This window comes from Erpetoichthys calabaricus, chromosome 13, assembly GCF_900747795.2.
Source record: "Erpetoichthys calabaricus chromosome 13, fErpCal1.3, whole genome shotgun sequence".
NCBI classification, from domain to species: domain Eukaryota; kingdom Metazoa; phylum Chordata; class Cladistia; order Polypteriformes; family Polypteridae; genus Erpetoichthys; species Erpetoichthys calabaricus.
This window is the reverse complement of record NC_041406.2, coordinates 94,245,844-94,317,932: the sequence shown is the minus strand read 5'-3', so window position 1 is coordinate 94,317,932 and position 72,089 is coordinate 94,245,844. Positions and strand designations below refer to the sequence as shown.

Genomic DNA, 72,089 nt, shown 5'->3' with positions numbered 1-72,089 from the left:
GGCCGAAATTATCGGCACCCCTTGAAAACGCACCATTTCTCCCAGAAAATTGTTGCAATTACAAATATTTTGGTATAAACATATTTATTTCCTTTATGTGTATTGGAACAACACAAAAAAACAGAAAAAAAGCCAAATCTGACATCATTTCACACAAAACTCAAAAACCGGGCTGGACAAAATTATTGGCACCCTCTACTTAATATTTGGTTGCACGCCCTTTGGAAAAAATAACTGAAATCAAGCGCTTCCTATAACCATCAACAAGCCTGTTAGACCTCTCAACTGGAATTTATGACCACTCTTCTTTTACAAACTGCTCAAGGTTTCTCAGATTTGAAGAGCGCCTTCTCCCAACAGCAATTTTGAGATCTCGCCATAAGTGTTCAGTTGGATTTAGATCTGGACTCATTGCTGGCCACTTCAGAACTCTCCAGCGCTTTGTCTTCAACCATTTCTGAGTGCCATTGTCCTGCTGGAACACCCATGACCTCTGACGCAGACCCAGCTTTCTGACACTGGACCCTACATTGCACCCCAATATCTTTTGGTAGTCTTCAGATTTCATGATGCCTTGCACACAGTCAAGGCATCCAGTGCCAGAGGCAGCAAAACATCCCCAAAACATCTTAGAACCTCCACCATGTTTGACTGTAGGTACTGTGTTCTTTTCTTCGTAGGCCTCATTCCGTTTTCTGTAAACAGTAGAATGATGAGCTTTACCAAAAAGCTCTACCTTGGTCTCATCTGTCCACAAGACATTCGCCCAGAAGGATTTTGGCTTCCTCAAGTACATTTTGGCAAACTCCAGTCTGGCTTTTTTATGTTTCTGTGTCAGCAGTGGAGTCCTCCTGGCTCTCCTGCCGTAGCGTTTCATTTCGTTCAGATGTCGACGGATAGTTCGAGCTGACACTGTTGCACCCTGAGTCTGCAGAACAGCTTGAATGTGTTTTGAAGTTGATTGGGGTGGTTTATCCACCATTCGAACTATCCTTCGTTGCAGTCTTTTATCAATGTTTCTCTTCTGTCCACATCCAGGGAGATTAGCTACAGTGCCATGTGTTGTGAACTTCTTGATTATGTTGCGCACAGTGGACAAAGGAACATGAAGATCTCTGGAGATGGACTAGTAGCCTTGAGATTGTTGATATTTTTCCACAATTTTTGTTCTCAAGTCCTCAGACAATTCTCTGCTCTTGTTTCTGTTCTCCATGCTTAGTGTGGCACACTCAGACACACATCAGAAAGGTTGAGTCAACTTTTCTCCATTTTAACTGGCTTCAGGTATGATTGCTGTATTGCCAGCACCTGTTTCTTGCCACAGGTGAGTTCAAACGAGCATCATATGCTTGAAATAAAACGATTTACCCACAATTTTGAAAGGGTGCCAATAATTTTGTCTGGCCCATTTTTGGAGTTCTGTGTGACATGATGTCAGATTTGGCTTTTTCTCTCTGTTTTTTTGTGTTGTTCCAATGCACATAAAGGAAATAAACATGTGTATACCAAAACATTTGTAACTGCAACAATTTTCTGGGAAAATACCAGGGGTGCTGATAATTTCGGCCATGACTGTATAAAGATTGGTTTAATTTCTTTTTGGTTTTCCGTTTGGAGCCCAGGCAGGTCAAGTGACTTCCTCACGGTGTCAGTAGTCAGATTTGAACCCACAACCTCAGGCTTTGAATTCCAAAGATTCTGATTCAGATTCTGAAGGTGCATGTGTGGTAGGGCTTCATTTCACATGATATGCTGTGTCCAGTCATCAACAATGTGCTATATTTAGTGTCCCTGACTAATAGAGATGGATGAAATCATCCTGAAGAGGCCGTCCACTCATTAAATGCAGAAATGGGTGTGCGATACCATAATAGCTGTTAATTATAAGCATGCCATGTCATGTGCATCTGTTGCTGTATTAGTGATGAATGCAACATTTGTTTTCGGTAATTCAGTTTCTTTCGATGTTGTCCACATGCATACATTTTTTGAAGTTAATGTCAGTACTTTCTGAATCACTCCTACATGTCCAATCATTCCTAACATGCTACAAGAGGCATAAAAGATGGAGGGCACAACACCATCATCTTATAAAACACACAATTAACTGCTTCAGAGTTGCTTGGGGGGAGTTAGCATTGTTGTGTCACAAGTCCAACATCATGGGCTTGAACTCCACAGCCACTTGTGATATGACAAAATGCAGATGTACTTTGCTCCGTCGCTTGATCCACCATGTCTGAGTAAATGAAATGAAGTATCAGCATTGTGGGGTTTCCTTGCACATCCCCACAATCACACATGTTAGCTTACTTGTCGCTTCCATACTGGCACTATGTGTGTTGCCCCTGAGGTGGGCAAGCTCCCTGTCCAGGACTGATGTTTACCTTGTGTCTGGTGTTGCCAAAATCAGCTCTGGTATCCTGTAACTCTGAATTGGGCTTATCAGGTATGAGATTGTTATTTCATTTTAGGAACTGCCTGGCAGACAACAGAAAGGTAAGACATTTTACAGACAATACATAGAGACGGCTGTTTCAGTTAATATTTAGAATTCAGTTTAGATAATCAGTTTATCTGTATCTGTATGTTGAATTATTTGGCTTCATATGATACTATTTACCCATTTTGCCCACATCGGACAATCATGAGTCACCAACAGCATGAACATGGCACCAGATTCTTTGGTGTGCACCTGGTAGCTGACCTTACTTGGCCAATTAACACCATCTCCATAGCCAAGAAGCTGCAGCAGCGTCTCCACTTCCTCCGGGGGGCTAAAGAAGCCAAGCCAACCTCCTTCCGTTCTCACTGCCTGCTGCAGGAACACCACTAAGAGTGTTCTGCTCAACTGCATCACTGTTTGCTCCATCTGTTGGAATGAAAAATACAATGCATGTTTCTCTGTTATGCTCCTTTTGGTATGGGATTCGTAGAAGCAGTGTTAGTACTTGTGATGCGCCGTTTGTTAGAATGACAGAGACATAGCAACCCGACAGACACACAGATACACAGACACTTAACGCATACTGCTTAGAATGCATGCTCATTTCAATAACGTGAATGTTCTTTTGGACTATGGGAGAATTAGAGTTTGGATGAGAAAATCTGAAATGAATCAGCCTGATGTTATTTTTCTATTCATTTGTCCAGTGTGTTACAGTACACTCATGGAGACATCCTCCTTATCTAATGTCACACATGTGCGCCTTGAAGACAGCTTAAAGGCTTACAGTGGTGGCAATTCCTCACCTGTCCACAGGGTGGCACTGTATTCTAACCACCTCCTCACTTCCTCCCTCTGTAGATCGGATGTACAGTATGACAACCTCACCACCTCTGACGTCACTTCTGGTGTCCCACCTCTTCCTGCCCGGCCTGCATTTAACCAGAAGTGATGGATAGTCTAATCTGAGATTCACATCCTTAGAGACATTCTTTTTGATGAATTTTTTTATTATTTTGTGCCTTTACAATAATTCGGGGTTGTGATGTCACTCAGGTCAGCATAGGTGCTCTCTCTCTCTCTCTCTCTCTCTCTCTCTCTCTTCCTCCTTTTTTCCTCCTCTTCTTTTAATCTCCTTTGTGTCTCTCCTCCCTTCTCTCTCACTAGCCAGTCCATTTTCTCCTTTTGTCCCCCTTTCCTCTCATGCCAGCTCTCACTTAATATGCCTCTGTGGGTGCAGCGCTGTCAATCACACACCACAGAAAGCCGATGGAGCAAATGAGACCAACCACACCCTTACGTGCAGATGCGTCTCATCCTAATTATCTCACCAACCTCCCGCAGATGCATGCAACACGCACACCCACAGAGATCTAGCCAGCCATTCAATTATTTATTTAAAGAATGGTCACATTTTTCTGAGCCACGTACCCGCTCTACCATACCCAAACCGAGAGAGGGCGCTGTTACTAACTGCCTGTTCCCTTTTACCTGCAATGCCAACACTCGTTCCAGCCGGTGACTCGGTTCCACTTCCTCCCAATAGCTCCTCACCTTCGGGCTTGAAGCCATTCTCTGTTCAGTTTGGAGTCAGCCCTGCACTCTTTAGTTGTAACGCTCTTTCTTCTTGAACCCTCTACAGTATATGCCAATAATGTGCATCTGAAAGGGAAGTACATTTTAAATTTGAGGGTATCTTAAATTTGAAGAATGCAATTTATATAATCAGTAGGGGTCACCACTCAACCCAAAATCAGTAATGGCCAAAACAGTCATGGATTCAAATAATGCAGCTTGTACAATAAAGTGCGGCCAATGACCATACAACATCAATGCAATTCTTTCTCCCTTTCTGCCTTTAGCTAAATGTTGCCTGCTACAACAACAACAACAACAACATTTATTTATATCGTACATTTTCATACAAAAAAGTAGCTCAAAGTGCTTTACATAATGAAGAAAAGAAAAATATAAGACAAAATAAGAAATTAAAATAAGACAACATTAGAAAAAGAGCAAGGTCCGATGGCCAGGGGGGACAGAAAAAACAAAAAAAAAAACTCCAGACGGCTGGAGAAAAAAATAAAATCTGCAGGGGTTCCAGGCCATGAGACCGCCCAATCCCCTCTGGGCATTCTACCTAACATAAATGAAATAGTCCTCTTTGTATTTAGGTGCTACCCTCCAGACTCTGATTCCTCAAGATAATTCAATGGGCTCCATTTATGATGGACCTGCAATGGCCTCTGATGATCTGGCATGACTTGAAGGGAGCACTTTCGGGTTGTTTGGGAAACAGAGCAGTCCTCCCCTGACAGCACCCCCTTACGGCACCCTGGGAGCCCAACAGGGTTGCACTTTCAAACTCCATTTCCCATGAACCCCTGTGGATGTCCACCAGTAGACCACTGCCACCTAAAATATGGGGAAAGGAATTGCCCCTGGCATGTGGCTTCTGCTCGCCCATCCTCTGACACCTTCCAGCTTGGCAAGAGGTCATGCCATCATCCAGGTGGGATGCCCATCTGTCCTCCATGGTACTCACAATATATATTTACAATATTTATATATACAGTGGATTCAGAAAGTATTTGGACCCCTTCAGTCTCAGAACATTTTATCGCATTGTAGATTTAATTTTAAGTGGATAATTTTGTCATTTTTTTACCCATCAATCCACACTCAGGAACTCATAAAGACAAATTGAAAATACATTACCAGAAAGGTTTACAAAGGTTTTATTAAAAAACAAAAACTGAAATCTCTTATTCAGTTGTTTACTGGCACCAGGAGTCTTCAGAGAGTTTCTACAGCATGAGAGATTGAGATACTTATCCAAAAACAACAACATTTATTTCTATAGAATGTTGTCATACAAATTATGTAGCTCAAAGTGTTTTACAAGATGAAGAAAGAAAAAAAGAATAAAATATAAAAATCTGGCAATACTAATTAACAAAGAATAAAGTAAGATCCGTTGGCCAGTGAGGACAGAAGAAACAAAAAAAAAAAACGTTACAAGGCTGGAGAAATAAAAACTAAATTTGCAGAAATCTAGGCATTCTACCTAACATCAATGATCTCAATCAGTCCTCATGGTTTTCATGGAAGAATTAGACGATGATGGTCAAGTGGGGGCGGCATGATGGCACAGTGGGTAGTGCTGCTGCCTGGCAGTTGGGAGACCTGGGGACCTGGGTTTGCTTCCTGGGTTCTCCCTTCGTGGAGTTTGCATGTTCTCCCCGTGTCTGCGTGGGTTTCCTCCCACAGTCCAAAGACATGCAGGTTAGGTGCATTGGCGATTCTAAATTGCCCCTAGTGCATGCTTAGTGTGTGGGTGTGTGTGCCCTGCAGTGGGCTGGCACCCTGCCCGGGGTTTGTTTCCTGCCTTGTGCCCTGTGTTGGCTGGGATTGGCTCCAGCAGAACCCCGTGACCCTGTAGTTAGGATATAGCGGGTTGGATAATGGATGGATGGTCACGTGGACTTCTGGCCTTCAATCCATCAATGTAGGGACATCACAGTGCTTTGATTGAGTGGTGGTGGCGCAGATTGCCACCACAGAAAACCAGAAAGAGAACAGCAGAGAAAGTAGGGGTCAGTACGGATTTGGAGCCATGATAAAAAAAAACGATAATTAAATCCATATACAGAATATCAGGGTTCCACTAAAATGAAGCTATGAGAAAGCCATGTTCAAATAACAGGTTTTTAGCATTTTTTTTAAAGTGCTCCACCATATCAGCCTGGCAAATTTCTATCAGTAAGCTATTCCAGATTTCAGGTGCATAACAGCAGAAGGCCGCCTCTCCACTTCTTGTAAGTTTAGCTCCTGGAATTCTAAGCAGACCCTCATTTGAAGATCTAAAGTTACAATTTGAAGTGTAAGGTGAAAGGCATTCCCAAATAAAGGATGGTGCGAGATTATTTAAGTCCTTGTAAACCATAAGCAGTGTTTTAAAGTCAATTCTAAATGGCACAGGTAACCAGTGTAGTGACGCTAAAACTGCTGTGACATACTCGGATTTTCTTTTCCTAGTTAAGATTCTGGCAGCTGCATTCTGCACTCGTTGTAACCGATTGATGTCATTTTTGGGTAGTCCTGAGAGGAGTGCGTTACAGTAATCTAGTTGACTAAAAAAAGAACTAATTATTCAGGATCTTGCAAAGTTATAAGGGGTCTAACTTTTGCTATATTTCTTAAGTAAAAAAATGCTGTCCTAGTAATCTCATTAATATCCATCCATCCATCCATCCATTTTCCAACCCGCTGAATCCAAACACAGGGTCACGGGGGTCTGATCTGATTAATATGTGATTTAAAATTCAGGTCAGAGTCAACAATTACCCCTAAATTCTTTACCCCTGTCTTTACTTTCAAGCCTAATGGATCAAGTTTATTTCTAATACCCTGATTATATCTACGAGGGGGGACCCAAAAATAACCGGAATTTTGTTGTTGTTAGGTTGGTACTTGTAGTACATGGTTGGGCCGCTAGGGCGATCTAGTTACACTCCTCACAAGTCAGTCTGCCAAGTGCCATCAGTCTGGAAGGTTGTGCTTGTGTTCAGTGAATTTTTTTGTAAAAGTAGTTTTGTGCAAGCGTCATTTTTTTACGATGGCCGATTATCGTGAGCAACATGCGGCAGTGAAATTTTGTTTTCTTCTTGAAAAAAGTGTTGCAGAAACTATTGTTAGAAACGGTATGACAACCCTGAACCACCCACCCTACTCACCGGATTTAGCTCCGTGTGATTTCTTTTTGTTCCCTCGGATGAAAAAAGACTTGAAAGGAAGGCGTTTTGCTGACGTCGAAGAGATAAAACAAGAAACGACCAGAGCATTAATGGGCATTACTTCAGACAAATTTAAAAAATGTTTCGAACAATGGAACAAATGGTTTGATAAGTGTATTTCTGCCAATGGAGAGTACTTTGAAGGAGACTAATTGTAGTTTGTACAGAAAATTAAATTAAACATGTTTTAAAAATATTTCCGGTTATTTTTGGGTCCCCCCTCGTATTTTTACTAATCACTAAGATTTCCGATTTCTCCTTATTTATTTTGAGAAAATTACTACTCATCCATTCAGAAACACAAGTAAGACATTGGGGGTCAGTGAGACAAGAGAGTCGGGGTCATCAGGCGCTATTGATAAATACAGTTGTGTGTCGTCAGCGTAGATTATGCCTTGAGATAATCTGACCTAACGGAAGCAAATCCAGATTTGGTAGAATCCCAACCAGGGCCAAAAGTGTTAAGAGGTTCAGTTATGTAATGAACTGTACTAATTCTAGTTAAATCCTTTCAGAGGTATCAAAGAGGGAGCAGGCTGAGTGGTCTGTGATCCCAACAGTAGAAGGCTCTTGGTCTTTGTTAAGGTATTTAGTGCAAGAATTTCAAAAGTGGCCAGTCTCTGTTTGGTGTATCTGTTCAAAATCCTCTCAAAGGTTGATGAAGAGGGAGCAGGCTGTGTTTTATGATCCCGGCTGGCCTTTGCTAGGGACTGTCTAAAGGTTTAGCCTTTGTAGTGGGGGAAACGGAGAGCAAGACTGGTCGCAGCCATTGTTAAGGTATTCAGAGGTTTAACATCAAATCCTTTACATGGGGTATCCTGCCCTTATTAAGGATCCCAGAGGTAGGTTTTTATTCATATACTTTTAATTCATAGCTGAGTACTGCGAATTTGAACATTCATTAAGATTCTCACATAGTTTATGCCTTACCCCCATCACCATTCAGGCAGAATTACTGAAAGCAGTAGATCTGACCGAACCCCTCCCCAGAAGAAAATTCATGTTACTTTATTTCCTGACAGTCTGCAGCAGAGTATATACAGGGTGGCGCAGGGAAACTGGAAATTTTGGAACTGGGTGTTAACAACCCTGCGGCATTGGCACTTGTTTGGTACCAATGTGACCTCATTTAGAACTCATTGCCATTAGTTATAATGGAGCAGGGGAGTGGTGTGCACCGAGCATTCCCTGTGAAAGCCTTTTATAAGAACGGTGATAGTGTGACTGCTGCACACAGGGAATTTTGCCATCATTTCCAGTTAGGATGTCACAATTGTGTCCCGTCCGCTCATGTGATTTCAACATAGGTGTGTAATTTCGAAGAAACGGGTTCAGCCTTAAAAAAGAAGTCCTCAGGTGGAGCCACTTCACATACTGCCCAACAATTTGATGGCAGCTATTTAACGATTGTTTGGAAGATGCATCATTTCACGCAACAGTGACAATCCATGGCCTCCGAGATTCACAGATCTCACTGTGATTTTTTTTATGTAGAGACATCTTAAAAGACAAGTGTACCACACATGTCCTGCAAACATTGCTGAACTAAAAAGAAGAACTGAAGAGGAAATCGCTAGCATTCCTCTTGACATGTTACGTCATGTATAGAGAAATGGGCAACACCTTCAAAACGTAAAATGAATATTGAATGAATATTGATTACCATCATTACTTGCATATCCTGTACAATACATTTCATCATTAAATGTATTTTGTAATGTGTTTATTCGTGCATTGAACATCAATTGAAAATTTGCCGTTTCCCTGCTCCACCCTGTCCATTTAAGTTACCAATAACTGAACAAATGCTCTTTAAGCTGTTAAGCAGCTTTATGAAATCTTTGACATGTTTATTGTAATAACAAAATAAGCAAATCTCAGTGCAGTACATAGGAAAGGCCACATTCTAGCACACCGGTAAATAGAAATCAGGACTCAACGCCAAGTCTTGTGCTACAAACACAATGTTTATTGAGTTCTTTGTAAAATTAGGTTAACTGCTCTCCTTCAGGGAGAGTTTGTCAAACAAGCATTCTGGCAACCCGCTACTGGTGGCTCCAATCTTGTTCAAGTTGGTGATGTAGTCATCCATCTTCTAGATGATTTCCACTTCTTCATTCAGACAGAAAGTGACTTCCTAGGAAGTCCCCACGGTCAGACGCCATTTTGTGAAGATCTAGTAAAGCCTGGTTGATAGTTCTCTCTGACTTTCAGAGCAGCCACAGCCCACTCATCCTTCTCTGGCTTCTTGATGTCCTGAAGGGAGACGTGTTGGCCCCTTTTTCTCTGATATTTCATCAGCTCCTGTGCATACTCATTCCCTTCATTACTTTGTTTTTTGAGGAATTTCTGCAAAGGCACATCATCACGTCTGAAGTAGTGAGCCATTGACAGGCAGGTGTAGGAGGCGGTCAACTCCATGTTAACCATGTGGTTGATGGTGGCTTAATGGATTTCGCTGTGGAAGTTCTGGTGAACCTGGGATGCCATTGTGAGAGCTGTTCTAATGACTGAAATGAACAGCGTCCAGCGAAGTCGGACAGCATGGACAGTGTAGGACAGGGGCTTCCATTCAATCTCTGCTGAAACAAGAACTAATCACATTCCTACTGAATATGGGATGCACATGTAAAACATGGATAATCATTTAAGCATTTCCAGGATTAACTTTTTCAAAAAATGAAAAAGAACTTTTGGGGGCTAAAGCACCTTTTGTGGACACTTTCTTAGGAAATCAGTGGGGAAAGGGAAAGGGTCTGGGGCAAAACCTCAAATCTATATATATTGTCACACACTCACAAGTGGGGGGGGCAGCCAAAGGGCCCAGTTGAGCGCGAAAGAATGAAAGATGGGGGATTGGAAGAGAGCATTAACACCTCAACAGTAAAACGGAAGATTAAAGAAAAGACCATACGTAATGCCCCCGTGGTAAAGTCAGTTCCAGCTCCCGCTAATGACTGCACATCCAAAGATGTAGATGTCACTTCCGGTTCTAGTTGATGACTTCACTTCCCGTCCCTTACCGATGACTTCATATCCGGCTCCAGATTATGACGTCATTTCCCTCTCACCATCAAGGTCACCTCCATCAAGATTCAATTCTGTCTCCTGTTTGCTAATCATTCCCTGTCATGTATACATAAAAGACCCACAAAGCATTGTTTTGATTGTCAAATGTCTGTATTACTCATCTTTGACCACATTATCAGTCTTTTACGACTCCTCAGATCCGCCAACATTATACGGGGAATTCCCTCAACGCTTGATCTATTTTGCTTGGGCTTTATTCCTTCACTTTCTTCTTATATAATACGCTTCCATGGCTGTCCGTTTGTCTGTCCAGGATTTTAAATCACCTGTGGCTTGCAAATTGTTTGAACTATTGACCTGAAATTTGGTACACATATACTACGTGACATCTACTATCCGCTTTCAGGGTGATGATTGACCTCCAAGGTTATTCCTCTTTATATTTTTATTTTATTTTATTGTAGAATCAACTCTTAACAGCAGCCATTCTCATCCCTACCACCTTCGTCATCACTTCCCCTACCCCTTCATATCTTAAATCATTCTTGAGGCAGATTGAAGACTTACAGTAAGTGCTAGCTTAAGTGAAAAATTAAGGAAAACGTACTAAGTAATTGCAACATAAGCAGTGACTTAATATGTTTAACGCGAAAAGATGCTAACGACAGAAGAGAAGAAGCGGGCCGCTAGTGAGGAGAAAAGGAGAGCTGCTCAGGAAACAGCAAGCGCATCAACCTCTGAGCAAATGAATGCTAAATGTACAGAGAAAGAGGATGAAAACTATGAACACTCAGGTCAAGTGTATTTACTGCACGTTATCGTGGAGTGCGCCGTTACTGGTATATATATATAAAATCCAATGTCTGTCTGTCTGTCTGTCTGTATGTTGTAATAAAGAGACAAAACACGCATAAAGGTTTGGGGTTGCAAAATAAGCGGTCAGATACTCTGACATGCGTCCAACAAAAGGCAATCATCCCTTCACAGAGGGGAACATAAATAAGGTGGGACCGGAAGCTGGTGACTGGAATGCTGGGAGGAACTGAGGTGTTTTATGGGTAGATGATGTCATCGGGGTGAGACCAGAGGAAGGGATGGAATGCGGAAGTGGCTACAGGTGGAGTAATGGCATCCTGAGAATGCTTAAGGCGGCGTTGCGTCTGGCTTTCTGCGGGAACAAGAGAAAGAAAAATTAGTGCCCCGTCTCCATCCCCTGACGCTACTCATCGGGTCTTTCCGCGGCCCCCTAACCGCGCAAGCGTGACAATGTCTATCTGCTTTTCACGAGAGAACTACTTAACAGATTTAGATCAGGTTTTTTTCTATAATTTGCTTGAACATTCCAGTTGATTTTGTGACTTCTCTCATCGCGCTAAGTTTCATAGTTTGCTTGCGGTAACAATGTATTTGCGCAAATCCTAGAGAGAGGCTGCGGGCTAAGGGGAGGGGGGAAGCGAGGCCTCAGGAGTAGGGAGCCAGGCGGGGCCCTCCTCACTCACGCGCCAGCCTCCATTCAACTCGGTCTACCTCTCTCCACATTTTGGGGCGTACCTTGCTTCCGCTTAGCTAGCGATACCTGTTTGTTCAACAGACTTTATCATCTACAGATTGTTAAGGAATAACGTTTGACGTTTTTGAGAGAGAGATCAGGGCTACGTGTGTTTTAGAGAGTAGCTGCTGATTGCCAGAGATATCACGGCCATGTGCTTTTCTCCCCACATGGGGGACGCTCTCCCGTTAGTTTGCAACATTTGACATTGGAGTGTACCTGCCTTCCGCTTGGCCAGAATTACGTTTTTTTAATTGATTTTTAAAGTTTGTCCTCTTTCACTACTACATGGGCGGACAGCTAGTATCAAATAAACAGAGGAGAAACCCGAGGGGTTGGGGTAAATTATGATGATGACAAAAAATAAAACATTAAAAACAAAAACACAAGCCTATCATGTTGCACTGTGCCAGAAGAATATAAATCTCTGACTTTCTCAGCCTGCAAAATTAAAATGATCAGCGGCTGAAAAGAGATTTGGGGCCAGGAAAGACGTCGACATGTAAGATTGCTGCACTTCAGGGCTAAAAATAAAGCAGACTTGAGTTTTCAAAAATTAATTTGCTAGTATGAAATTGAAAATATCTGAGCATAAGTGTACATACAGCAGCACTGTTGATTTTATTACGTGGCTCTGACTGAGAGTCCTAACACTATCAAACAGTCAAACATTAAATATACTGTACATCAAAGTACAAACAGGCAGCACAAGTATAGACGGTACAAGGACACGGCTTAGTGGCAAAAAAGGCGGGGGGGGGGGGCAAAAAGCAAAAGGAAAGGCAAACCCATTTTAGGCGTGGAGTCCTTTAGAATAAAAGGTGGTCCAGCAGATATGAGCCAGCTGGCTATATATCCTCCTCCTCCTCCTCCTCCTCAGACATGTTAACAATGAGCCACAAAAGGTCTGTCTGGGCAAGGGTCCAAAATTGAGAGGCTGAGGTGTCAAATGACTAAGCAGGTCCATCTCTGGGACCAGATTATAAAGAAGCTCCTTGTCCAATCTGCGTCTTAGCAATGAAAAATTCTTTCATTATCTTAAAAGCAAAGTAAATGGAACACCACTGAATATATTTACATTATTAAAAATGGCATCTGCATGAAATGTGCACACTTTCCGTATCTGGATACTCCACATTTTGTTCCATCTCCTAAACATGTGCAGACTAGTAGGAAAGCCAAGCGAGTGTGGGGGTCCGTGGGTGAGGGTATGTTATATGAATGTTGTTACAATATTGAGATTAATTGTCACTTTATCTGTTTAAACTGTATAAATTCAGTTCTTTTCTGTAAGCATGCAGAGCTGAGCCAGATTTAGCATAGAGTGTCTGTATTCAGAATTGCTGGGCCAAGCATTAGGATAAGACAAACAGGGACAGCTGGAGGACTGTCGTCAGCCTGAAGGAGAACTGTGTGTTATAAAAACTTACTGTCTGATGTCAGCTAAAAGTTTGTACCCTTGTTTGGAAATGGGCTCTGTGCCATCTGGAGGCTTGCACGTGGAGAAATGCTATAAAGCATCTTGGAGGATTGCCAGCTATTGGGAGACTTGACGCCCGGACTACAGGAGACTATGTCGACTTGGTCCGAGAAATCCTTCCAAACGCTGTGACGATGACTGCAAACTCCATACGCAAGGTCCCCACCCTTGGACTGAGTACTGCGGTGTGTCTTCCCCATTAATTATGCAGCGTAAACCGTTATTAAAGAGCTAGAATTATCCTAAACTTGTCGTGTAAGCTTGTAACCGCCATTGCATGCTGAGTGGGGTAATACCATTTTAATTTATAATAATTTATAATTCAGGTTAATTAAAACACCGCAATATAAAAGAACACATTTCCAGAGAGCTAATACCTCTCTTCAGGAAACAGGGTATCAGTAAATATCACCTCTCATGGACTTCAACAGGTCCAGAATTTGTTCCTGCTTGTATCCAGTGTCGCCAGGCTGCTGCCCCACATCCTCATTTATATCTACAGTAGCTTTTGTGAGTATGAAAGTCATGGTTGGACAAGCTAATGTTAGAAAATGGGATTTATCAGAAAAATTTAACAAACCTTAACAAAACTGATGCTGTCATTTCTCAGTGTAGCCTCACCATCCTCAATGCACTTGCGCCACCTGCCTGGAAGTGCCAGCATAATAAAAGGTTTTGTCTTGTCCTCGCCTCCACTCGTGCACCCATGTTATTGTCGAATACTGCAGGGGTACTGCAGTCACTAGTGCAAGTTACTGTGACTCGCTAGAGCCCAATGTGAAGCCTGTTGTTTGATCCAAGTGGTGGGGACTGCTGTCTCAAGGGGTCCTTTTGCTGCAAGACAATGACACACTGCTAAAAACACCAAGGATTGTATGGAGAAACTGAAGTTTGAGGTATTGCCACATCTTCCTTATTCAATTTCCACCTTTTTGGACCACTAAAAAAACATCTGGGTGGTTGTCGATTCAAGACAGATGATGATGTGAAGAAAGCGGTGCATGAGGGGTGGCAAGGAGGAGACAGAACCTTTTATTCTGTTGGAATCCAGGCAGGTGGCACAAGTGCATTGAGAAGGGTGGAGACTACACTGAGAAATGACCTGATCAGTTTTCTGATAAATCCCATTTCCTAACTTTAGCTTGACCCTCCCTGTAGTTTAAGTGGACCTCAATATGAAAGGGCCAACTTGTCAGTATGGTGGCCTAACCTACACAATGAAGACCAAAGAACACTCCATGAGAAAGTGATTGAAAAGCACAAGTCAGGGGATGGAGACGAGAAAATATCCAAGTCACTGCAAGTTACTGCAAATCAATCAGGAAGAAATGGGAAGGGTATGGCAGAGATGTAGATCTGTCTGGGGCAGAATGTCCACCCAAGCTGAGTGATCATGCAAGACGACAGCAAGTGAAGGAGGCCACTGAGAGACCCATAAGAAATCTGAAGAAGTTACAAGCTACAGTGGCTCATCTTGGAGAAATTGTGCAGACAACTGTTGTGTGGGGGCTTCGGCAGTTGCAGTTTTAATGGGAATGTGGCAAAGAGAAGCCATTGTTTAAAAAACATATACAGTACATGAACGTCTATTTTTCTTGGCCAGAAAATTAGAACAATGTGGATGACAGAAGGCCATTCAGCCCAACAAAACTCGCCAGTTGTATCCACATAATTCTTCCAAAATAACATCAAGTGTAGCTGTGAAGATCCCTAAAGTCCTACTGCCCACCACACTATGCTAGTCTCTATACTTCCCTGTGAGAAGAAAAGCTTCCTGTCTGTGTGAGATTTACCCTTAAGATGGGTGTCTCCTTGTTCTTGCTAAACTCATTTTAAATGAGGCGGCTTGTTTTGTGTCTCATTATTGTTTGGCTGCTCATTAAGGAAAAAGAAACAATTAAGGGGTCTGAGTCACGTCAATTAAAACTAAGACAAGTTAATCAAGAAGATGGTTAGAATGAAAACCTGCAGCCACTGTGGCCCACCAGGACTGGATTTGGACACCCCTGGTGTAAGCCAATCACAGCACGTCATCAATGACACACTGTGCCCACTGTGAAGGACAGTGCTGGCAGCATGATATTGAGAGGCCGCTTTGGTGCAGCAGGCCATGGAAGGCTTGTGAGGGGAAAAGGAACGTAGCAAAATATGGGAGGAAAACCTAATGCAGCCTGCAAGAAACTGCTGTGTTCTACCAAGACATCAACCCCGAGCAGAAGGCAAAACTACACAGCAGTGGCTTAAAAACAACAATGTTAATGTCCTGTAGTGGCCAAGTCAGAGTGCACATCTCAATCCAATGGAGACTTTGTGGCTGGATTTGACACAGGCTGTCCACTCACGATCACCATGACACCTGATAGACCTTGAGCAGTCTTACAAAGAAGAAGGGGGAACAGCAAAGTCCAGATATGCAAAAATGGTAGACAAAGAGAGAGACCTGAGCATGCAAACTTAAGTCTGTCATGGCCGGCAATGGTACATCTACTAAATACTGAGCTAGATTAGATTAGATTAGATTAGATTAGATTAGATTAGATTAGATTAGATTAGATTAGATTGGATTAGATACAATTAGATTAGATTAGATTAGATTAGATTAGATTAGATTAGATTAGATTAGATTAGATTAGATTAGATTAGATTAGATATATTTTAGTAATACCCAAGGGGAAATTCAAGTGCATGATGCAGCAAACACATTGAAAACAGATATCAACTCAAAGTATAATATAAAACAATAGAATAAAAACAGAATACAATATACAGTGCATCCGGAAAGTATTCACAGCACATCACTTTTTCCACATTTTGTTATGCTACAGCCTTATTCCAAAATGGATTAAATTCATTTTTTTCCTCAGAATTCTACACACAACACCCCATAATGACAACGTGAAAAAAGTTTACTTGAGATTTTTGCAAATTTATTAAAAATTAAAAAATTGAGAAAGCACATGTACATAAGTATTCACAGCCTTTGCCGTGAAGCTCAAAATTGAGCTCAGGTGCATCCTGTTTCCCCTGATCATCCTTGAGATGTTTCTGCAGCTTAATTGGAGTCCACCTGTGGTAAATTCAGTTGACTGGACCTGATTTGGAAAGGCACACACCTGTCTATATAAGGTCCCACAGTTGACAGTTCACGTCAGAGCACAAACCAAGCATGAAGTCAAAGGAATTGTTTGTAGACCTCCGAGACAGGATTGTCTCGAGGCACAAATCTGGGGAAGGTTACAGAAAAATTTCTGCTGCTTTGAAGGTCCCAATGAGCACAGTGGCCTCCATCATCCGTAAATGGAAGAAGTTCAAAACCACCAGGACTCTTCCTAGAGCTGGCCGGCCATCTAAACTGAGTGATCGGGGGAGAAGGACCTTAGTCAGAGAGGTGACCAAGAACTCGATGGTCACTCTGTCAGAGCTCCAGAGGTCCTCTGTGGAGAAAGGAGAACCTTCCAGAAGGACAACCATCTCTGCAGCAATCCACCAATCACACCTGTATGGTAGAGTGGCCAGACGGAAGCCACTCCTTAGTAAAAGGCACATGGCAGCCCGCCTGGAGTTTGCCAAAAGGTACCTGAAGGACTCTCAGACCATGAGAAAGAAAATTCTCTGGTCTGATGAGACAAAGATTGAACTCTTTGGTGTGAATGCCAGGTGTCACATTTGGGGAAAACCTGGCACCATCCCTACAGTGAAGCATGGTGGTGGCAGCATCATGCTGTGGGGATGTTTATCAGCGGCAGGAACTGGTCTAGTCAGGATAAAGGGAAAGATGACTGCAGCAATGTACAGAGACATCCTGGATGAAAACCTGCTCCAGAGTGCTCTTGATCTCAGACTGGGGCGACGGTTCATCTTTCAGCAGGACAATGACCCTAAGCACACAGTCAAGATGGTGCAGACCTATAAATACCTGGGAGTGCAGCTGGATGATAAATTAGACTGGACTGCCAATACTGATGCTCTGTGTAAGAAAGGACAGAGCCGGTTATACTTCCTTAGAAGGCTGGCATCCTTCAACATCTGCAATAAGATGCTGCAGATGTTCTATCAGACAGCTGTGGCGAGCGCCCTCTTCTGTGCGGTGGTGTGCTGGGGAGGCAGCATTAAGAAGAAAGATGCCTCACGCCTGGACAAACTGGTGAGGAAGGCAGGCTCTATTGTTGGCATGGAGCTGGACAGTTTAACATCTGTGGCAGAGTGACGGGTGCTCAGCAGGCTCCTATCAATTATGGAAAATCCTCTGCATCCACTAAACAGTGTCATCTCTAGACAGAAGAGCAGCTTCAGCGACAGACTGCTGTCACTGTCCTGCTCCACTGACAGACTGAGAAGATCGTTTCTCCCCCAAACTATGTGACTCTTCAATTCCACCCGGGGGGGTAAACGTTAACATTATATAAAGTTATTGTCTGTTTTTACCTGCATTATTTTCAATCTTTAATTTAATATTGTTTTTTGTATCAGTAAGGTATGCTGGAGTTTGTGAATTTCCCCTTGGGATTAATAAAGTATCTATCTATCTATCTATCTATCTATCTATCTATCTATCTATCTATCTATCTATCTATCTATCTATCTATCTATCTATCTATCTATCTATCTATCAAAGGAGTGGCTTCAGGACAACTCTGTGAATGTCCTTGAGTGGCCCAGCCAGAGCCCAGACTTGAATCTGATTGAACATCTCTGGAGAGATCTTAATTTGACTGTGCACCGACGCTTCCCATCCAACCTGATGGAGCTTGAGAGGTGCTGCAAAGAGGAATGGGCGAAACTGGCCAAGGATAGGTGTGCCAAGCTTGTGGCATCATATTCAACAAGACTTGAGGCTGGAATTGCTGCCAAAGGTCATCGACAAAGTACTGAGCAAAGGTTGTGAATACTTATGTACATGGGATTTCTCAGTTTTTTTTATTTTTAATAAATTTGCAAAAACCTCAAATAAACTTTTTTCACATAGTTATTATGGGATGTTGTGTGTAGAATTCTGAGGAAAAAAATGAATTTAATCCATTTTGGAATAAAGCTGTAACATAACAAAATGTGGAAAAAGTGATGTGCTGTGAATACTTTTCCGGATGCACTGTATGTTATGCTAAAATAACGGCAGTGAGTTGCAGTGGCACTAAATTCCTATCATTCCTAGTTAAAGAGAAACATGGGGCATTGCGAAGAAGCATTGAATTAATGGCAGCAGGTAGAAAAGAACATTGCACAATAGGAGAATGAGCCTGTGGCTAAAAGGTGGTGATAGGCAGAATTGTTCAACACATTTTGCCACAAATCCACTTTTCCACAGCAGCCTCCAGAGCATCCAGGGCCAGGGTTATGATGGATTTGGCTTTTCTGATAAGTTTCTTCAGCCATTGTGCATCACCTTAACTACTTGTCCAGGAGACCACAATGTAAAACAATGCACTAACAGACTGGCAAAATGTTTCCAGTAGCTTGCTGCACACATCAGAAGGACCCGAGTCTCCTCAGAATGTGCAGTCTGCTCTGCCCTTCTTGTACAGCAGCATTGTGTTGTCGGACCAGTCCAGTTTATTGTTCATAAGGACCCTCGGGTACTTATAACTCTTCACTATCTCTACTTCCTATCACTGGTCTCAGGGGCTCCTAGACATGCTGGACATCCATCACCATCTCTTTTGTCTTGCTAACGTTGAACTTCAGGTGGTTCTCCCTGCACTGCAAGATGGATGTTCTCCACAAGCCTCCTGCACTCCAACTTGTCTCCATTATTAATGCAGCTTATGATGAAGGAATCATCTGAGAACTTCTGTAGATAGCAAGAGCTGGTATTACACTAGAAGTCTGTAGAAGAAGTGAATATTTATGCAATCCAATATTTTGTGTTTTATCCTTGTAATTATTTTAGACCACTTTGCAGATATCTGTTTTCACTTTCACTTTTTCTCCTAAAAAAGTTCATAAAGTCCAGATAAATATGCTTCATTTCAATGTCGTGTAACAATAAAACTTTCAAGGTGAATACTTTTTTATAGGCACTGTATAACAGTATAGGCATAATCCAATCTTTGATGACCCCAAAACTCATTGAGGTTGCAACATGAGTCCGCAACTTACTGGACTCGTATCCTACTTACCACTGAAGTAGTGTGCTGTCAGTATAATGCTGAACAATCTAGTCATCTAGTGAGTTTGCATAATGTCAGCAGTACATAAAAAACAAGCCGGTATTTTAAGAATCCATGTCATCAGAAGATTAGCACTCCAGAAAATAAGTCTAAGATTTTGTGATCACCAATAAAAGATTGCAGCTGCATTGATCTGATCCCTCTCAATCCTTACTATGTTATGTAAAGGCATTACATTTAAGAAAAACCGCGTCTGTGAAGTAACCGAAAACCCTAATCTTTCCAGCACGGTCTCATCTTCTATAGCACGTACACCTGCTCTGTAAACGCTTGAAGGCACCGATTCCCCAAATCACTGCCACCTTTAAGAGTAGCCATAACATAAAGATCGAGGTGGAAGGTCATGCGTTTTGAAGTGTTTTTAATCCTCCGCGAGCGCTTATTGTATGTCGGTGTATTCATTAAAACGAATTCTAGACGCACCCACGCGGACTGTCATAAGTGAAAGAAACAGAAGCAGGCATCCGAAAGGAGAGTGAAATCAAAGGAGGCCGTTCCTTTTTGAAAGTCTCAAGGACGCACAATGTTTTGCAATACAGAAGTTGACGAAAGTCTGAAACTCCACAGAGGGCTGATTGTACTGCCACCCACGCCTCGCGTCCAGTGGACTCTGTGCGCCTGCGCACTCGGCGCTGTGAATCGGTGAATGTAATTCATCGAATGAGAGAGCGCGGCGCTCAGAGTGATGGGACCGGAGTGAGAGAGCTGCAGCAACGATCACTCTCCAGGCAACAGTCTGGTTATGACAGGTATATAGAAATATTTACATCTTCTTTCTTCACCCTTTCATATCAATCATTTTCCTACTGTAGCATGCAATTCACGCGGACGTGTGGTGCATCAACTAATGCTGAATTTGTTTTGGAAAGACGGCTGTTTGTTTAAGCTACGCAAGGACGATACGTCACGGGTAGCGGGCATGTAAAGAGAAGGTTACAGAGAGGATGCTCCCGACTTCGACACCGGCTTAAAAAAACAGGCATCGGATGCGTTGTAGACGTGGTGCTACAACCCATAATATGCCACAGAGTCGATGTTTTCACTGCTCAGGTATGTGGGGCTTTGCTGTGTGTATTCCTTTCTTCCTTTCTAACCTTTACGCGTACTTTCCGAAGCGAGTAATTCACTGTGATTTTATTTCAAACTTTGGTAATGTTATTGTAGAGCTCGTACTTTAGACTTCTTGATTGCATATGATATTGCATTGCGTTTTCCTTCCGACTAAATCTTTGTTACATTGTATTGTGATTGTTTATTATGATTGTGATTGTTATTTTGATCGCTCGCCTCTTTCTCTCTCTCTCTCTCTCTCTCTCTCTCTCTCTCTGATAGATAGATAGATAGATAGATAGATAGATAGATAGATAGATAGATAGATAGATAGATAGATAGATAGATAGATAGATAGATAGATAGATATTCGAATCCCCATCCTAACAAAACTAAGCACTGCTCGCGCTCGTGTCTTTCGTCACGGATTACGTGAGCAGGCGGTTAAGACATTTCAGTCCCCAGGAGAGCGCTGACCCAAGTCATCTTACAGTTCGGTCGGGTTTGGTTTTGTTGTCACACCCCAAGCTTTCGTTCCTTACGTCTCAGGTAACTGCGCTCCGTAATACACACAGTGACCTAAGATTTATAAATTTCCTTTCCTGTTGGACACAACAAACGTGTGGTTTCTTATTAAAAACAATAACCCAACAAACGCGTTACAATACAGTGTGGTTTCTTATTAAAAACAATAACCCGATTAAAAAGGGGCACGAAAGGTATTGGTGCATCTAGGAAATAACATACAACTTTATTAAATTATAACGTTTTCCACATGAGTGAAATGTAAATCGTGCTCGTTGTAATAGTAACGTTTTGTAGCTTTTCATCAAAGGTCACCTGCAGGGGAACATTACAAATCGGTATTTCACATTTATAAGACTGGGCATTGTTGATTACTAAGATTAACTAATCGTGTTTAAATTGTTCTTCAGAATACCAGAAATTAACAAACAAAGGATTAATTGTTGCAGACACTTGTAGCAAAAATCGCTTGTGTTAAATCAACATGCTTATATTCACTTCTCCGTTTATAGGGTCGAGTGGAGTCACAGCCCACCCTGCTGTCTCTGGGCGTGGAGCACGAGCAAACCCCGAACATGATGCCCGTATATTGCAAATCGAGCTCTTAGTTCATTCCGAGCTCACTGGTGTCCATCCATCCATCCATTTCATAAACTCGTCTAATCCCAAAATCGCGGGATGTCGGGTACACTCCACACAGACAAGGACCGGCGCCGGTACATCACTTGACAGGAAACGGATATTATAGAAACTCCACGTATACACAAGGGCACCGAGGGCATCCATTCCAGCACTGGGGATTGAGCCGCACTGTAAGGCGATAACTGTACTTCCCGCACCCACCCTTACTATTTCATATGTGGCGGTTTCGAGGTGCTGTCCAGGGTGATTTCGCAAAGAAATGTCCACAAGTGCCTTTTTAAATAAGAATCCAAGGCAATGCCCTTAATTTCATCTATTCGTTTCCTAGACCCAGTTTTTGTTTTTCCTTTACGGTGTCGCTTGGTTCTAGACAGTAAACTCGGTATTTATAAGGGCAGGAGGCAGCGCGGACGGACGGCGATCCATTTGAGCCCACACTCGTATCCTCCGACAATCAGGTGAATCGCGCGATTTGTGTTGTGTAGAAGAAGCACAGAATGTTCAGAGGATGCCTGCACGAGGAGAACGTGCAGACCCCTCAGAGACGCATTTACAGTACGTGCTATAGGTGATGTGCTACCATCGTTGTTTTTATATAGTTTTCTGTTTTTGCATTAAAATGTACATGGGGGTGCTGAACTGCTAATAAGAATGAGTGATATCGTTGCCATCCAGCCACCAATCCATAATCTGTCGAGTGGCATTTATCGGATTTAATAGCATCAGGGTATACCCCCACCACCCAAAAAAATGTATTCACCCATCTAACTATCCATCCATCCATCCATCCATCCATTTTCAAGCCTGCTTATCCTGAGCAAGGTCGCGGGGAAGCTGGAGCCTACCCTAGCAAGCACCAATTTAATTAGAATTCGGTACGAGCAGCTTTGCGCAGTTCTCGCAGGGAGAAATACGACATGAGACGTCATTCGCCTCGGGCTGCACATTCGTTGCTGTCTTTGCCTGAATCGGCTCGGATGACTCATCGGGTTATTATTTACGTAGCTGATCATATAAAACCTAATCTTTATAAGAAGAATGCACTGTTCTGAACTTTTTGTAAATTGTACAAGATTTCGATCTTCAGTGAGAAAAACAAGATGTCTGACTCTTTAAAGTTTTTTTTTTTTGCCGTTCTGAGTGTTGAAGTTTTTGTTATCTCATATGTTGTAGTTTTAAAGTATTAACATTTGTCTGTGATCTCTTCGTTCATTGCTGTAAGAAAGGCATTTGTCCAAATACTCCACGTTGATTGTTTGATTGGCATCCATTTATACATTTATTGATCCGATCTTTTTAGACACTGCACACTCCAGTGTAATTGCACACCTGGAGCACTAGGGGCGTAAACATTTACATTTGCATTTATTTACTTAGCAAACGCTTTTATCCAAAGGGACTTGCAAAAGTGGTCGAGTAAACATCAGTCTGGAGGACTGCTTGGGAACAAGTGGAACATTATAAGTTTATAAAACGGGTCATCACAAGTGAAACACTCAGAACAAAACACAAGCGAGTTACAATTTATATAACTGAATATCAGTTAGACAGAAATTCACCAAACACGAGTCTTCAAATGCTTCTTAAACTGATTGTGGGAGTCCGAATTTGAAATGGTGCTACATGAGCAGCTCATTCCACTAGCTTAGAGCTACACAAGAAAAGAGCCTGGTTTGAGATTTGATACCATCACCAGAGGTTGTTCATCAGGTGGGTGAGAGGAGCATAGGACCCCCATAGAGTATATATACAGTAGATGACCCATTGACTGCTCTGTAGGCAAGCACCAAGGATATGAACTAAACAGATGTACAGTATGTGCTGCTTCAGGGTGCCAGTGTAGCGACTTGAAAAGTGGAGTGTCATGTGCCCACCTCGGCTACTTAAGGTCTCTGCATGAGTCAACGGAGCGTTCTGAACCAGCATTATTGCACTGAGACCCCATTTGGCTACGCTGCCTGTACGAGAAGACCCAAACACCCCATTTGTGTGTTTTAAGTATTCAATCTACAGCACCCAATAAAGATCTGTGTTAAATTACACATTGTTAAGAGTAGTTAGGAGTCAACCGAGTCATTTGCATTCAGTCATTAGTTTTAATGAGAAGCTGGCCTTCTCTTTTTCAGAGCACTCGTTATCATCTAATTATGAGTTTAGGTCCACACATGTTTTGTCAGTCATATAGTCGCAACAGTTGGTTTTTGTTATATATCTATTTAAAAGTGTATGCTATAGAATAAGTACAATGTGATAAACCAAACATTCTGGCAATAGCTTTGAAGACCCCCAACTGCCTTAGCCTCCTGTTCACTCTTTTCAGATGTCTTCATTACTCCATTTCACAAATGGAATCAGAATAAATTACTCAGATGCTTAATAAAATACTGCAAATGTGAAGGGCATAATTCCTAAATTCCTAAACTCTCATAGATATTTGTAGAAATTTCTTGTTCTTAATTAGGTGCAGTTTACCTCATTGGAATAATAGAAAAGTCATAACGTACCTAAGCAGCATGAACATTAGCTCATTTGGTACCAGGCTTTGTTTTAAAATCCACCTTAATAAAAGGATAAGTGCCTATGTGTCTGTGTATTTGTGTGTTTGTCCAGTTGCTATGTCTCTGTCATTCCAACAAATGGCACATCCCAAACATTTGTGTTCATAAAATGCATTGCATTTGTCATTCTGACAGATGGCACATCACAAACATTTGTGCCAATAAAATGCATTGCACTTGTCATTCCAACAGATGGAGCATCACAAACATTTGTGCCAAAAATGCATTGCGTTTGTCATTCCAACAGATGGCACATCACAAACATTTGTGCCTAAAAGTGCGTTGCATTTGACATTCCAACAGATGGCAAATCACAAACATTAACACTGCTTTTATAACTCCCATACCGAATGGCATTTAACAGAGTCATATGCTTTGCATTTGTTATTCCATCAGATGGCACATTACAAAAACTTGTGCCAATGGAATGCATTGCATTTGTCATTCCAACAGGTGGTGCATCACAAACATTTGTGCCTATAAAATGCATTGTATTTGTCATTCCAACAGATGGCACATCACAAACATTTGTGCCAAAAATGCATTGCATTTGTCATTCCAACAGATGGCAAATCACAAACATTAACACTGCTTTTATAACTCCCATACTGAATTGCATTTAACAGAGCCATATGCTTTGCATTTGTCATTCCATCAGATGGCACATTACAAACATTTGTGCCAATGGAATGCATTGCATTTGTTATTCCAGCAGATGGCAGATTACAAACATTTGTGCCAATGGAATACATTGCATTGTCATTCCAACAGGTGGTGCATCACAAACATTCGTGCCTATAAAATGCATTGCATTTGTCATTCCAACAGTTGGCACATCACAAACATTAACACTTCTCTTATGAACCACATACCAAATGGCATATAACAAAGACATATGCAATGTATTTGTCATTCCAACAGAAGGCACATTACAAACATTTGTGCCAATAAAATGCATTGCATTTGTCATTCCAGCAGATGGCACATCACCAATATTTGTGCCTATAAAATGCATTTCAATTTGTCATGGCAACAAATGGCACATCACAAACATGAACACTTCTTTTATGAATCCCATACCAAATAGCATGTAAAAGAGACATATGCACTGCATTTGTCGAAGATCTGTCTGTACTACCATTATAATGCCACCTTTACATTTCAAGAGCCTTACAATGAGAGATTACAATGCAACAATACAAGGATGAGAGGAAGTTGTTATAAAAGAACAAAATCATTTTTTTTTTGGAAGAAATGGAATAAGAAACATCTCAAGATGATGATGAGTATGCTAATAATTTCAAGAATAGTTATGTGAGAATGTAGAATCCTTATCGTAGAGGTAGAGTTGATGGTGAATGGGACACTTGCATTTCAGCCTGCAAAGATGAAAGGGTCAACATTTGAAAAACGCACAAATGTTTGCTTTCTTACCTCAACCTATGTGATGGATGGCATGGATGGATTGGTGTCCCGGCTGGGATGGACCCTGCTACCTTGCCTGGCCAGGAAGCCAGCGTAATGGGTGGTCATAGGCAAGGCGTTCCCTGTCTCAGTCATGAGGTGGGCATGCCATGCCAATATGGATGGACTGGCACCCTGGTGAGGTTCGACAAAGGACTCTTGCCCATTCAGGCGGCCAAAGTGGTGAATGGACATGGGGACATAGCCTTCCAAAACTCTCTGCACCCCTGGTGCGTTGGGTGGCATATATCAATACATACACAGGGAATTCTGGGAATTGTAATTCCATGATGGCAGTCACGGTGGGATCCGTGTGTGCCACCAGGGGGTGCTGCAGGGAAGGCTTATGACTAACCCAGAAGTGCTTTCCCCTATGCAGAGTCCCGACATCCGAAACACTCCCAGGTCTTACATAAAAGGAGCCACCCGTACATTCATTTGAGGAGTTGGAAATGGGAGCAAAACATGCCTAGAGGAGAGTGGAGGAGGATAAAAAGACTTGGATTTGTATCTGTGGTTGTGCTGTTTAAAAGTAGAAACTTGTCCAAGGTGTTTTTGTTAACAAAAAGGTCAAGTTTTGAATCCAAGACTGTAGTTGGTAGAATTGTGTCTGAGGTTTGGGGAAGGGGGGGCCCCCTAGTGGCCACAACAATCATACATCAGATATTTTAGCATATACCTTAGATTTTGCTCAATTGCTTAAAATAAAATTCACATTTTGCTTAATTAGAAATTCTAAGTTGACACATTTTGCAGTAAAAGGTTACGTTGTCACTTACAAGTAATGCTGAACCTTGCCTTCATGCCTCCTTTGAATTCTGTCCTGTTTGGAGTTTGGATGTTCTTGGTCATGTTCAAAAGAGCTCTCCTCTGTCTCTGGGTCTGGTTTCTGATCCTTTGGTTCATTTCTGGTTCACTTGATGTTCTTCATATCTTCTTCCATGTGTTCTGGGAGTGTATTCAAGTTTTGACCGTTTGGTCTTCAGTCTGTCATTTGTTTTTCTGTTTACTAAACTGAGAAATCACCCTTCTCCCTTCCCTTTTCTCCATAATGACAATTCTATTCCTTTTAATTATCATCAAAAGAAAGCTTTCATGTTGAGCTTTGTAGTCTCCGAAGGTCTTGTTGGTTCAAGTTGGAGTTCCTTCTGGATTGATTACTGTCTAGCAGGGCTGCCCCTAACCAAACTTGGGGTCCTAAGGGGAGTCTTCTTCTAAAATTCATTTTGTCTTTCAAATGACAGTAAATAGCAATAAGACCTCAACTTCATCAGTAATGTCAGCGGCCAATAAAATTAACCAACATTTGAAGTTAATCTTGTAAATGCAGCCGAGTAAGCAGCTCAAAGTAGGCAGGGAAAAAGGGTTGGGGTGCCGACTGTGCCAACTAAAAAAAATTAGTCACTAGGGGCAAGCGAACAGTCAGGGCTTCGTAAAGAACTGGAATGAATTGGAGCTCTGACCTCCTCTTAAGGTAGGGCCCAAATGAGACTCCTCCTACTGGGGGTTGAGCCTCTTTTATATCATCTGGACCATACGGGGCGGGGCGGGGCTTCACTGGGGCGTTGTCCTGAGCTTCAGGAAAAGGAGAAGAGAATGTTTGTCATTAGCAGAACCACGAAGATGGTCCCCAGGTACACATGTGTGACAATCTGAGCTAACTGCTCTTTTTGGACGTCCTCTGTCCTCCTCTTAGGCTAAGGCCCAAATGAGACTCCTCCTTCTGAGGGGGGGGGGGCACCTTTAACATTGTCTGAACCATATGGGGAGGGGCTTCACTGGGGTGTTGTCCTGAGCTTCAGTGAAAGGAGAAGAGAATGTTTGTCATTAGCAGAACCACGAAGATGGTCCCCAGGTACACATGTGTGACAATCTGAGCTAACTGCTCTTGTTGGATGTCCTCTGTCCTCCTCTTAGGCTAAGGCCCAAATGAGACTCCTCCTACTGGGGGTTGAGCCTCTTTTATATTATCTGGACCATACGGGGCGGGGCGGGGCTTCACTGGAGCATTGTTCTGAGCTTCAGGAAAAGGAGAAGAGAATGTTTGTCATTAGCAGAACCACGAAGATGGTCCCCAGGTACACATGTGGAAATCTGAGCTAACTGCTCTTTTTGGATGTCCTTCTGAGGGTGGAGCACCTTTTACATCGTCTAGGCCATATGGGGCTAGGCTTCGCTGGGGCGTTGTCCTGTGCTAGGGGAAAAGGAACAGAGAATGTTACCATTAGTGCCCCCTTTCATCTTGGGGTGGAAGTGCTTACCTGTCCAGAGCCAGGAAGATGGTCTCTCGGTGCACATGTGTGACAATCTGAGCTAACTGCTCTTTTTGGATGTCCTCTGTCCTCCTCTGAGGCTAAGACCCAAATGAGACTCCTACTTCTGGTGGTGGAGCACCTTTTATATCGTCTGGACTGGAAGAGGTGGTGCTTTGCCGGGTTGTTGTTACCGTTAGTGCCCCCTCTCCCCCTGGGGTGGAAATGCTTATCTTTCTAGAGCCACGAAGATGGGTCTCCAGAGTCACAGATTGTTGCAATCTGAGCTAATTGCTCTTTTTGGATGTCCTTTGTCCTCGAGGGTCCAAACGAGACTCCTCCTTCTTGGGTCAGGCATCTTTTATATGGTCTGGACCATAAAGGACTCGGCTTCACCAGGGCGTCGTCCTATCCTACAAGAAACGGAAAAGAGATTGTTACCGTTAGTGCCCCCTCTCCCCCTGGGGTGGAAATGCTTATCTCTCCAGAGCCACGAAGATGGTCTCCAGACTCACAGATTGTGACAATCTGAGCTAATTGCTCTTTTTGGATGTCAAGGTTGCTTGGTGCAATTAACACAATTCAGCCAACCACTAACGAGCAAGCAAGAGAGCCCTGCATGTTGTTGAAATTTCCAAACGTGTCTTCAGTACAACAACATTGAGCACTTGATATGCCGACTAACGTTTAACAACATCTGTAGGTGCCGAAGTCTGCGTGGCGGTAATAAAGAATCCGCATCCATGTCTCAGCTGGGCACTGTAACATCAGATAATATCTGTTAAGCACTTGATATCAAAACTATTACACAGAATGCTGTGCTTGCTCCATTGTTGCTTTAGTGTAGAGGTGACTGATGTAACTTTAACTAGCTTACCTGGAAGTTGGGCAAATTTTGATTTCAAAACACACCTGCAAGTGCTTCTTCATGCTTTCATTTTTCTTTCTTTTCTGTGCTCTTGAGTGCTGTCTCTCTGCTCCCTGCTCATTAATGGAAGATGATCACAACAGGTGACTGTAGGTGGCATTAATTTAATGATTCCTGCAACAGCAATAACACCATTAGGCGGACCACCCCGCCAATTGGTCCTCCGCTCAGGGCGTGATATACATATAGGAAGGGACGTCACTGCTCTTCAGCATTGGGTTTTATTAATTTTTGCTTATTTCACTTGGAAATGCCCATTATAAGTTTTAATGATTTGTCACCTAAATCACAATGTCAAGAGGCAGGGCCTGTTAAAGCCCATTGCGGTACTTCCTGTGTGATTTTGGGCTATACAAAAATAAACTGTATTGTATTGTATTGTACTTGGTCTGTGGAGGACAGCAGCTGAAGTCCTAAAATTCAATATTTTATTTGTTCCTTTTCTTAGCACCTCCAATTTCCTTTCTTGTGTCCTCAGTTATGATTGGGGGGCTTGGCCTTTAACGGAGTGGTTTTGTTGTTGTTGTTTTGTGATATGGATGGGGGGTATCAGGGAGGTAGGAATTATATAGCGCCTTCAGAAGGTGTTTACATCCCTTCACTTTTTTTTACACATTTTGCTACGTTTCATGTCATTTTCTCCCTCGTCAAACAACATTCAATAACCCAGAATGAGAAAGCGAAAGCAGGATTTAAGGAATGTTTTGCAAATTCGTTAAAAATAAAAATCTGAAATATTTAATTGAGACGAGTATTCATGATCTTTATTCAATACCTTGTTGAAGCCCCTTTTGCAGTAATTACAGTACAATACAATACAATTTATTTTTGTGTAGCCCAAAATCACACAAGGAGGGCCGCAATGGGCTTTAACAGGCCCTGCCTCTTGACAGCCCCCCAGCCTTGACTCTCTAAGAAGACAAGAAGAATTCCCAAAAACACCTTGTAGGGAAAAATGGAAGAAACCTTGGGAAAGGCAGTTCAAAAAGAGACCCCTTTCCAGGTAGGATGGGTGTGCAGTGGGTGTCAAAAAAAGGGGGTCAATACAATACAATATACAGAACAAATCCTCAATACAGTATAAAAATAAAAATATCACAAGTACGGAGCAGAATTCAACAGTAGATGATATCACATATGATTTGGATTTGTTAAGAGTCCTGGAGACCTCAGCCATCAAGCTGCCTCCCCCTATTGGCCATTCCATAGATGAGTCAGCTCTGGGCCAGCCAATCCGATGACAGGACCCCTCCACTCGACAATTCCTGCGATCCTCCATCAGTGATGACTTTACTTTAGGCAGGCAAAACAACTTGGCAGGTGGGCCGTGGCACCAAGTGCCACATTTGAGTACCGAGAAGAGAAACAGAATAGGTGAGGGTTAGTAACAAATTAGAACTATCATGTTACTTATGTTTTAGTGCTAATGACTAACAACAGAGATGCAGTCTGTACAGTTCTAGCCTGGAGTCTTCTTGGATATGACTTGACCAACTTCACACATCTGGATTTGGTGGGCTTCTTCCATTCTCCTCTTCAGATCCTCTCAAGCTCTGTCAGGTTGGGTGGAGACCTTTGGTGGTCAGCTACTTTCAGTTCTCTCCAGGTTGAAGTCCAGGCTCTGGCTGGGCCCCTCAAGGACATTTTCTCGAATCCACTCCTGTGTTGTCTTTGCTTAGTGCTTAGGGTCATTGTCCTGTTGGAAGGTGAACCTTCGGCCCAGTCTGAGGTCCAGAGTGCTGTAGAGCAGGCTTTCATGAAGGATATCTCTGTACTTTGCTCCTTTCAACCTTCTCTGAACCCTGAATAGTTTCCTTGTCGTTGATGCTGCCACCACCATACTTCACTGTTGGAAAGGCATGTGATGAGAGATACTGTATCTGGTTTCCTCAAGACACAGCACTTGGAGTTCAGGCTCCATTCTTGGCTTCATCAGACTAAAGAATCTTGTTTCTCGTAATCTGAGTGTCCTCCATGTAGGGTTTCCTATGTTTTCTATTGAGGAGAGACTTGTTTCCAGTCGCTCAGTCATAAAGCCCAGATCAGTGGGGAGCTGCGATGAGGGTTGTCCTTCTGGAAGTTTCTCCCATCAGACAAGTTCTTGGTCAGCTCATTAATCAAAGCCCTTCCCTGCTGGCCTGGTGAACTCAATGGAGAGTCATGGTTGTTCCAAACATCTTCCATATAAGAATTATGAAGGTAACTGCACTCTTGAGAACATTCAGCAGAACCTTCACTCAACATAAGCCTGTCACTAAGCTCTGTAAGCAATTCCATCGGCCTCATGGCTTGGTTTTTGCTCAACAGTAGGACCCTCTATGTGGACAGGTGTGTGTCTCTAACCTAATCATGTGCAATCAATTGACTTGAGCACAGGTGGACTCCAAATATCTTAATGATGATCAATAAAATGGAAGGCACCTAAGCCAGATCACGTGTCATAGTAAAGTGTCTGAAGAGTGGTGTCGATGTATTATTTCAGTTTTTATTTGTAATAAATTTGCAAAAATTCCCACAATCCTGTTTTCATTTTGTCATTCTCGGGCATTGAGTGTTGTTGAAAGAGTGAAAAAATGAATTTATATGAACACAAGGCTGCAACACCAACTGAAGGGGTCTGAATTCTTTTTGAAGTCACTGGTCACAGTTATTGAAAGGCTGGGATTTCATTGTGGTTGTATTGCTTTTGCTGTTTGGAACTTTTTGAATGTTTTTTTTTATCTTTTTTTCTGGTCAACAGAATAAACATTGAATTAATAAATGAATATTTCCACTCTGACTCTCACCCTAAACATAGAGTCACTCACAGAGGTTGCTTGCTAGAGTGCCCACCAACATCTGATTCAGGCCCTGTGCCTGTAGTTTCACAAAATAAGACTATGGAGAGGATGATATTCACAGGTCTTGTACTTCCCAATCAGAAAAGTAACTCAGATAAATGGTGTTGTTCCTGCGGGGCCTAAAACTCCTCTCTACATCATCACTCTCAATCCCTGATGATGGATTGTGGAGGCGCCATGTGATATTTGTAAACGTGGCAGCACACTGTAATACAGAAACTTCACATTTCTCATTTATCATTTAAAGTCTTTGAAAATTGCAAGACAGGTAAGAAACATGTTATTCTTTGCTGAATTCATTAGCAAACTGCCATTTATATTTTATCAGACACGGAACTGAATTATTAACAAAATAAATTCTGTGCAGCAATAAATGTAGAATTGTAATGAAAATCTTGCTAGTATTTAAAAACACAGGTTACTATACAGCGGAGGAAATAAGTATGACATATCTCATTAAACAAATTTCCAATAAAGTAATGCGCATGAAATGTAGACCAGACATTGGTGTGCACCTTAATAAAAGGATAAGTGTCTGTGTGTCAATGCAGTTACTAAATCTCTGTCATTCCAACAGATGACGCATCATAAACCATTGCAGTAATAAATTGCATTGTGTTTGTCATTTCAATAGATGGCACATCACAAACATTAACACTGCTTTTATGAAAAACGCAGCAAATGGCATATGAGAGGCATGTGCATTGCATTTGTCATTCCAACAGATGGCACATCGCAAACATTAACACTTCTTTAATTAAAACATAGCAAATGGCATATAAAAGAGGCATGTGCATTGCATTTGTCATTCCAACAGATGGCACATCGAAAACATTAACATTGCTTTTATGAAAAACATAACAAATGGCACATAAGAAAGACATGTGCATTGTATTTGTCATTCCAACAGATGGCGGATCTCAAACATTAACACTGCTTTTATGAATCCCATACCAAATGGCATATAACATAGAAACATAAGAAATCTGATAAACAAGAGAAGACCAATCAATCCCTCTTGTTTAGCTAATAGCCAAACAATCCCAATAGAGATATATGCATTGCATTTGTCGTTCCAAAAGATGGCACATCACAAACATTAACACTTCTTTCATGAAAATGTAGCAAATGGCATATAAAAGAAGCATGTGCATTACATTTGTCATTCCAACAGGTGACTAATCAAAAAACATTAACATTGCTTTTATGAAAAACATAGCAAATGGCGTATACAAGAGGCATGTGCATTGCATTTGTCATTTCAACAGATGGCACATCACAAGCATTAACACTGCTTTTATGAAAAACATAGCAAATGGCACATAAGAAAGACATGTGCCTTGTATTTGTCATTCCAACAGATGGCACATCACAAACATTAACACTGCTTTTATGAATCCCATACCAAATGGCATATAACATTGAAACATAAGAAACATAAGAAATTTTATAAACAAGAGATTACCAATCAATCCCTCTTGTTTAGCTAATAGTCAAACAATCCCAATAGAGATATATGCATTGCATTTGTCATTCCAACAGATGGCGCATCACAAACATTAACACTGCTTTTATGAATCCCATACCAAATGGCATATAACAGAGACATATGCATTGAATTTGTCATTCCAGGAGATGGCACATTACAACATTAACACTGCTCTTCTACTGTATTTTCCATACTAAATGGCATATAACATATATGTTGCATTTGTCACATCACAAAAATGAACTCTGTGTCAGAGACATATGTATTGCATTTGTTTTTCTGAAAAATGGTGCATCTGTAATATTTGTAGTAATGCATTTTATTACTTGCAGATGTTTGTGATGTGCCATCTGTTGAAATGACAAATGCAGTGCATCTTATTACTTCATGCATTGCAAAACACCATCCAGTAGATGAAGCACTGGATATTAACACTAAGATATGTGTTGTTATTTAGATGTTAGATGGGTAGCACAGGTAGTTAACTCAATAAAAAAAAAAGGACACAGCCAAATTAACTGTAAAATTCCAATCCATGCAAATTTTATTTGCAATAAAGTGGAATGACATAGAAAAAAAACATTGAAAATGCTAACTGGAATTTAATACTTGGTGGAGAATCCTTTATGCAGTGACAACGTCGATACAATTCTTGTTTGATGAAGCAAGTCTCTCCCAGTGTTCAGGTGGGATTGTGACCCATTCTTCTACAAAGGGGTTTGGCTTTGGTGGACCGGGGGGATGAGACTGCTAGTGAATTTTGATCTTCTGTTCTTTCCACAAATGTTCTATTGGATGTAAGTCTGGTGATTGACTGGGCCATTCCAACACCTTTATTTTTTTCCTCTGGAACCACCAGAGAGTCTCCTTTGGAGTATGATTAGGACTGTTATTCTGGTAGAAGGTCCACTCGTGACTGCACACTGTCTATGGCATGTGAAAATGGGCGGCAACAATTGAAAGACCAGGGGTGTGGCCAACCTAAGAGAAGAGAAAGGGTGTGTTTAAAATTCAAAAGGGGTGTGTATGTTTAAAAAAAGTGGACGGAGCTTATTTAAGTTAGCATCATTGAGCAGTATTTAGAAGAGAGGTCACGCAGCATTTTTCTGAAAACATCTGCCAAAAATGACGTCATGCATACAATTCTAAACAGTGAACAGAGCCTTGGCGGGCTTATGAACAGCTTCTTGTGATATTAGTGTATGCTATTTAAAGCCTGTAATCAAATTTTTTTAAATTGCATTACATGGATCAAAATCTACACAGCACTTTGTCTGTTGAAATACCAAATGCATGACAAAAAGGTCAGGTCAAGCCAGGTTGGGAAGCATACACTTGTTCAGCATGTTGCTGTGCCTGCCACATGACGAAACCTCTCGGGATCCTGAATGGCAAACCCCCAGGCAGACACGTAGGTCCAGTCCCACTCTCCGGAAATGACCATCTATCTGCCACAGCCAGTTGTTATGTGGGGGTCCCCTTGGCCTGGTCCAGCCGCTGGGGTCCTCAAAAATGAGTAAACATAAAGACAAGTAACTTCATTTTTTTTTTAATTAAACAACGCAGCCTTTTTGCACTTCTTGGCCACCATTCTGAAACCCCAGCAGCAGTTTAAAATGCAAGGACTGGAGGAATTGGTTTCAGGTGTTTAAGGAAGAAGCCCTGTGGATGGAGCCTTTGCAGTGCAGGATTTTGTCACAAATCTGTCCCCAGATGTGTATTCTGGTTTGAGAATCCATCAGCACCCCCACATACTAGACACCACCCGTCATGAGATGTTATTTGTGTGACAACTAGGTAACAAATGATTTCTCTCACATTTAGAGCCATGTAATCCTTTCGAGACGTACTGACTGACCAACATATGCTAACCCAGCACAAGTAGGAGAGCTATGAAGTGGAAGGAGGTGCTTTAGTGCTTTTTCGTATTATGCTCAATACGTTTTTTTTTCCTGTGTCATTTCACTTTCTAATAGTTTGGAATCATATGACTTCTTTGAGTTAATTAATACCAGTGTCCAGTCTGAATTTCATGTGTATACACTACTGGTCAAAAGTTTTAGAACACCTCCATTTTGCCAGTTTTGCTTTAAAGTTCATCAGTTAAAATGCAATGAATGAACTGAAATTGTGTTAAGGTCAGCAGTCAGCTGCCAGAGGGTTTAAATTTAACGTTCAGGTTTGCAAAAACTGAAAAAGGGAAATATCAGAATGTTACAAATGGGCCTTCTTCAGGTAACAACTAATACGTTACACTCTGCAGATAGTAAAGTAAATGAAGCCTTACAAGTTGAAGCAAACAATTTGCACAGGTGTCCCAACTTCTGTCGATTACTTTAAAACCCCTCTGTGTGTCTTAAAGCAGAGTTGGAACAGACTGTGTTACTGCACCCTCTGAAGTACGACTTGGACAATATTATACTGATAATAGCAAGAACATGTCAATTAACAAATGACATGAGATGGAGCATTATTACTCTTAGAAGTGTAGGCCTTTCATTTAGAGAAATTGTGTCTGTGAGTCCAGTGGTGTCCTACACAATCCAAAGGCAATTGGCAACTGGAAGAGACTCTGATAGGATGAGATCTGGCAGAGCCAAAGTCACCAGCCAATCTGGAGACAAGTTTGTGACGGTCACCAGCTTGTGTGATCACAGGTGCCTCACAGCACAGCTTTAACAGTGCAGGTCGACAGAAGCAAATATCAGTTTGTACTGTGAAGAGGAGACTTTGTGCTGCAGGTTTGACAGGGCGAAGAAAGCCATTCCTTAAAGGACAAAACAGGGCCTTGAAATAACAACAACAACATTTATTTATATAGCACATTTTCATACAAATGATGTAGCTCAAAGTGCTTTACATGATGAAGAAAGAGAAAAAAAAGACAAAGTAAGAATTAAAATAATAAGAGAACACTAATTAACATAGAATAAAAGTAAGGTCCGATGGCCAGGGAGGACAGAAAAAACAAAAACAAACTCCAGACGGCGGGAGAAAAAATAAAATCTGCAGGGGTTCCAGGCCACGAGACTGACCAGTCCCCTCTGGGCATTCTACCGAACATAAATGATCAGTCCTCATTGTATTCAGGGTTTTCATGGAAGGACTTGATGATGACGGTCACATGGACTTCTGGCCTTTAATCCATCAATGTGGGGACATCACTGTGCTTTGATTAGGTGGTGGTGGTGCAGGTCGCCACCACAGAAAACTGGAAAAAGAACAGAAGAGAGAGTTGGGGTTAGTACGGATTTTAGAGCCACCATGAATAGTAACGATAATTAATTAATTATGCAGAGCATCAGGATTAAATTTAAATGAAGTTATGAGAAGGCCATGTTAAAGTAATGTGTTTTCAGTAGTTTTTTAAAGTGCTCCACTGTATTAGCCTGGCGAATTCCTACTGGCAGGCGATTCCAGATTTTAGGTGCATAACAGCAGAAGGCCGCCTAACCACTTCTTTTAAGTTTTGCTCTTGGAAATTTGAGCAGACACTCATTTTGAGGATCTGAGGTTATGATTTGGAGTGTAAGGTGTCAGACATTCTTAAATATAGGATGGAGCAGATTATTTAAGGCTTTGTAAACCATAAGCAGGATTTTAAAGTCAATTCTGAATGATACAGGTGACCAGTGTAGTGACATCAAAACTGGAGAAATGTGTTTGGATTTTCTTTTCCTGGTTAGGATTCTAGCAGCTGCATTCTGCACTCGTTGTAGTCGATTTGTGTCTTTTTTGGGTAGTCCTGAGAGGATTGCGTTACAGTAATCTAGCCGACTGAAAACAAACGCGTGAACTAATTTCTCAGCATCTTTCAATGATATAAGAGGTCTAACTTTTGCTATGTTTCTTAAGTGAAAAAATGCTGTCCTAGTGATCTGATTAATATGCGATTTAAAATTCAGGTCACAGTCAACAGTTACCCCTAAATTCTTTACCTCCGTCTTGACTTTTAATCCTAATGCATCAAGTTTATTTCTAATAACCTCATTATATCCATTATAGCCAATCACTAAAATTTCAGGTTTCTCTTTATTTAGCTTGAGAAAATTACTACTCATCCACTCAGAAACACAAGTAAGACATTGTGTTAGTGAATCAACAGAGTCGGGGTCATCAGGTGCTATTGATAAATACAGCTGTGTGTCATCAGCATAGCTGTGGAAGCTCACGTTGTGCCCCGAGATAATCTGACCTAATGGAAGCATGTAGATTGAGAAGAGCAGCGGACCCAGGATATAGCCTTGTGGAACACCATATAGAATATCATGTGTCTTTGAAGTATAATTACCACAACTAACAAAGAATTTTCTACCTGTCAGGTAGAATTCAAACCAATTTAAGACACTGCCAGAGAGGCCCACCCACTGACTATTTCTAAGAATATTGTGATCAATGGTATCAAATGCAGCACTCAAATCTAAGAGGATGAGAACAGATAAATGGCCTCTGTCTGCATTTACCCACAAGTCATTTACTACTTTAGCGAATGCAGTTTCTGTACTGTGATTTGTTCTGAAACCCGACTGAAACTTATCACGAATACTAGCTGTGGACTACAGCAGACTGGAAGAAAGTCTTATGGACCAAGGAATCCAAATTAGAAATCTTGGGTTCATCACGCAGGGTGTCGGTCCTCCGTCGAGTTGGTGACAGGATGGTCCCTCAGTGTGTGACACCAACTGTCAAACATGGAGAGGAAGTGTGATGGTCTGGGGGCAGAGGTGGTGACTGGCATTCTGAATCACAAGGGTTACCACAGTTTGGCTGTTATATCAGTAAAAGGTGCAGGCTACTTTGATGAATCAAAAATCTTGTACAATTAAAGATTGTTCTATGTCTTTATTTCATAAAACATTACGACATTATACTGCATGCGTTTCCTAAAAAACTGAAAAAACGGAGGTGTTCTAGAGCAGTTGCTTTGAAATATATTTGATGAGAAAAATGTTGACGTGTTCATTGCAATCTTATTTCCATCGCTGTATATCTGCAATAATTTTCCTACTGTATTCATATTTGGCAGGTTATTACTTTTGGCACTTTATTCAAACAATTACTTCTAGCCAAAAAGCAAGCATATTGTTGTAAATAACAAACGGTCTAAACAAATCATAAAAGTTTAATGTGATGTTGTATAGTTGAGTACACAGATTGTAACAGCACAAGAGAACACCGTGCCCACCGTATAAATTCGTCTAAAGCAGTAAGTTGTCGCGTTGACTCAAATGACTTTGTAAAGCAAGTGTTTTGATCAATGCCTAATAATATGCCAAGTCTTAATATTTCCGTGCAGGTCCCCATTTTGTGTTGCCACCCAATTTATCAACAAATCAACATGAAAGTGCTCTGACAGGAGCATATGGCAGCCAGGAGAGCTTGTCATTTATCACCATGTGTCGCCTCAGGCTTCGATTTGATATTAAATAAAGAATCCTAATAAATGGGTTACTTTCCGAGTACAGGACTGTGGATTTAGAAGAGTCTGTTCTCTATAAACGTTTAACATTAAGGAGCACGTCAAGGTTGCTGCCACAAATGACTGCTTGTGCCAGGTCAAGTGGAGGAGTAGTTGTATGCTGCCAATCTCTGTTGCCTTCCTAGCTGCACTCTGTTTGCCTTTTAAACAGTAACTGGCACCCTGACATTTAGGAATGTCATTCACATGCAGATGAGGGCTGACTCACAGCTCAGGCCCCCCCATACATTGTGCAAACGTTCATCCCAATGAAATGTTTTGTAACTTGAAAAATGAAGATGGTTATATAACAACAGGAGGCTCATAAACTAACTGTGGCCGCGTGCCAAAGAGCAGACTCGTGGTTTATGTTAAATGGGAACAAGACAGTCTGTGCGTCGTCTTGCATTAGAACGAAGGAGGCTTTTGACCTGAATTGTGGGTCAATGTCACATTTTAAATATCTTGCAATTAGGATTTGTACAGAGTGTATTTCTAATGTGGAAAGCATTAATGTGTTTAATGCATGTGGCTTTAATTATGATGATAAATCTTAAGTTGCCCATTCCATCCATCCGTCCTTTTTCTGCCACTTATTTGGGCACAGTAGTCTGAGCAAAGGGTCTTTGATGTCGCTTTTCCCCGCCACCTGCTACAACACCTCCAGGGATACTGAAGCACAACCAGGCCAGACATATACTGTACCTTCACCGGCCATTTTATTAGGTACAAATGCTTGTTAGTGCTGTCGCAAGAGGCTGGGGGCCAGAACCTGGAAGGACTGGAAGGTGGTCTATACGATGATGAGGGGACCATGGGGACGGAGCAAGGAGTCTCAAACCCACCACCAAGGGGCATCCCCGAGCATCGTGGAGCCTGGGAGATCGACACTTCCGTCACACCTGGGAAGGTGGAGGAAGGACTTTTCAGGGACGCCTGGAGTGCTTCCGGGTGCTAGTGTGGCACTTCCGCCACACCAGAAAGTGGCGCTGGAAGAACGTCAGTGAGCACCTGGAGCACGTCTGGGTAACTATAAAGGAGGCCGCCTTCCTACAGTCAGGAGCTGGAGCAGGACATTGAGAGAAAGGCCCGTGTTGATGGTGATTGGTGCTGGGAGCATTGTATTGTGTGGGACTTTCTTTAGTGTAATAAACATGTGTTTTATAAAGTGCTGGTGTTTCTCTGATGGTGTTCGGACCCGTGCTCACAGCGCAAATATCTAATCGGCCCATCACATGGCAGCAATTCAATGCATTTAGGAATGTAGACATTGTCAAGACGACCTGCTGAAGTTCAAACCGAGCATCAGAATAAGGAAGAAAGTTCAGCTCATCACATGGCAGCAGTTCAATGCATTTAGACCTGTAGACATTGTCAAGACGACCTGCTGAAGTTCAAACCGAGCATCAGAATGAGGAAGAAAGTTGATTGAAGTGACTCTGAACAACCAGACGGGCTGGTCTGAGTATTTCAGAAACTGCTGATATACTGGGATTTTCACACACAAACATCTCTAGGGTTTATAGAGAGTGGTCTGAAAAAGGGAAAATATCCAGTGAGTGGCAGTTCTCTGGGCGACAATGCCTTGTTGATGCCAGAGGTCAGAGGAGAATGGCCAGACTGGTTAATGAGCTGATAGAAAGGTGACAGTAATTCAAATAAGCACTCGTTATAACCGACGTATGCAAAATACACAACGCAGGTGGGCCACAGCAGCAGGAGACCACAGTGGGTGCCACTCCTGTCAGCTAAGAACAGGCAACTGAGGCTACAATTCACCAAAATTGGACAACAGAACATTGGAAAAACGTTGCCTGGTCTGATGAGTCTCGATTTCTGCTGTGACATTCGGAGGGTAAGGTTAGAATTTGGCATCAACAACATGAAACCCTGGATCCATCCTGCCTTGTATTGACAGTTGAGGCTGGTGGTGGTGGTGTAATGGTGTGTAGGATATTTTCTTGGCACACTGTGGGCCCCTTAGTAACAACTGAGCATCGTTTAAATGCCACAGCCTACCTGAGTGTTGTTGCTGACCAAGTCCATCCATTTATGACCGCAGTGTTCCCATCTTCTGATGGCCTCTTCCAGCAGGATAACGTGCCATATCACAAAGCTCAGATCATCTCAAACTGTTTTTTTTTGAACATGACAATGAGCTCACTGGACTCAAATGGCCTCCACAGAATGCAGTACCGTTATGGATATACAGCAATCCAACAATTATTTATAAAATAGTCCTGCGCATTGAAACAATGAATTGATATTGACAGGTAAAACACTGCTTAAAAGTAAATTTGCGAGTGAGTACCTATTTAATATCAGTATTTTATCCATTTATTGTATTATATTTTTTTTTTACTGAGAGAATATGCAGTTAATGTATCTTGTGACCTGTAGGGGGTGCATACGCACCACACACACCCAGACACAACCAGATCACACAGTCACGGGTTCAAGGAAAGAAGTTTTTATCCAAATAAAACACCTGTTTTTTAATGACCTGATAAGTAAATCAGTCACATTTCTGTTTTATTTCGTTTCCTTTCCTTTTCCAACTCCACTCTCCTCCCGACACCGACTGCGGGATGAGGCACAGTGGCTGTTTTTTAACACAAACCCTGGAGTACTTCCAGTGAAACAGGATTGCCATCTAGAAGCACTTCCGGGTCTGCTGGAGCCTCTCCATAACAGCAGAGCCCACTCTCAGCAGCTCCCACCAAGTGGCACCTAAGAACCCTAACATGGCTACCCAGGAGAACTTCAATTCCCATTTAGCCCTGCCGGTGTCCAGACTGGAGTCATACCAGAGGAAGACTGCAAACCGGTGTGCTGGGGGAGCACAAAGCCTCAGGAGGCAGTCACCTTATGTCCTTCACTCATAATGGCCTCCCGACTGTGAAAGGTGCCGCAAACCAACGATGTCCATCCGTGTCCCTCCTTTATCATGACTTCCTGGCTAGGTGAGGTACCATCCACTGCCAGTCTTCTCGTGTCTTCTATGACAACCTTTACTGTTTTTTTTTACACTGCAGCTTAGTGTAATGTTTACTGATTAGCAGTCTTTTCAAGGAGAACAAACTCTTTCTTAACAAGTCCGCTAATGTCAAAAAATGTAATCATTGTATTGATGTTCAGTGTGACCTGCTGTGATTTTTTTCAGCTTGAAGAAAAATAATTCAAACATGAGCGCCTGCAGGCTTTGCACCTTAGGAACCAAGCTACCCGAACTACTCTCTAACATTTCAGTAATTATTTACTGGTCTGATGATGATCTTTCTGATCATAAAATACAGTAGGTCATTACGATAGCAACTGACAAGAAGAATTCATAATTAATTGCAGAAGGACGGTATTTGAGGGATCCGCTAGATTGCCTCATTCTCTTTCACGATTTGGCTCAAAAAGACTGATCAGCACATCGCCATCTCATAACAGGCTTAAGCTTCAGGTTTGGTGTTTTTAAGGTCAGTCGTTTTAGCTCGACACCATCCTCAAGAAACTGAGACACACAGACACAGATACAGAGACAGACACACACACACACACACACCCATCGAGAGATACCAATGTTTTCAGTATCGGGGGTCGAAAACCAACTAAACATTCTCTGCTCTGCCATCTCAATGACATTTTGACACCAGGATCTCCTTCACTCCTAACACTCAGCTTCGTCTCTGCCTCACTGTGACTGTGGCAGCCAGTCAGAACTTTTCTTTCTTTTGAATTTTCTTGCTTTACATTCATTCTGATGAGTGTGTATATTTATATATTTACTTACCGTATATACTCGAATATAACCCAAAATGTGCTGAAAAACGTCACCCTCAGTTTATATTTCGAGTCAGGTCCCGCTGCCCCCGCCAACCCGCACATGTTCAGTCTCACCCTGTGCATTCCCTGTGCAGCGAGTGAGAGAGAGAGAGTGCACGAGAGAGACACAAACACACACGTGCGAGAGAGAGAGAGACATATGCGCGAGAGACACACACACACACACACACACACACGAGAGAGAGCGAGAGAGAGAGAGAGACACACGAGAGAGCGAGCGAGAGAGATACCATATTGTTTTGGTTGACTCTCTTCTCCACTTACAGAGTTAGTTTACTGTTTTTCTTTGAAATAAATACTCAAAAACATTTAACTTACTGATGCCTCAATTAATGTACGGTAATTTTATTGGTATTTATTTTGATTATTGAAATTTACCAGTAGCTGCTGAATTTCCCACCCTAGGCTTATACTCGAGTCAATAAATTTTTACAGTTTTTGTAAGTAAAATTTGGTACCTCGGCTTATATTCGGGTCGGCTTATAGACGAGTATATATGGTACTTATATTCCTATTTGTTATTTATTTATTTAAAGAGCTTTTGTAAAAAAACAAATTTCTATCTATCTATCTATCTATCTATCTATCTATCTATCTATCTATCTATCTATCTATCTATCTATCTTTCTGTCTGTCTGTCTGTCTGTCTGTCTGTCTGTCTGTCACTTATATTCGGGTCGGCTTATACATGAGTATATACGGTACTTATATTCCTATTTGTTATTTATTTATTTAACTCTTTTAGGGCTGATTTTTTTTTTTTGTTTCTTTTCTCCCAGGGCTGAATATTTTTCCAAAAACTAACATTTTTAAAAAAAGAACACAAAGCAATTGTTTAACACATCAAATCAACAAAAAAATTTACTTTTGACAAATGTTACTGTCTTGCATGTTGTATGAGCCTGCATACTCTATGATTTCACATACATATCACATACATTTTACACAGCAAAGTCTGATCTCGCTCAAAGCAGCCAATTTCAGTCATTGCCACATTGCACTCCTTACAATATGTGTTGTTTTGATGCCTATTTTTCAATTGTCTGTTGCTGCACTTTCTCACATATATTGTTAGTGTGTACTGTAGAGAGACAAGTCACCCATTTGCCATCGTGCCATGCCACTGCCACCAAGTTTTCTGCCTGCATGAAAACCGTATTGTCACCTCTTTTCATCTTCTGAAACTTTATGAACTTTATGTATGGCATTATAGCCTGGCTCACCCCATGGGATTTGCTTCTGTTTATTACAGAAGTGAATAAAACTTTGCAGCAGCACGTACATAAGCCACCAGGGGACAAAACACGTTTGGACCAGTGCTCCCTGAAGTTATATCACCAGTTCTGTCCCATCTCTATTTGTAATGCCACAGCGTGCTTCATCTCGTCTTTCGTTGTGGGTTTCCACTTTGAAAAACGAGAATGCGATGCAAACGCAGCCCACGATTCAAAAAAAATCTCTGCCTACCTGTTTGTCTCGTCTGACAGTAGCTGAAAAGCAGCATCAGGAGAGAGCAGCCTGAAGTACAGCAGCTGGTGATCTGTCGTGTCCAACAGCAAGCCATGCCGTCTTGTAAACTCCGGTAGCCAGATCGGCTCTCAACGGATCAATGTCTGTGTATTTATCCCATGCGAACTTTGCCGTAGATGCATCGGCTGCGCGAAGGCACTCAACTGGCAGCAGATCCGCTGGCGCGGCATCGGCTGGTGTCTGATCAGCTGATGCCTGCTTCTAACTCTCTTGCTCGATCTCCTGATCACTGCCAATAAAGTCCGATTCTGAAAAATCAAGAGTCCGACTCTGCGATAATGCGCAAAACATCGCCTGCCGAGTGTTTTCTTTTCTGCACTTGCTTCGCTGCCTCTTCACATGTCGGTGCCATCTTGCCTTTGTTTACATTTCGCAACTCACGCACACGCAATGTTTATTTGCCGAGTCAACGAGTCTAGCATTCCTCCAAGCACAGAGGGAATGCCTGTGATGTGACAGTGAGATTTGTCGCCATTAACAGCTGATTGTCGCCCTCTATCCCTGGATGTCGACTTTTGTCGACATTCGCCTTCAACCCCTCCTGTCGACAAAAGTCGACATCCGCCCTAAAAGAGTTAAAGAGCTTTTGTAAAAAAGCATTTCTATCTATCTATCTATCTATCTATCTATCTATCTATCTATCTATCTATCTATCTATCTATCTATCTATCTATCTATCTATCTGTCTGTCTGTCTGTCTGTCTGTCTGTCTGTCTGTCTGTCTGTCTGTCACTTATATTCGGGTCGGCTTATACATGAGTATATACGGTACTTATATTCCTATTTGTTATTTATTTATTTAAAGAGCTTTTGTAAAAAAACAAATATCTGTCTGTCCGTCCGTCCGTCCGTCCGTCCGTCCGTCCGTCCGTCCTGACAACTGCACTAAATGTTTAGTTGCAACCAGTTTTTTATGGTTTGTCTGCCATCTCTAAGCCTAAATGTCAAACTCTACCCATAGTCATTTTATGTTATCTTATGTTATAGGTGGCCAGGTTATTTTTTGTTGTAGTTAAAGGTTTTGAGAATGAGAAATAGAAATCAACACACTGTGAAAAAAAGAAGGTTTAAAGTTTCAAAGACAGCACAGTGTTTGAACTAGCCTATTCAAAACATGTTAATGTGGATGACTCAGTTGCAGAAAATGATAAGTCCAATTCTAAAAAATTAGAAAGTGTAATGTTATTTTTGACACTTCTTTTGTCTGGCAAATTGCAGAAATATGGGCTACATATCTCAGGTCTGCCTCAGAATTAACACCAACAGTTTGAGATCTGTTTGAACCTGATAAATCCCTTCATAGAGAATGAATGTCGGTTTATGCACCTACTGTACATTGATCCAATTATAGATACTAATTTCAAAATGCCTGAATTCAAAAATAATCCACTTATCCCTCCATAGAAAAGAAAATGAAAAAAATTAACAATTGATAACAGTTAATGTGAGAGACATAAGAAGGGAAAAATGGGAGAATCACACACTTGAAACAGATGTGATAGATAGATAGATAGATAGATAGATAGATAGATAGATAGATAGATAGATAGATAGATAGATAGATAGATAGATAGATAGATAGATAGATAGATAGATAGATAGACTGTGTAACAAAAGGCGCTATATAGGCACCTGACCCGACATAGATGGACACGGAGGCACGTATTAAATAAAAAGACATTTATTTTTCTTCAGATATAGGGTACATCTTCCCCATGTCCCCCAGCTGTAACACAGTCCCACAACACCAACATACCACACACTTTCTACTCCTGCACCACCACTCCTCCCAGGCAACCTCGTCCTCCTCCACCCGACTCTGGCTGATGAGTGGTGGCTGCTGGCCCCTTTTATTGGGCACCCGGAAGTGCTCCAGGTGTTTGATTGCCGACTGCACTTCCGGGTGTGGTGAAACTAGTGCCCAGAAGGGTCCAGCAGCTCCTGCTGCAGCACCCCCTGGCGGCGCCTGCGGAAACCCAACAGGGCTGCACAAAACTCCAACCCCCATGAAGCCCTGGGGGAGCCCAAAGCACTGCTACCACCCAGGGAGGGTGCCATCTAGCATCTAGGGGAAGATGTGTTTCCCATGCTTACTCCCCTGGAACATACAGTATGCTGCAGGGGCGTCCCAGCCGGGCATGGGCCCCAACCATCTGTCACAATAGATGGATATTAATTTTAGTGTAGTTGGCAGGATGGATGGATGGATGGATAGCAGGAGAGAGAGAGTGAGTGAGTGAGTGAGTGAGTGAGTGAGTGAGTGAGTGAGTGAGTGAGTGAGTGAGTGAGTGAGTGAGTGAGTGAGTGAGTGAGTGAGTGAGTGAGTGAGTGACACGCTGTCACAGATGTACTGCATTCTGAGAGGCCTGTCATTTTGGCGTATGGTGATTCTGAGAGGCCTGTCATTTCGGCGTATGGTGATTCTGAGAGGCCTGTCATTTCGGCGTGTGTTGGGTGCGGATGTCAGCGCATGTTCCCAACGGCTTCATTTCTTTGTATTTATTTCAGATGTGAAGGATGCGTTCCTGCTCAGAGATCTGTGCGTCAGAGAAGGTTGAGCACGCGCAGAGTGCTGCTGAGGGTAACTATCGGCGCTATGGAGTTCGATCATACTTACACCAGTTTTATGAAGACTGCACTGCCTCAATCTGGGAACATGATGAAGATTTTCAGATTCAGAGATCACCAAGCAGGTGGAGCTCTGTTCTCTGGAAGGTGGGAGATTTTTCTATTAAGAAAAAATAAGAAATTTAGTAGGGGGGGCATACTCTATTGATTTCTAAATTTAGGGAAGCGATAGAAAGAAATGACTTTCCTAGGATTTTTTTTATTTAAAGAAGCTAAGGCACAATTATGTCCAAGTTCAATGCATTTGGGGTCCTCACTGGTCTTTGTGGACTTCATGTTCTTATGGGTTTCTCCCACCTATTCCAGATTCTTGCCACATACCAAAGCCCTCAGAGATAGATTGTGGTGGTAGTCTCCTATTTTAGCACCTGTCCAGGTAGTCTCCTACTTTAGCACCTGTCCAGGGTTGCTACTTGTTTTGAGCCCACAGATGCTTATGTTGGCTGCAGATTCTGGCAACTCCCTAATGGAAAACGCAGATTCAGAATAAAGCTGGATGGACTGGTCAACCAAAATTAGAGTCTTGGGTGCTTCTCTTAACCATTATGAAATAATGTACAGTTCTGTCTGTTCTATTCTGTTGCCCAAATTAACTAAGCCATTTTTTTTCAACCAGCTGTTCATCTTGAAAAGGTCGATAATGCAGCCATATAATTTAACTTTATATTATGGACTAAATAAACTATTCATAAAATATCATTTTTATAGCCACTTTCAGGATTGGTGGCCCGGTGGCACAGTGGTAGCACTGCTGCCTCACACTAAGGAGACCACAGTTTGCATCCTGGGTCCTCCTTGCATGGAGTTTGCATGTTCTCCACATGTCTGAGTGGGTTTCCACTGGGTGGTCCATTTTCCACCCACTATCCAAAAACTTGCAGGTTAGGTGAACAGGCAGTGCTGGCCCTGGTGTGTGTGTGTGTGTGTGTGTGTGTGTGTGTGTGTGTGTGTGTGTGTGTGTCCGCTCTGTCATGGACTGGCACCCTGTCCAGGGTTTGTTCCTGCCTTGCGGCCCCCCATGACCCCAATCAGGATTAGTGGGTTAGAAAATGACATGATACTTTCAGGATATGCACTGCAGTGGATTCAGAAAGTATTCAGACCCCTTCACTTTTTAAACGTTTTGTTATGTTGCAGCCTTATGCTAAAATCATTTAAATTCATCTTCTCTCCACATAATGCAACACTCAATAGTCCAGAATAACTAAGCGAAACAGGATTTAAGACATTTTTTTGCAAATGTATTTTAATTTTCAACATGAAACATCACTTTATCACAAGTATTTAGATGTTTTCCTCTGTAATTCATTGAAGCCCCTTTGCTTGCGATTGCAGCCTGGAATCTTTTTAAGTTCTTGATGTGACAAGCTTCACATACCTGAATTTGTGGATTTTCTGCCATTCTCCTCTGCAGGTCCTTTTAAGTTCTGTCAGGTTAGATGGGGACCATCGATGAACAGCTACTTTCAGGGGTATCCATGGAGGGTCAGTTGGGTTCTCGTCCAGGCAGTAGTTTGCAACTCAAAGAAACTCACCGAGTTGTCCCTAAGCCACTACTGTGTTATCTTTGTTTTGTGTGTATGTCATTGTCCTGTTGGAAGGTGATGCTATTGGAGTTCTTAAATCCAATAATCCATCTATCCATCCATTTTCCAACCCACTGAATCCGAACACAGGGACACGGGGGTCTGCTGGAGCCAATCCCAGCCAACACAGGGCACAAGGCAGGAACCAATCCCGGGCGGGGTGCCAACCCAACGCAGGACACACACAAACACACCCACACACCAAGCACACACTAGGGCCAATTTAGAATCGCCAATCCACCTAACCTGCATGTCAATATGTTGGATAATAATATCAAATGCATAGGAAAGCAATGGCCAAACAATGGCAAAGGTTAAGTAACCAACTGGTAGGTCTTCACAGAAAAGCTGATGCCACTGGGTGTTGATGCACCTGAATGTCCAGAAATACAGCATGAGCAGTCAGAGGACTCAGCACGGCTATCAACTAAGCCAAAGAATCCACAAGTGAAGACAGGCATTGGTGTAGCACCACTCATTTACATTTACATTTATTTGTTTAGCAGATGATTTTATCCAAAGCGACTTGCAAAAGAGGTAAACAATTGAGTATCATTAGGTTTGTTCAGCAAGTGTAATAGGATGGGTAACAAAAGTTGATTGTTACAAGTGAAAAGATGTAATAACTCACACATTACAATCAAATAAAGCAATTAAAATTAAATTAACCAAGAATATAAAGTACCACAGAGTAAAGTTCTTTTTCCTTCTTCACCAATTTGACAGATATTCACAGAATAGATGGGTCTTCAATCGCTTCTTAAATACATTGAGGGAGTCAGCAGTATGGATGGAAGTGGGCAGCCCGTTCCAAGAACTTGGAACTACACAAGAGTCTGAATTGAGACTTACAACTGAATACTTATAATTGAGACTTATAACTGAATTGAAACTTATAACTGAATACTTATAAACTTATAATTGAGACTTATAACTGAATTGAGACTTATAACTGAATACTTATAAACTTATAATTGAGACTTATAACTGAATTGAGACTTATAACTGAATACTTATAAACTTATAATTGAGACTTATAACTACACAAGAGTCTGAATTGAGACTTACAACTGAATACTTGAGACTTATAACTGAATATTTATAACTTATAATTGAGACTTTTAACTGAATTGAGACTTAAAACTGAATACTTATAAACTTATAATTGAGACTTATATAAATACACAAGAGTCTGAATTGAGACATAACTGAATTGAGACTTTTAACTAAATATTTATAACTTACAATTGAGACTTATAACTGAATATTTGTAACTTATAATTGAGACTTATAACTGAATATTTATAACTTATAATTGAGACATACTGTATAACTGAATATTTATAACTTATAATTGAGACTTATAACTGAATATTTATAAACTTATAATTAATAAGACTTTTAATTACACAAGAGTCCGAATTGAGACATAACTGAATTGAGACTTTTAACTAAATATTTATAACTTACAATTGAGACTTATATCTGAATATTTGTAACTTATAATTGAGACTTATAACTGAATATTTATAACTTATAATTGAGACATACTGTATAACTGAATATTTATAACTTATAATTGAGACTTATAACTGAATATTTATAAACTTATAATTAATAAGACTTTTAATTACACAAGAGTCCGAATTGAGACATAACTGAATTGAGACTTTTAACTAAATATTTATAACTTACAATTGAGACTTATATCTGAATATTTGTAACTTACAATTGAGACTTATATCTGAATATTTGTAACTTATAATTGAGACTTATAACTGAATATTTATAACTTATAATTTGGACATATAACTGAATATTTATAACTTATAATTGAGACTTATAACTGAATATTTATAACTTATAATTTGGACATATAACTGAATATTTATAACTTATAATTGAGACTTATAACTGAATATTTATAAACTTAAGACTTTTAATTACACAAGAGTCTGAATTAAGCCTTATAACTGAATTGAGACTTCTCTATATATATATATAAAATCCAACATCTGTCTGTCCGCTTTTCACAAGAGAACTACTTAACGGATTTAGATCGTTTTTTTTCTATAATTTGCTTGAACATTCCGGTTGATTTTGCAACTTCTCTCATCACGCTAAGCATCATAGTTTGCTTGCAGTACCGATTTATTTGCGCGAATCCGAAAGCAAGGCTGCAGGTCAAGGGGAGAGGGAGGCAGGACCTCAGGAGTAGGGAGCCAGGCGGCACCCTCCTCACTTACGCGCCAGCCTCCATTTGAGTCACTTTGTCTCTTGTCACGTATTGGAGCGTACCTTGCCTCTGCTTAGCTAGCGATACCTGTCTGTTCTGCAGACATTATCATCTACAGATTGTTAAAGAGTAAAGAGTAATGTCTGGCGTTTTTGAGAGAGAGATATCAGAGCTATGTGTGTTTCAGAGGGTACCTGCTCATTGGCATAGATATCATGGCCATGTGCTCTTCTCCCCATGCAGGGGACACTCTCCCATCAGAGCTGAACATGATCAGATACAGTGCCGATGTTTGACATTGTACATTTGTACCTACCTTCCACTTGGCTAGAAATACCTTACCAACTTTTTACATTTTTGGCAAAGAAATCACAGATACATTCTCGCCACTGATATCAAAACCAAAAATATTGTATGTCAAGAGGCACTTCGGATACAAAAGCTATCAATATAAATTCTTCTCAATACAAATTATTACATTTTTTTTTTTTTACATTTTTTTATTGATTTTTAGAGTTTGTCCTGTTTTACTACTAAGTGGGTGGAGTCGCGGGGGGCAGTTAGTAACTTATAATGAAACTTATAACTGAATTGAGACTTATAACTACACAAGAGTCTGAATTGAGACATGATGCCACATAGAGGTGGCATCACCAGATGCTGTTCCCTGGCAGACCTGAGTGGGCGTGAAGGCCACTCCATAGAAAATTCAAGCAGACAGTGCTGGTAGAGATCCAGCAACAAACAATGAATTTTCATAGACTTACACTGTAAAAATAGTCAAACTGTTCCTAAATAAGGCATCAAGCAGCAGCAATCAGTTGAAAGAGCTTCATTCAGTAAACGACAAGTCTGTTTGAACCAAAATCTGCAACTGCTTACAATTTGAGTTCATTCAATAATAAACAAGTTAAAAAATGTGTTCTTGCCGTAACATTCAGGTGGGTTCGAGGGCAGTGCAGACACTGTAGCCTTCCATCGAGTGAGTTCAGTAGGTGGGTTATGTAACCTTCTTAGTCTTTTTTAGGATTGCAGAGGCCAAAGGTTATGTTAGGTTAGGTTATCATCCACATCCTTATGTCAAGGTGTGCCATCTGTGTGTGGGATCTGAACTGACTGATACTCAAAGTGCATCTGAATTTGATCCAACTGTGTCATAAATCCAAAAGGGAAGGCACAAATCAACAAAAATCCTTATTTATGTATTTATTTATGTAAAAAAATCAGTAAACAATTTAAAATTAAAAGTCAAAATAAAAAATTGAAACATACGTATGGGTGTCTCTGGGTCTTGTTCACTAGTGACGGGAAAAAGGGAGTGGGAGGTTGACAAGCAGAACTGAGTATCTTCCGAAGTCATGTGGACATTGAACCGGTCAGACTTGGTGAAGAGTCCCTCGATTTACTGATTGATCTACATTTCTGACCTCACCTATGCTCATGAGCTTTGGTTAGTGACCAAAAGAACTTGATCACGGATGCAAGTGTCAGAAATGAGAGACACCCTTAGAGACAGAGTGAGAAGCAGACGTTTGAGAGGAACTCAAGGTACAGCCGCTGGTCCTCTGCATGGAAAGGAGCCTGTTGAGGTGGGGTGACCTGATAAGGATGCCTCCTGGGGAGGAGACCTCAAGGAAGACCCAGGACACTCTGGAGAGATTATATCTCTTGGCTGGCCTGGAAACGCCTAAGTATCCCCCCAGAGAAGTTGAACAAAATGTCAGGAAAAAAGATGTCAAGGTATATTTCCTTAGACTGCTATCCTTGTGACCTGGACCCAGATAAGCCACAAAAATTCGGACGTGAGCGCCAGTAGGCTTTGTGCCCTAGTAACCAAGTTTCCCAAACTGTTCTTTAACATTTCAGTAATTGTTTACCACTCTTATGATGACCTTTCTGATCATAAAATAGGTCATTACGATAACAATTAACGAGAAGAATTCATAATTAATTGCAGAATTGCGGTATTTGACAGTTCCTCTTGAGTGCCTTCTTCTTTTGCACAATTTGGCTCAAAAACTAATCAGCACATCGTCATCTCATAACAGGCTTAAGTTTCGAGTTTGGTATTTTTCTGTCCAGCCATTTTAGCTCTCATCAAGAAACTGAGAAACACAGACAGACACTCATCCATCATCGAGATATCGATGTTTTCGGTATCAGGGGACTCTCAAACATTGAGATCTGCTGAAAAACAGAGAATTTTTGACAAATCTAAAGCTTTTTCTCCTTCCTCATAGATGACAGGTTATGGTGGGGGAAGGCGCAAAGCAAACAATGGATGGATGGATGGATGGATGGATGGATGGATGGATGGATGGATGGATGGATGGATGGATGGATGTTAAAATACCTGAAGAGCCTGATTGTGGAGTCATTATTAAAAAGACCCAACACTTCATGTTCTCTTTATCACCCAATCCATTTTTTTCTTTTCCCTTAGGTTGGACTCATGTCAGGAACCATCATTCTCTTAACGGGCCTGATAGTCATCACAGTTGGCTATGTCGTACCACCAAAGATTGAAGCCTTTGGGGAAGATGAATTACTTTTCGTCGACAGTCATGCAATCCAGTTTAACAAAGCTCTAGACATCTGCAAGCTTGCCGGGGCCATTCTGTTCTGCGTTGGAGGAACCCTGATGGCAGTCTGCCTTCTGATGTCTGCCTTTGCTAAAAGTTACTCTAAAGAGGAGACTTATCTGCAGCAAAAGTTTAAGGAGAGAATAGCGGAACTACAAGCATCGGCGCACCCAATTACCAAGGCCCCCACACCCGGAGAGAGCCGAATCCCCGTCACCCTCTCCAAGGTGCAAAATGTCCAACCTCCTCCTGAGACCTGATGTTAAATGTTGATGTCAGTGGCAAATTGTTTTTCCAAAGGTCAGCCCCTATGATTGGGTAGAAAGGAAAGTGGCAGAAGGAAAATTAATAAATGATAATTTATTCATGTGCACTTAACTTTTCATCGCACTCTAATTTATCACAATATCACTGGTCAAATGCTAGTCTTCTGTTGGTCATTTTTAAAAGAATTTCAGCAATGCGCATTTGATGTGATTTCACAGAAGTGACAAGTTCCTTACTTAAGAAGATGGCTCTTACATATTATATTATGTGTTTCATGTCTTCATATAGGAAATATGGTTGTGAAATGGTGTGGCCTCATAGCCCAAAAGCCCAAAAAGCTGTGAATAGGCTTTGACCCTCATGAGTTTGAGCTGCATTAAACAGAAATGGATGGATGGATGGATAGTCATCTCTTCTGGTTTGACATCAGTGATAGTCAATTATTTCTATAGTCAATTATTTCATTCTTATCTAGACAGTTAACACATACAGTTATTGCAGAACATGCCACGTTCAAAGTGATTTAATCCAATTTAGGGGTGCAGGGAGTGAACATATCCTGGCAGAACTGGGCAGCACTTGGCACAAAGAAATTCATAAAAGAATACCAGTCTATAGCAGGAAACACTAATACCCACACCCAAAATGAAACCAAGTTGTAGGTGCCAATTCTTTTAGCAGAGATATTTTTGGGATGTGGGATAAAACTAGGAGTACTAGTGAAACGTTCATGAAGACATAGGGACCAGACTTGTGCTGTGAATGCAAGATGCTGAATATATGAGGCAGCAGCCCCAACCACTATGATATCCATATTAAAATTAATATGGATATAATGATATAATTACCACACATAACATAATTTATTTACAATTCAGCGCAAAAATCACCAAGACAAAAGGCTCACCAAACCCAACCCACTCCCTTCTCTGCTGCCAGTCCATCCGCCTCCAATCCTCCTCCTCCTCCTGACTCCAGCCCTTGAGTGGTGGTGAATGGCTCCTTTTATAGGGCACCCGGAAGGACTCCAGGTGCCCAACGAGCTTCTTCTGGCAGCACTTCCGGGTGTGGCAGAAGTGCTCTCAAATAGGGCCCTGTAAATGTCCAGGTGCCCCTGGTGTTAGCCACGGACACCAGCAGGGTTGAGCTTCCATGCTCATAACCTGTGGCCCTGCTGGGAGCCAAGGGGACCTCCCTCTGTCAGTCCAGGGGAGAAATGGTCTCGGTTGGGGCAGGGTAAGGGCGCTGTCAGTCCGCCACTATATATATAGTGCCACTATATATATATATATATATATTATATATATATATATATATATATATATATATATATATATATATATATATATATATATATATATATATATAGGCGGCACGATGGCGCAGTGGGTAGCACTGCTGCCTCGCAGTTGGGACACCTGGGGACCTGGGTTCGATTCCCGGGTCCTCCCTGCGTGGAGTTTGCATGTTCTCCCCGTGTCTGCGTGGGTTTCCTCCGGGCACTCCGGTTTCCTCCCACATTCCAAAGACATGCAGGTTAGGTGGATTGGCGATTCTAAATTGTCCCTAGTGTGTGCTTGGTGTGTGGGTGTGTTTGTGTGTGTGTCCTGCAGTGGGTTGGCACCCTGCCCAGGATTGGTTCCTGCCTTGTGCCCTGTGTTGGCTGGGATTGGCTCCAGCAGACCCCCGTGACCCTGTGTTCGGATTCAGCGGGTTGGAAAATGGATGGATATATATATATATATATATATATATATATATATATATATAAAACTTGATACAGACCAGCTAGGTAGCTAGAGCTTATCCCAGCTAATATAGGGCACAAGGCAGAAACAAATCCTGCATAGGGCGCCAGTTCATCGCATCGCAAGACAAACACATACGTTTCATCAATTCACCTAACCTGCATATCTTTGGACAGTGGGAGAACTCTGGAGCACCTGCAAGAAACCCACACAGACACAGAGAGATCATGCAAATGCCATGCAGGGAGGACCTAAGATGCAAAGCCAGGTCTCTTTACTGCAAGAAAGTAGTAGTACCACTGCGCCACCATGCCACCCTATACACATATATATCCACTGTTATTTTAACGTTGAACTAGTTGGTCGTAGTGAAGAGGCTTTCGATTTATCGATCGTTTTACATTCGTTACCTCACCAATAGTCATGAGATTTGGGTAGTGACCGAAAGGACTCGATCGTGGATACGAGGTGATATACACAAAGTACATATACTGCACAATGGTTGCCACAGTTGATCCAATTAATTTTCATTTCATTACTTTAGTAACAGATAACAAAGAAATTGAGTGTCGCTAATTGAGTTGAATTTGTGAGTGGGGTTTCCCTTAGGGTGTGCCTATTTCACCTTTGCAATGTCTTTGACTGCTAACTTAAGTCTACACCTTCAGGGTCTTTTTTTTGTCCCGATTCGACACCCCTTTTTAGGTGCCTTGGATGGGAGAGTTTTTACCCCAAACCTCTTTTATATTGATTGAACATCTTAACCTGTAGTAGTGATGATCCTAAGTTTTATAACATGTGGCATTAGGGTGTTTGAATGGGATGTGAACCAACAGTCCCCTAAATGGAGAGTAAAATCCACTAAAGCAGATAGCGATATCGATAGATAGATAGTACTTTATTTGTACCAAAGGGAAATTTAGCTTAGCTAGAAATATGGTGGGTCAGATTTACCCAAATATATAATTTATTATAATAATAAAATTCCAGAAATCTTAAAATACATTTTGAAATATTTCTAACCCTAACCCTAACCCTAAGTACCAATTAAAAATAAATATGTTTAATTGTATTCCTGTGAGTGGTTGTGTTGGTAGGTCCGCAATGCACTGCTTTGCCCGGGGGGCGCCTATAATGCTGTTAAGACAGCCCTGTCAGCTGCTACACATTTTGAACACTGCCATATCCTTCAGGTCACCATTGACTTCAATGGATTTTTCCACTGCATGTAGGTCTAGTTTATTTACAGCCCTTATAATCGTCTAAATGGCATCTGCTCAGTTATGAAATGTGATGGCTTTTAGTAAAGTGCCTTTACAATAAGTGAAAAAGTTTCAAAATATCACATTTTTGTAAAACTGCTGCACATTTTGAGAAGGACATGGCACTGTTCAAAATGTGCAGCAGCTTTACAAAAATGTGACATTTTGAAACTTTTTCAGTTATTGTAAATTTAAGGCACTTTACTAAAAGCCATCACATTTCATAACTGAGCAGATGCCATTTAGACGATTATAAGGGCTGTAAATAAACTACACCTACATGCAGTGGAAAAATCCATTGAAGTCAATGGTGACCTGAAGGACATGGCAGTGTTCAAAATGTGTAGCACCTGACAGGGCTGTCTTAACAGCATTATAGGCCCCCCCGGGCAAAGCAGTGCATTGCGGACCCTACCAACACAACCACTCACAGGAATAAAATTAAACATATTTATTTTTAATTGGTACTTCCAACAAAATCAGTGTTTAAACATTAAAAAGATTAATCAACACAGACGTTTGAACGATATAACACGAGCCTCGAAAAACACAAAAATTTCAACATATAAATGATACTCAATTGGTAAACCATACAGATGGAAATGGCACAGTATGAATTTACTATGAATTATTTATTATTAATCAAGTGTTCAACACAAAATATTTGTGAAATTTCTTTGCAGAGAATTGAGTTGAAGTGACGTTAACTTATACACTCTTAAGTGATGTAGTACGTGAGATCCGTACACACACAGGCACGTGAGGTGGCAGAGGTGACAGTGATACTAAATCAGAGGCGAATGCCAATGTCCACTTGTAACACAATAACAAATATTTATACAGTAGTTTAGTATAGTATTTACTTATTGACAGCAAGTCACAGCATACATAGATTAGCATGGAGCCCTATGCTCATGGGGACCCCGGGCAACTGCCCAGCGTGCCCATGCATTAAGACGATCCTGGCAGCTACACAGAAGTGTGCCATTTTTAAACTACTTTGGTTTCATAAACTCAGCACACTTTACTAAAATCCTTCCTAATTCGTGAACACATGACATTTAGGATGTTTTTATGAGTTGTGAACAAACAAACTGCCCTAAATATAGTGTCCATCCATCCATCCATCCATTATCCAACCTGCTATATCCTAACTACAGGATCACGGGGGTCTGCTGAAGCCAATCCCAGCCAACACAGGGTGCAAGGCCGGAAACAAACCCCGGGCATGGCGCCAGCCCACCGCAGTAAATGTAGTGTCAAGTCCATTAAAGTCAATAGTGGGTCAAAACTGACCCAAAAGACATGGCAAGGTAAACTTTTTTAACAGAAGCTTAACAAATGGTTAGATGTTTAACTTTTTCATTAATTTAGGAAAATGAAAGAAATGTCACAAAGTTTCTAGGCTGAGCAAATTATATTTAGGTGGCTTTTACTGATGTCAAATGCCAAAATTTGCCCCAAAGATGTTGTAAAGGTTGATTCCCCGCTCACTAAGGGGTGCATGTTAAGATAAGGCAGATCTAAACTGGCCTCCTTTCAATGTGAGAGAGGGTCCTTTGAAGGACTGGTGCTCTGTTGAGTCCTGCCATGCAGCCATTGCGGTTGAAATAGGCTTCAGCCCTTATGGCAGTGAACTGGATTAAGTGTTATGTTAGAAAGATTGAGGACTTCAGGGATATTCCCATCAATAATAATAATCATTTTTCTTGAATTCTACCTACTGCTACCAGGATAGACCCCGGTGTCCCTGGCACCCAGAAATGAATTAAGTGGATTTGAGAATAAATGAATGAACAACCTAATCGTCCACTCTGGTTCTAAAATATTTTACCTACAAAGAGAGAATTCTAATGCAGCAGATGAGAGCAAGAAGGAGCAATCAAATAAAATACTAGGTGACCAGTAAGAAGTGAAATCCAATTAGGAGTCATTCAGAACAAAATAAAAATGAGATGTCACCGTGGCGGCCCAGGACAAAGTTTAGTCCATCTCTGTCATAGGGAGAAGGCCATTCAGGTGGCACTTGAGCACCCATGGAGCCCCTTCTCACAATTCTGAATTATGAGGCATTGGAAAAAGGACAAAGGCTTGGGAAACAATGAAGATGCGTCTTATTCATCTCACCTGCTGTTCAGTGCTGCTAGCTCCAAGACCTTCAGTTTCAAACATAATGCACTTTCCAAAAAAAAAAGGTTGTCTCCAATAATTGTAGAAAAATCATCCATTGGTGGGAGAGCCGATTCCGGTTCGTTTTCTTAACCCCATGTTGGTTGAATACGTGGCGAATGATATTCTGCAATGGTTCTCTGTGTTCATTTTTGTCCAGTAATGTGAGAAAAACGCTTGTTCACAAAACTAATAAAAGAATTATTCTTCTAACAATTATTTAACTGTGTGATATTGAGAGCCTCAGATAAGATGACTACTTTATTTTACATCTGTGATTCAAAATACTTCATCTGGTCTATTTTTCAATGGATTTATTAAAAAAAAAAAAAAAATCAATAAATATCTGGAAAACTCAAATTTGTGAATAATGCAGAGCTGAATGTGACATGGTGGCTTAAGCCAATGACATTTTGTAGATGTAGTGGAGAGCAAAGCACTAAAAGCATGGGAGAAACAAAACAATTCCTCTTCCACGCTAAGATAGTGCACATGTGTCAATGAGTGTGCCATGGAAAGGACTGGCATCCTGTCCAGGATTGGTTCCAACTTTGCGTCCAGATCTGCTGAAAAACCGGCTGCAGTCCCCAAAACCCTGAACTGAAAAAAGCTTGTTTGGAAAAGGACACAGACGGACAAGTCCCAAAAGCACACACGTTTTTCTGTTCTTTTTCTCCTTTTCTATACAACACTGCACACATTGCACAGATCACCCACAATAGCTCAGTCCTTTTCATCTTTCATTTCTTCTTCTCTACTGCCGCCTCCAATCCTCTCCCGCAAGCTCTGTCCTCTACCTCCCAACTCCGACTCCATGAACGGAGTGAGGCGGCCTCTTTTCTATTGCACCCAGATGTGCTCCAGGTGCTCCCTGACGATCTTCTGGCAGCACTTTCTGGTGTGGTGGAAGTGCTGCAGTCCAGGGTTCAGGAATTGTTCAGGCGCCCCCTGGCAGTGGCCACGGGCATCCACAGAGTTGAGCTTCTAAGCGCCGATGCAATCTAGAGGAGCTGCCTTCTCATGTTCCGGGGAAGGTATTGGTTTTCCCCCGGTTCTTCTATTAAGGCGTCCCGGCCAGGCAGGGGTCCCAGTCATCTGCCACAATGGGTAAATGGATCCCAAAAATCCATGTGTTAGGTTAGGTGAATTGGTCACTCACATTCACCCTGTATATGCCAGGATCAGAACTGGCATCGGGCCTTTTAACTGTCAGCTGTAAGTTCAACTTTTAAGTCCCTGCATGGAACTGCTTCCAGCAGGAGCTCAACCACCACCACCACCTGAATCAGCAAATAGTTAGGGGAATCTGGGAATAATCCTGTCAGAAATCCCTCTGGTGACTCCTGGTATTCCTGCAATCCTGGACTGCTAGTCTTCTACTACAGGAGTCAGCAATCCCCTGGACACCTGACCAATGAAATGAAGAGCGAGAAGATATGCAGTGTATTAGAGAATATGTCTCTTTAGTGCTGCCACCTATAGGCATGGGGGCCTTCAGTCATGCTTCTCGTTGTCCCCCAGTATCATGGACTTACACGGATGTCACTGGTGCCACCTGACCTAGGGCTCCATATGCAATACTGGAGCATTGTGCCTCCTATCAATGGTGGGTTGTTGTCGCTGGTAATGGTAGCGATAGCAGTTTATCTGCCACCTAAGGATCTCACAATCAGATTCCGGTAGTGTCATTGCACTTGAGGTTGCAGTTCTTCTAGTGCAGGGGTCTCCAACCTTTTTTACCCCCTGAGAGCTTCTTTTACAAAATGAAAATGGCAGAGAGCTCCTCATCTTTTCTAATGTTTATCCTCATAGCTTATTTCAACCCAAACAAACTGAATACGCTTGTTTTGCCTGAACATTTACAAAATGTTGGTGTCCACAACTCACATTTTTCATTAAAACATCAAAAAAAATATTTAGTTCACCTGCAAGTGCATTTTGTATGTCTGTCTGTGTGCATTTTCTAGTGTATCTCACACTACTGAATTAAAACATGAATACTGTCAAAACAGAACAATGCAATTCCAAATACACAGATATGACTTACTCATTTGTCATTTTGTCACATGTCACTGTGTCACTTTATTCACATATCCAGTCGCATGTGTGATGTGTTTTTGAGTTCGTCAGATGGCTGGCACTGAGGTGTATGGTGGAGTGGAGCCACTCAGGTTCACTCTTATGGAGTCATTTAAATGTTCGTCCGTCAGTCTTGTTCTGAACTTTGATTTCATGACATTCATGTCAGACTCACAGAGGTATGGAGACCCAAACAAAGCTGACATTTTCAGAGCTGCTTAGTGAAGATTCTTATAGTTATCTGGCTCTAATAAGCTCCAGAAATGCTGAGAATGCTGTTGACACTTTAACTGCACAGAAGGTTTGCTAATATATCATATATAAAATCCAATGTCTGTATGTCTGTCCACTTTTCATGAGAGAACTACTTAACGGATTTAGATCGAGTTTTTTTCTATAATTTGCTTGAACATTCTGGTTGATTTTGCGACTTCTCTCATTTCGCTATGTATCAGAGTTCACTGGCGGTACCGAGTTATTTGCACGAATCCAAGATCCACGCAGCAGGTCAAAGGAAGGGGCCTTCCTCACTCACTCGTCAGCTTCAGGGCGTGTGCCTTAACTCCGCTTAGCTAGTGAATGAGAGAACAATTGAATTCAACTTTGTTTAATATTTAAAATATAGTGTTACTTAGGTCTTGATGAGTTTGAGTTCGGATATTCTCTTAAGTGTACGCAACATTGAAAAGAGAGATTGAAATTCAAATTGTGGATTGTGATTTTGTGTTAAAAGGATCGTGATATGATTTTTTGGAAAGATCGCCCACCCCTAATTTGACTAATCAAGTTTTCAAATTTATGTAGGATTCATTAACCCTTTGGCGAGCTACTTGGAAAGGGGGAGAGTGACGTGTTGGAGACCCCTGTTCTAGTGCCTTCTTTACACACACACACACTTATTTATATACATTGTGGATGCTAGGGGTCACTGTTGCCCCTTAAACCCAAAAGACAAACATGCAGGACACAGGGTAAAAGCATCAAGAACTTGCTTTTAATTATTTCCTTCTTAAACAGTGCCCTCCAAGCACTACAGCCACAATAAACAGTCAGTGATTAAGCACAAATACACAATTTCCTCTCTCTTTCTCCCCCACACCTCCCAGCAAGCTTTGTCCACCTCCAGCCGACTCTGGCTCACCTGCTGGGTGTTCCGCAGTCCTTTAAATATTCCCTGACCCAGAAGGGCTTCTGTTCTCCCTCCTACATGACTTGCCACAGTTCCGGGTTAAATGGAGAATTCAAGTTCCTTAATCAGCCCGGCAGTACTTCTGGGCTTCCATCCCCATGACCTTTTAGTACTTCTGGGCTAGGCAAGGATCTTGTCTCCCATCTTCGTTCCAGAGCACCCCCTGGAGGGCACCCACTGCACCCAACAGGGCTGAGTTACCAAACTCCAAGTCCCAGGATACCCTGTGGGAATCCGGGGCACTGCTACATTCCAGGGGAGCTGCCATCTAGCATCTTGGGGGAGGCAGTGTTCTGAAAAAGCTGCCTTCCCCCATCCTTCCATCTCAGAGGCGTCCTTGTTGAACTAACCGGCTGTCTCTTACAACATATACATGTTAATATTGTATCCTTTGTGGTGCACGCCCGGGTCCCTTGCCCGGCCAGGATGCTATTCATGCTGGAAGGACCCGAGGAGTGAGCCTATGCAGAGCATTACCTTCCATGGAGCGCTAGGTGGCAGCCCTCCTGAGTTGCAGGAGTGCCTCAGACTCCTGCAGGGCTCCGTGGGAGCTGGAATTTGATTCACCCCTTTTGGGTTCCATGGGCACTGCCAGGGGATACTGCAGCTGCTGAAGAGCCCTTGGATGCAGCTCTTCCATCACACCCTGGAGTGCTGCTGGAAGTAGACCAGCAAGCACCTGGAGCACTTCTGGGTGCCTTATAAAAGGAGCCAGCAGCTATTACTCAGGAAGCCAGAGTCAGGAGGTGGAGGACAAAGCTTGCCAGGAGGAGTACAGGTGAACAGGAAGAGAAGAGAAGAGAAGAGAAGAGAAGAGAAGAGAAGAGAAGAGAAGAGAAGAGAAGAGAAGAGACTGAGCATTGTGCGCCATTTGGTACTGTGCTGTGCTGTGGGGAGTGAAGGACGAGATCCCCCACATGTAAATAAACTGTGTGCTGTGTTGCAGACTTGTGTGCAGCCTGTCTGTGAAGAGGTTAGGGGGGCTGTACGCGCCCCAGGCTTCACACCATGAAAACACTCCATGCAATCGCTGAACAATTAATGTTTGGGAAATTTGATGGTGACATCAGAAAATCAGCTTGTGAGGTTCCTCACACTACAAGGCAACCGACTGAAATTTATGACACAGCAGAAATTCATCCGGTCGTATGACAGCCTAATTGTAAAATGTAATCTGACAGTGTAACTCCACTCACAGCAAATGTGAAGCAACAGTCGATGCGGCTGAAATTCAGGCTGACTCAGAAAATCAGATGGTGACTGCAAATTGGGCCTAAACCACACAGTGCATGCCCAGCTTTTAGCTTTAGGTGTGGAACCATGAATGGTCTTCTGTTGCTGTAGCACACAAGTGCTTTCTAAACACCACTGCACTAAAGAGCTATAGAGGAATGTAGTGGCCACTCAGACTGTTGTAAGACATGACAAAAACAACCCTGACACCTTGTTTATAGAGCCAGTGCTCTACTGCCAGGCAGCTCTTCTGCATATGGAAACATCATCTCAGATAAAGGAGCGCTGGAATCACCACACGGAAAGATTCTCTCATCAGGTTGGCCAACTAGCAGACTCCACAGTACAAAACCCAGGAGGGGTTTAGGTGGCTACAGTTGGCTGAGGTCTTCATTACTGTCACTTTGTTTTTGTCTTTCTCTTTTACAAATTGAATCTCCTCTATTGTCAGCTGCTCATAGTGGACCATGGACAGACATTGCTGGTTTCCATTTATGTTTAATCAGTTTCTACCTTGTTCTTTGTGTGTTTTAACAAATATACATTTATTTGTGTAGAGGTTCTGTATTTAACATTAGTATAATCTATACTTCTATTTTAATTGAGAACATTAGAATAATCCAGATGAGAACAGGCCATTCTGCACAACAAAGCTCGCCAGTCCTATCCACGTAATTCTTCTAAAATAACATCAAGTCGAGTTTTGAAAGTCCCTAAAGTCTTACTGTCTACCACACTACCTGGTGACTTATTCCAAGTGTCTGTTGTTCTCTGTGTAAAGAAAAACGTCCTAATATTTGTGTGAAATTTACCCTTAAGTTTCCAACTGTACCCCAGTGTTCTTGATGAACTCATTTTAAAGTCAATATCTCGATCCACTGGACTAATTCCCTTCATAATTTTAAACACTTCAGCCATGTCTCCTCTTAATCTTCTTTTGCTTAAACTTTAAAGGCTCAGCTCTTTTAATCTTTCCTCATAACTCACCCCCTGTAGCCCTGGAATCAGCCTAGATGCTCTTCTCTGGACCTTTTCTAGTGCTGTTATGTCCTTTCTGTATCCTGGAGACCCAAATGGCACACAATACTCCAGACGAGGCCTCACCAGTGTGTTATAAAGCTTGAGCAGAACCTCCCTGGACTTGCACTCTACACAAATGGTTCACAACGGTAGGCCTTGTCTGTCTTGCAGGTCCTGTAATCTGCCAGAAGTTAAGAACTGAACTCCCTGTCCACCTTCTTATGAGGAGCTCATATAGACATCCTGCGGTGGATTCCCATCCCACTGCAAAGTACAAGGCGATAAAACAATAAAACCCTTAACGCTTTAGCAAGGGAATGATCTACAAAAGGGCACAAAAACAGATCTACTACTTCAGAGAAGCCAGGATCATCATCAAGTTACAGCAAGTGATTGTACCAGCACCAAATTTACCACCTCATGCCACCTGCTGACAAAGTTGGTAATTCAAACTGCAGACAGGCCACCTCTGCCTGAAATACTGTACACCAAGTTTTGGATTTGTCTATCAGACCAATGCCCATACCAGACAGACAGCAAGCCAGTTGCAAGACTGTTTATTGTGTAATGTCCTGAGGCACCAGATCTGGATGGAGGAGATGCCAGCGGCATGAAAGCTATATGGCAGCCCGGAGGAGAGGCTGGCATGTGCATTTGAGTGAATGACAAGAAGAACTGTTATCTCTGCATCTGTGGCCTTTCTGTTAGCTTGAACATGTGTGGCCATTCTCCTCTGACCTCTGACAAAGGAAAAAAGTGAAATCTGAACACAGTGACTGAGCCAGGATTCAAACCCACAATATTTTAGCTATCACTGTATGTTCAAACAAAACTGGATGTGCATATATTATACACAGGCCTTACACCCATATCAATCCAGCTGTGGCCTTCATATTTCAGTCACAGGGTTTTCAGAAGACAGGCAGCAGGAAATTACTACTGCTCATATTGGCCGTTAATAACATCACCATAGCAACATAATGGTCTGTTTCTTTAGCAATTTAGAAGTGACACGACATTCATCAATTGAATGACACTCATGCTTGGGAAGCGGAAGTCGTTGCAGCTTTGTGAGTGTCCTACACAATGGCAGAGAAGCATGAGAGCACATTCAATAGAGCCGAAAAAAGCATTTTTAGACTTTGCTTGTTTTCCTGGTCAAGGTCTTGGAAATCAGATCAGATAGGAGGAATATTTTCTTCCGAGTGAAAATAAACAAAGCATAATGTAATAATTAAAATGAATTCAAAACCCTACTCTTCAATGTTGAGCGTAATCAGCATTGTGCAGGTTGGAGAGGACCAAACTGTGTCATTTATCCATCTGTTTTTCAAACTTGCTGTTATTTTCACAGTGGCAATACAACAGAGTGCATTCTGGCAAGAAGGAGGAGAGCAGGACAAGGTTGAGCCATGGACAGAGAACCAGTCCACACTAGGATCACTTGCTCCACTTGCTACGCACTGAAAAAGTATAACATTGATGTTGTTCATTCAACGTAAATTTTCTCTTTCAAGCAACTTAAGATTAGTCATTTAGTGTTGTAGCTTGAAATATTTGGTTTCAGATCTCAATCAAAGTAAAAAAATTTGTTTGTACCAAAGTACGTTATGGTGAAGGGAACAAACATAAAAATCCTATTTCAGTTAACCTAATATTTTAGGTTGTTCATGTGCTGTGTGGGATGGCTGGTTGTATATTCTCCCGGTTGAACTTTCCAGCGTGCTGGCTTTCCAACTGCCAAAAAAGAAGAACACTTTCCCAAGTGGAGTGGACGTGGCTATGCAGGTCTGGTCATTTTCAGCAGCAGACTTTTATAACAGAGGAACTCATAATAAAACATACTTTCAAGAAAGCTGTAGAAACGTTTAATAATTTTTTGTTGTATATTTAAGATTTACACTGCAAAATGCTTGTTTATTTGCACTAGATTTTTAATTAAATGTAAAAAAGTACAGCATTGGAATGTGTTATGTTCATAATATTTCTAATAGCATAAAAACAGGTTACGACCAAAAATCCATTTTAAATTGTAACAACTTAAAAAATAGATTTACTTCAGTATAAAACAAGTGAATTACACCCAATCACTCTGATTTGCCTCAACTTAAAAATTGTGGGTTCAATAAGATAAAAAGAATTACATTAGTTCAGATTGAAAATATTAAGTGTGAATCATTACCTTAATTATTTTAAGTTGAATGGAGGTTATACTTTTTTCATTGCGGGACAAACGGGACATTTTGTTCAGTTCTGTGACACTAGGCATAAAATGGGATACAACACATACAAAATGGACTGTCCCAGGACGTCTGATCAGCCAGAGCAGGACATTTCTAGGAACTACGGTACTAGGAAACATGCAGACCTCTGGTCCTCAAATGAAGGTGGTTCATATAGAGCAAACTGAACTTTCCCATTTTGCCAAGGCAGTGTTCACACTTCACACTGGTCACATTGGCGAGGTAACTTTCCAAAGCAGGCTCGTTTGGCAGTACATGTTTCTGTCTTATTTTCATTATTGTATTGTCATTCTTTGCGAAAGACACCATACATCTGTGAAATAATGCAGTCATTTTTACTTTCTCATATACAAAGTATAGGGAAAGTATTGTAATCATCCAAAAATTCCATTTCGAGATTTTGATGAATCGCGATGTTTTACACCTCCCTGAGACCGAAAATACCATTTTTGGAATTATGTCTGTGTGTCTGTGTGTGTGTGTGTGTAAAAACGATAACTTGAGTAGGCTTTGTCACACATGTGCGCATGGGAGGCAGCTAAAGGGCTTGAGTAAGGGCAATTCTGATTCAAACCAGGATGTGACAGAGTGCACTGACTCTTTTTCTCCCTTTCCTGCAGACCAGTCACAGGAGATTCCACCTGGTCCTGTTGACGTCACTTGCGGGACCGAGCCTATGGAAGAAGACCTTGCCGGCTCCGGCCCTTGTGATGTCACATCCGGGCTAGAGCCTATGGTTGAAGACCCTCATGAGCCCGACCCCTTTGACCTCACTTCCTGTCTTCCCCTTTAAAAGCCTCCACCTTTTCCCTATTCCCTCAGTTCTGTTTTGGACTCGGTTTTGTATACATCAGTGCAGTATTCATTTTTTACAATATTGCAGCCAGGATACCAATTATACGGGTGGCTGCCCCAAACCTTGCTATGGCTCTGTGTCGAGTTTGCAATAGCTTTCACTTAGGTCAACCAAATTTTGCATGCAAGTATTGGGTACAAAACGTAGATTCCTTCAATTTTTGGGCAATTTCCGCTAACCGGAAGTGGTACCTTACCTTTAATTCATGCAGCTGCAGAGTCCAATTTATTCAGCTTTACTTTCACAATAATTCAGTATATTATTAATTTGATGTGATTTGTTGTTGATGGTTCTTTAATGTACATAATATAAAAATATAATCATTGTCTTGCGGTTTACTCCTCAGATATTCATCCCCATTTCTGAGTATACGAGAAACTCTAGGGGAGACCACTCCTGATTTTTTTTTTTGGAGTGTCATGAATAAGCTTCCATAGTGACCCAGTAACGTAAATCTGTTTTTTTTAAGTAATCAATAAAATAAGTATTACTTGTTAGTTACTGTAAAGAATTCAAACAATTCAAAGCAAGCAATATCCCAAAAAGCACAATCTAAAAGACACTTCAAAATTCAGAACAAAAGGTCATAAGCCAATAATCAGAATTCAAAAATAAAGTGCATAATACTTATAAAACCACCAGCACCAGAGCACAATCAAAAATAACCACCCTGGACCTCAATTCCTAGCAGTCTTTATCGTGCTGTGGGCGGTTCCTTAACTATGATGGATGGGTGGCCCCACCTCTTGCCAATCCAGCCACAAAAAACAAGAAGCATGAAAGAATTTCAAGACACACATAGATGCTAATGAATAACCAAATGGAATAAAACTTTCCAATAATAAATAATTTCAGAAATAATAAATGAACAGAACAATATTAAACCAGCAATAAAGTCGGGGAGAAACCCTGGCCTGACTATAACACCCAACACATTTGATTTGTAAATGGTGCTACCCAGCTAGCACAATAAAGGCATACAATTGTGTTTGACAACCTATAAATACAAAAAAAAACATTGGAATTTGGGTGAATAATGCACTTTTATTTGTCATAATAAGCAAGAGGTTCGTTCTGGCTGGGTTGGTGGAGTTGAGCCCAAAGGTTCATGGACTTGGATTCTTTTATTTAAAACTAGCTGTTCCATGTAGCTCTGCCTCCATAGTAGTGAAACAGGACAAACTTTAAAAATCAATAAACAAAAAGGTATCGCTAGATAAGAGGAGGCAAGTTACACCCCAAAACGCAGAGGTAGACCGACTCTCCACTCCTGACGTCAAGCATCCCTCTCCCCTCGGCCAGCAGCCTCTGTCTTGGATTAGTGTGAATATATCGCTAGAAGCAAATTCTAGAAAGAAACCTAATCTAAATCCGTTAAGTAGTTATCTCATTCGCTAGATGAGCGGAGGTAAGGCATGCCCAGAGGCTGGCGTGTGAGTGAGGAGGGCCCCGCCCCCTTCCCCTTGGCCCATAGCCTCTCTCTTGGATTTGTGCAAATAAATCGCTGCCGCAAGCAAACTATGATACTTAGCGCAATGGGAGAAGTAGCAAAATCAACCAGAAAATTATTGAAAAAATCCCGATCTAAATCCGTTAAGTAGTCCTCTCGTGAAAAGTGGACAGACAGACAGACATTGGATTTTATATATATAGAGATGACGCAACAAAAGTATTCACCCTGTTGGAAGTTTTCAAATTTTTTTGTTGTTCAACATTGAAACGCAGTGGATTCAACTTGGCTTTTTTGACACCAATTAATACAAATAGACACGTTAAATTAGGATGACCACATTTTCAAAGTCCCAATTCAGGATACTTGTGTATGGGCTGACCAGATTATCATGGTTCCAAAACGTGATAGGCACCAATCATATTTAAGTCCATGGGCACCCTTTTCGTGTTTCTAAAACAAACTGAACATTTTGTTATATTCCGGGTTTCTGGGCATAAACCGGAATACGATACATAAAAATGGGACTGTCCCAGGATGTCTGATTGCCAAACCAGGACAGCTAGCCTGAAATCGAGATGTCTGGTCCCCCTAGTTAAATTCAAAGTGAAAACAGATCTCTGCCAAGTGCTCTAAAATAATTACAAATGTAAAGCACACAATATTTGATGTCATACGTATTTATACCTTTTAATATGAACCCCCTAAATTATCACTCGTGCCGCCAACTGGTTTTACAAGTCACAAAAATATCTGGGGTTTCAGTTGATTGTAGTGTGAAGTTCTGGTGAGTCAGTATGGTGGCCTAAGCTTCACAATGAATACAAAAAAACACTCAACTTTATTATAAGGTGATTGAAAAGCACATGTCAGCCATTGGAAACAAGAAAATATTCAAGTCAATGAATATCCTTTGGAGTCCAGTTAAGTCAGTCATGAAGAAATAGAAAGAGTATGGCACAGCAGGCAAACCACAAAAACTGAGTGATCGTGCAAGAAGAAGACGAGTGAGGGTGGCCACCAAGAGACCTCCAAAGGAGACCGTGCAAGGGATAGATGGGAGAGTATCAAAGAGAAAGCCACCATTAAAAATATGGACATCTTGGAAGACACTGAAGCCTGCATGAAGAAGGTCCTATGGTCTGAGGAGACCAAAATGGAGATTAAACGCCATGTTTGGTGTAAGCCAAATACTGCACATAATCAAAAATGCATCATGAAGCATGGTGGTGTCAGCATCACGATGTGAGGATGCTTCTCTGCAGCAGGCTGTTGAAGGCTTGTGAACCCCTGTAGGAAGACCTGATGAAGTCTGCAAGAAACCCACACCATGGGAGGAGATTTGCTTTGCAGTAACACAATGAGCCCGAGCATTATGTCAAGGCTACCGAGGAATGGCTTCATAACAACTTGTTAATGTCCTGGAGTGGCCAAGTCAGAGTCCAGATCTCAGTCCCATTGAGAGTCCAGTGGCATGCAGTTTTCACCACACAGTCTGACAAAGCCTGATCAGTTTTGAAAAGAAGAATTGGGGCAAAATGGCAGAGCTCATGGAAAGTGAGAGCCGTACACACATACTCCAGACTGTCATGGCTGCCAAAGGTGCATCTACCAACTAAATGACTTGGGTGGTGAATACTTATGTAATCAATTATTTTGTTTTATATTTGTAATTAATTTCGGGCACTTTGGAGAGATCTGTTTTCACTTTGACAATGAAAAGTCACAGAAAAGCATGACAAAAGATTAAAGCCACTGTGATTGAATGTTGTACGAGAGTAAAATGTGAAAGCTTCCAAGACGAAGGATACTTTTTACGGGCACTGTATTTCCAAAGAAATAACCGAAAAATGAAAGAAATAAGAGAAGCTTTCCAAAGATGCTGTAGGAAGTGATGCTCCAAAGAAATACGTGCCACTGGGATGTTCTCCTCTTTCTCCATTACTTCATGTCATTATATCATTATCTTTAATACCATGAATTATCTTCTTGGAATGGTGACATATAGGGACAAATTATCTCATGTTATGGAGATAACTTACTGTACTAAATCATTCTCACATGAAAGTAATTGAATTTGGGCTTTACAATAAAGTACGTCGTGGGAATGAAATGATTCATGGACTGAAGATAAGTAGTGTGCTTGGCTCATTAGACATTTCCTCTAGGCCATTATCTCTCAATGTCTTTTGGTTTTTTCCTCTGACCAGTCCTGATGTAGAAGACATTTCATGTCATTCAACCAGTTTTTGTATTTTGATTAGCAAAATCAGAGCACTGTGCATATTTAGAATGAAAGTATAATAAGAAAACACTTGATACAACATGCAACAACATGCGTGAACATAATTCTGGAAATAAAAACACCAAACAATTGGCTTGAAGAATTACCGCAGATTCAGAAAGTTTTCAGACTACCCTCACTTTTGTAACATTTTATTATATTGCGGCCTTATGCTAAAATCACTTTACTTTACTTAGATCTAGGTCCTCCTGTGCCCTATGGCGCATTGGGCAACAAATGATCTCTAGTTGTCTCTGTTGTTGGCAATGATATCGGCCTCTTAAAGACTGACATCACGTTTCACAAGATCTTCTTGAAGGGTTTGACGCCAAGTCATGCGAGTCCAGCCTCTCTTCTGTTTTCCATCTGGTGGTATCCACTTCATAGAAATGCTGGCATGTCGGTTTTCTGGGAATCAGAATATATGGCCTGCAAGCCGCATTCAACGATTTGTCACAATATCGCTTAAAGCAGCAATCTCACTTCTTCTTTGTACTTCCTTATTTGTGATGTGATCACGATAGGTGATACCCAGAATTCGCCATAGGCATTTGTGAAGGAAGACATTTAGCTTTCTGGTGATTTGATTTGTAACTTTCCAGGTTTCACTGGCGTAGGTTGCCATTTGGATAGTGATAGCTTGGTACAGTCGTACTTAAGTGTTGGCCCTTGATTTCCAAATTGTGCTCATCCTTTGGAAAGCTCCTATCGCCTTCCCAATTCTGTAACCGACATCTGCATCTACAGCACCGTCCCTGGAAAAGACACTGCAAAGATAAGTAAACATCTCCACCTGCTCAACTGGTTGATGGTCCACCAGAATCTGCATACTATCCACTGTGTTGTTGATTGCCATCACTTTTGTTTTGTCCCTGTTGATAACCAGACCCACCTTTGCGGCCTTGGTATATAGGTTTGTTGTCAAGTCCTGTAGATGTTGTTGTGATGATGCTAGCAAAGCAATGTCATCGGCAAAGTCGAGGTCTGTTAGACACTGCTGTGGTATCCAGGGGATGCCAAACTCGATGCCATCCATTGCTTGTTGCATGACATAATCAATGACCAACAGAAACAAAAAAGGTGATAGAATGCATCCTTGTCTTACTCCTGTTGTGATGTCAAAGAAGTCTGTAACGCCGTATCTGTTCTCACGCAGCATTGGGAGTTCAGGTAAAGGTTCTTGAAGATGTCAATAAATAAAGTATCTATCTATCTATCT

At 41.6% G+C, this 72,089-nt stretch overlaps 1 protein-coding gene and 1 pseudogene across 1 annotated transcript; one reads left to right on the top strand and one right to left on the bottom strand.

The window, feature by feature from the left end:
• Positions 1-9,235: 9,235 nt before the first annotated feature.
• LOC114664006 (ferritin heavy chain A-like) lies at positions 9,236-9,744 on the bottom strand (annotated as a pseudogene).
• A 10,326-nt stretch (positions 9,745-20,070) lies between these two features.
• nrsn1 (neurensin 1) lies at positions 20,071-53,443 on the top strand. Its single transcript, XM_028817281.2, has 3 exons — positions 20,071-20,217; positions 46,547-46,753; positions 52,932-53,443. Exons 2-3 carry the CDS (start codon positions 46,556-46,558, stop codon positions 53,328-53,330), a joined length of 597 nt encoding a protein of 198 aa, XP_028673114.1. The 5' UTR covers positions 20,071-20,217; positions 46,547-46,555; the 3' UTR covers positions 53,331-53,443.
• The last annotated feature ends 18,646 nt before the right edge of the window (positions 53,444-72,089 follow it).

Bases quoted from the DNA above. Each gene is read 5' to 3' on its own strand.
- nrsn1 (XM_028817281.2), top strand. From the start codon at position 46,556: ATGCGTTCCTGCTCAGAGATCTGTGCGTCAGAGAAGGTTGAGCACGCG. The intron at 46,754-52,931 runs GTGGGAGATTTT...CTTTTCCCTTAG, and splicing joins GGAGCTCTGTTCTCTGGAAG to GTTGGACTCATGTCAGGAAC.